Below are 72,089 nucleotides of genomic sequence, written 5' to 3'. Positions count from 1 at the left end.
CGACAATGCTCAAATTCCGAACGCAGCACTCTCGCGCATAGTTTGGAAAATCCTAAAGTCATTATGAAATATTGGATCCATCAAGGCCATCTCAATCCAAATTGTGACAATTTTAGAATAAAATGATTGAATACTTTCGTCACCCTGAGTAAGGTTAACGAGATCCTGTTCCAGACGATATGACCGGGCCACATTACTTTGTTGATAAATTGTCTGAAGATGCTCCCACATTGCCTTAGCCGTGCGATGAGGTGTGAGGCCAACAGCAATGGACCGATCGACCGAATCGAGAATCCAGGTAATAATCCGTCCATTGTTCATTTCCCAATCAGCCAATTTATCGGCATCCGTGGAAGTGGGAATAGTAACAGATCCATCAATTAGTCCCCACAAACCACGACCCTTCAGGAAGTTCTGAAAATGGATGGCCCATAGTGAATAGTTGGTACCATCAAAACTACACCTTGGGGCCTCTGTACGTGATGAGTTCTTGTCCATTGATCGGAATTAATATAAAGCACGCAAAGAGTTGCAGCAGAAGAATGTTTTAGGTGTACCGTACAGCAGGAGATACCCAACGGGTAGCAGTATCTGGATCTTGGTGGAATAGGAACAGCAACAGGACCTCTGGATCTGAAAAATGTAGATCCGGTGACACAGCAGCAACAGCAACAGATCTGGATGGGAGCAACAGCAACAGATTGTCAACAGATCTGGATGAGGTTGCTGGAACTCGAAGAGAACGAGCAATAGAGGTGACCGGGCGACGCTGGACGAGCAGAGGGGCGAATGGACGAGAAGTGGTGGTCGGACGGGTGGTCGGACGGGCAGGGGGTGGTCGGATCTTCAACAGGGGACGGTGGGACGACGCAGGGGTGGTCGGATCTTCAACAGGGGACGGTCGGACGCGCAGGGGTGGTTGAATCTTCAACAGGGGACGGTCGAACAACGCAGGGGTGGTCGGATCTTCAACAGGGGGCGGTCGGACGACGCAGGGGTGGTCGGATCTTCAACAGGGAACGGTCGGACGCGCAGGGGGTGGTCGGATCTGCAACAGGGGGTGGTCGGATCTGCAACAGGGGGCGGTCAGACAAGCAAGGAGTGGCCGGATCTTCAACAGGGGCGGTCGGAAGAGCAGGGGGTAGTTGGATCTGCAATAGGGGCGCGGGACGAGCAGCAGTTGGCGCTGGACGAGCAGAGGAATGATCAGACGACGCAACAGGGGTGGCCGGACGACGCAGGGGTAGTCGGATCTGACAGGTGGTGCCGGATTTGGATCAGTAAATCTCTAATACCATGTAAACCGAGAGGAGCTGAAAGCTTTTGTGTATTTCAGACAACCCAAAGGAGTTGAATATATAGAGATTACAATATCTATACAAGGAAAGAAATAAAATCAGAATCATCTACCTATGGAAAACCAACTATATAAGGTATGCTATCTATACAAGGTATATTTCAGTCTGTCTAACATCTTAAACCAGTCCTCTCCCTTCTCTCTCACCCTTTCATAGAGATTCAACACCCATATCAACTTTAATTCTTGAAAGGTGGTGAGATGTAGCAATCCATCAGGAAGCATCTTCAAATTTCCACAGTTTTCAATCTCTAAATATCTAAGATTCGGCATCCCTCCTTCCTCCACTCTCCACACCTCTATTTCACCCAATTCAATTTTCAAAACTTCCAGCAACAGAAACCCTCCAACAGAGAAAACCATTTCCTTTCTTGTGTAAGCTTTGAGGTGTAATATGAGCAAACTAGCTTTACACATACCTAGATGAAGTTAAAATACAAATATCAGCTTAATCAAATCCTTCTATGGCCTCAAGAAGTTTTCAACAGTAGCATGAAATCCTACTGGGTGTGATCCATTGTAGCTGCATTGTTTTTGAGTTCATATCCTAATGATCTTAAAAAATGGATGGATGGTATAGATCTAAGAAATACATCATATTGGGGACATGTAAATTTCACACCCAGAGAAATTTGGCTGCTTGTTGTGTGGTGCAAGGGAGCGGATTAGGTGAGACCGGGCCTCACCCAAGAAAGTCCAGGCCTTACTGGGAGGCCCACCTTTTTTCTTCTCTTTTTTTTTAACACACGCACACACACCCCCACACACTAACGCTGGTGGAATTTCACCACCTATGGGTACTCGAACCCTTGACCGGGTGTTTTTTTTTTTTTTTAAACACACACGCACACCACCTGGGCAAGAGTAAGGATCGTACTGGGAGGCCCACCTTGTTTTGTGTATTATGTATCCAATCTATTCATCCATTGTTTGTTCGTTTGTTTGTTTGTTTGTTTGTTTTTTCCAAATCATTTTAGAGCATGATACCAAAATTTAAGAAGATCCAATTAGCAAATGGACCATATTCCAGGAAACAGTGGCAATTGAATACCCTACCATTAAACTTCTTAAGGCTTACCTTAATGTCTCCTAAGTTTTAGTTTCCATCCAATTTGTCCATAAGTTAACATAAGCCTGGGTGAAGACAAAAAACAAATGTCAGCTTGATATAAAACTTTTATGGTCTATTAATACTCAAACACGGCTATTTCTTATGGTATGGTCTACCTACTACTTGGATCTACTTCATTTTTGGGATAATGCCCTAAAATTATCTTGAAAACGGATGAACAGGATAGATACAGAATACACATGTCAAGGTGGGTACCATGGAAATGCCGCAGTGTCTTGGTTTAGGATAGGTTCTACTTAATCCACTCCCGGGGTGCAGGCGTGAGGCAGATTCCAGGTCAGATAAACATGGGAAACTTCCATATGGGCTTCGCTATGACGTACATATCAGATCCACACCGTCCATCCTTTTTCCCATGCCAGTTTATGGAATGAGAGATATAAACCGATTAAATCCAAGGCTCAAGTGGGCCAAACTACAGAAATGGTGGGAATTGGACTCCTAATGTTAAAAAAATTTGGGAGTCTCGTAGGGCTCTTGTTAAGCTGAAATTTATACTTTCCCTTCATTTTTTGTGTGGTCCACTTGAGGCCTCATTTTTGGGGATAGATCATGATCCACCGTTAAAAACTTCCGGGAGAAGTTTCGGATCAAGCTGATATTTGTTTTTTTCCCTTCATCCACGTCTACATGACATTATGAATAAGTTGGATGGTAAAAATACATCACGGTATCCCTTATAAAGGTTTCAACGGTGGGTGCCATTATCACTGCAGCTTCCTTTGGTGCGGTCCACTGGAATTGTGGACCTACTTCATTTTTAGTACCATACTTTAAAATTATCCGTGAAAAGCGATGAACGGCGTGGATAAAACATTATATCAATGAAGGCCCCACACAGACGCGTCCGTATTTTGTTAGCTACCTAGAGTCATCGAAGCTGACGTGGACCAATGAGAAGCGATGGCACTGAATTTTCCTCTGCCTTCAACACATACATGAGTCCGGATCCTCTGTTATCAGGTCAACAGAGAATTCCTGATACCTAAATTCTCATTGGTCCACGTCACCCCTCACTAAAAAAATAAAAATAATAAAAAACAGCTTCGGAGGCCAAACCATTAAGGTAACAGGAATTCTCTGTTGACTTGATAACAGAGGATCCCGACTCCAAATACAAATGATACAATCCGCACTCTTTAACTCGAAAAAAAAAAAAGAAGAAGAAGAAAAGAGCAGAACTCTCAGGTCATCAATATGAGAGAAGCTCTCAGATTATGGTTTTTTTTTTTTACCAACGGAGATTGTGGTTGTGGCATCAATCGGTGCCAGTTCAGGCCAGAGAACGACAATCTAGTAGCACTGGAATTACCCATGAAGAATAAACAGAAGATTACATATATTATTCTCTAACATTTCATAAGATCCATAGCAAGAAATCAATAAAGTAACACAAATCACGCAATTAAAACCATAATAACAAACATCTTCTGTAACGGAGTAAGAATTCGACTTCTGTGGGCCCCTCTGTCACGCATGCGACGAGCCAATCTCCATCAGTAGATAAGAGAGGGTATGTGTCGGATCTTATACCAGTCCTCTCCTTCATTCTCTCTCACCCTTTGTTTGAGTTCTTTCGCCATTTTCATCAACTTCAATTCTTTGAGGGTGGTTACATGTTGCAATCCATCAGGAATCATCTTCAATCTTCTACAACTAATCATCTCTAGAAATCTAAGATTCGGCATCGCTCCTTCCTCCACTCTCCACTCCTCTAGGTCACCTGCTTGAATATTCAAACTTTCGAGCTGAGGAAACCCTCCAGCGGAGCAAACCATTTCCTTTCCCATGTAAGCTTCCTCGTTGTTACCCACCTCGATACCATTCCTTAATATGAGAATCCGTAGGTTCCGCAGCTTCTCCAGCGTTCCCATTGGATCTTGCTGTATTTGGGACCCACTCAAGTGTAGCTCGGTGAGGTTAGGTGGGAATTCATGCAGATCCAGAAATTTCTCTAAGCGTCCGCACAATTTCATCTTATATATAGATGCTGATGATTTGAGAAGGACTTAAAAGCTGGAATCGAACATCCATCTCTTGTCCATAGCGATAATGATCTGAGGCGAACCAATTTACTAATGGAATGGGATGAATCCATTTCCAGATCTCTCATTTCCAAATCTCTCAAATTGGTCAGTTTCTCTAACCCTGCTTCTATCCGGACGTCTGCCTTTCCTCCTACCTTTAGAGTCTGGAGATTGCTTAAGCGATGGACTGGCGTGCGTTTGCTGATTGAACATCCCCATGGTAGCAGTAGGTGTCGTATCTGTTCCATCTTACAAATATCATCCAGCTGCATGTGCTTTGGACAGATTAGATCAAGTGTTTGTAAATTGGACAAGCGGGTTATAGTGGATGGTAGCATTTGAATTGCATGGAGACGTAGGTACCCCAAATGGATTATATGCCCAATTTCATCTGGGAGACTAGAGAGTAGTACATTTTGGAGATCCATCACCCTAAGCAATTTGAAACCTACTAATAGGATTATCAACTGCGGTTTCTCCGGTGTTGTAATGATTGGACCGAAGTACAACAAAGAGCGAAGGTGAAAAGTGGAGCAGTTAAGAGAGAGAGACTCACTGATGCCACCAGAAGTAATTGCAAGTCGGCGTGCCTTGGTCCGTGATGTAGGCTCTATGTTCCCATGCACATCCAGAAATCTCTCCTCCTTGCCTTCTGATATTGAGAGGTCGCGTAGAAGATCATGAATACCACATCTATCAACCGTTCCATTGCTCTTCCTTCTTGCCACCTGAAACATGCTTCTACTGATGAGCTCATCGAGGTAGTCTTCTGCAACATCCTCCAGTTCTTCTCCTCCTCTTTGCTGCACGAACCCTTCTGCTATCCACAACTTGATCAAGTCGTCCGCTCTAATTTCAGAGTCTTCAGGAAAAGCTCCAAAATAAAGAAAGCAGGGCTTTAAGTAATAGGGCAAGTCATGGTAGCTCAGGGCCAATATGCCCGAGATCGCATCTTCGCTTTCATGTAGATGCCATTCGAGACTTGTAAGCACTTTGTACCACTCATTCACTGATTTCTTTTTCCTTGATAGGATGCCTCCTATTACTGCAATAGCTAGAGGTAAACCACCACATTTTGCAACAATCTTTCCCCCCAACTCCTCCAGATTTGGAAGGCATGGAGGAGCAAGATTTCCTGGAAGTGCTTTTTTATGGAATAATTCCCAGCTCTCACTTTCATTAAGAAAATGCATTTTATGGCATGCTCTGTGCATCGGCATACTTAGCTATCTCTTCATTGCGAGTGGTGAGCAGCAACCTGCTGCCCTTTTGCCTATCTGGAAATGCAGAGACCAAACCGTTCCAAGTGTCTCTCGTCCATATATCATCAATTACCACCAGATATTTCTTCCCTTCCAAGTGATCATAGAGCTGCTTACCCAAATCTTCCTCAGCCGTCGTCTCCCTTTCATTTCTTCCCAGAGATTTTAGAATGCTCAGGAAAATCTCTCTCAGTCGATGTTCTTCAGACACAGACACCCAGGCATGAAAATCGAAATTCTTCTTTATATCGACGTTATTGTAAACTTTCTTAGCGAGAGTGGTCTTACCTATTCCGCCCATACCAGTGATCGAAATGACAGCACGCCGCGCATCTCCTTCAATCAGCCTTCCCACCAGTGTCTTTGTCTCATCTTCAACACCAACCACATCGGCTTCCTCGGCGATGGAAGCCCTCTCCTCCCTCCATGTATAGGTTTGATCTGAAGAAGATGAAGCTTCTCTTGATGCTGATATATTGTCGATGCTGAGCTCTGGTCTGTTGGACAAGATCTCACTGAGCCTTCTTTCTATGTCGTTGATCTTCTTTCCAACCGGCAGATGGCTGGGATGTCTGTGATGCGACGAGAAAAACTTCCTAGGATTCTCATGAATCCAGCACTTGTCTCTCCTCGCTGTTGTGCAATGTTAAAGATGTAGGAGTCGATGATGTCCTCAGCATCAGAGGCTACTTCTCTTATTTGGCCCACCCAACGCTTAACCACAACATTTTTTCTGCGCTTCCCATCGAGGTGCTTGAGTAAGTCACGTATTTCTTCAAGTTTTTCTTCAAGAGATGTGACCCGCTCATGTACTCCTTCAAGGAAATATGCTTCCTTTGTTAGAAAATCGAGCAATTTTTGTATGACGAACTGAACAGCAATCTCAGCCATTCTCTCGCTCTCTCTCTCTCTCTTCTTCAGAAGTCTCTATGTTTTATGCAAGCCTTTCATCAACTCCTTTGAAAGGAAGAAGGAAGATATCTCCGAAAAAAACCAAAAGCAAAGGCTCTCAATGTGATTGGACACATCATCAAAGCTGCATTTAATGTCAGCTGTCCATGGATGGATTCCACGCCCACTCCCGTTGAAATATGGAATGGAATCTTTGAAAAATCATCTGTATCAATGTGATTGGACACATCATCAAAGACTGCATTTAACGCAGCAGTGTTGATAACGTTAGTGATGATATACATTATACAGCTTTATACAGAGGATCAGAGGATCAGATGCTGAAAAAATCCAGCTTTATACAGCTTAAAACACCTGCTTTATGCAGCTTAAAACGCCCAACTCCACAGGCCTACTGTGTTGTCGGCGTGATATACACCATATTATATCAATCGTTCACACCAGATGAAATAGTGGGGATGGAACGCTGTTAAGGGCCTGTTTGGCCGGGCAGATGGCATTAGGATGGATGGTATCAATTTTAAGGTAATGATGGTGGTGTCAGTGGATTGTCTTAAGATCCATGGGATTGCTTATATCGCGGGACCTGTTCACTCGGTCTGTTTGGCTCTCCGTGCATATCCCGGGATTTTACCTTCCAATCCATCCAACCAAGGGATAGGATCAATTTTAAGGTAACGATGGTGATGTCAGTGGATTGTCTTAAGATCCATGGATTGCTCATATCCCGGGACAAGTTCACCGGTCATGCCTATCCCAGGATATTGCCGATCCCATCCCTCCTAATACCGTGGGATCTGCCTGGCCAAAGAGGCCCTAAAAAACACATGGGGCACGGAAGTTTTGGATCAATATTCGTATTTTCCTATTCTACCTAACTTCATAAATATTACGGTGGGCATTATGTAGTTCTCAGTGGTGTAGTTCTTATTGGTGGGCGATCAATGACCACCGTTTCTTATAGTGTGGACTCTGGATCATCTCATGTTTAGGGCCGTTTGGCCGGGTGGATTGGGAGGGATTGAATGGTATTAGGGTGGATGGCATGGAATTCAAGGTAATGATGGTGTTGTCAGTGGATTGTCTGGAGATCCATGGGATTGCTATATCCAGTCTGTTTGGCGCGCCGGGCCAAACCTGGGATTAAACCTTCTCATCCCTTCCAATCCCTCAAACCAAACACGTCCAGGCAAATTTGAAAGGATTAGGGTGGATTGGATGGGATTTAAAGGTAATGATGGTGTTGTCAGTGGATTGTCTTAAGATCCATGGGATTGGGATCAGATCACCGTCTCTGTTTGGCACTGCAGGCCAATCCTGGGATTTGACTTCCAATCCCTTCCAATACCATCCAATCCCCTCCAATCCGACCGGCCAAACGGGCCCTTAAACTCATACCCTAAAATGGCCTAGCAAAATGAAAGAACGGAGTAGATGTAACGCATACAGCTGTGTGGCCCGATCATCCTGCATGCAGCCAAGCGCTAGAGGGAATCCGCGTCCGTAGTCCCGTGGCTGTAATAGTTCAAAAGAGTTAATAACACGCAAATGTTGGTGACTTGACATTCAGAAAAGACGTTCAAAATATAATACTTAAGCAGCACATGACACTTCATACGCAGCCACTAATACATCATGTGATATAGCTCAAATTAAAACGACTAGATTGTGAAACTCACCCCATTAACTCACGGTCAGAAACTCCTAATGTTGGAAGGATTGCAACCTCGTACTCTTGATCATGTGGTCAGATGTGGTCATCGAGTTCGACCGGATTGGATCTAACTCAACTCGGTCCAAAACTTTCAATGCATGATCCGAACTTGATCCGATCCGGGACTGAGTCCGGGTCCTCGGAATCGATCCGATCTGGTGCACTACTTGCCTGACCCGATCCGAGTCCGATTCAATCAGGGAAACCAAGTTAGATCGGGTTGGGTACGGATTAGATCGAATCTTCTATTTTATTTTTTTTTACAGTGTGATCCACTTGATCTTTATATCTGTCTTATATTTCGACTAAGGCCTTAAGACGAGCCTGCCAAATGGATGGACGGTTTGGATATAACACATACCTCATGATGGGACCCACATAACTTGCTAATGTCAATACACAAGCATGTACGCCCACCACTTTACTTCTGGTTCAAAAGTTGGGTGACGTTACAGGTTACCCTCCATTAAAACATTAATAATCATTTTTTGGGCCCATCGAGTGTGGTTCACAAATCCAGACCATCTATTATGTGTCTCACTTGAATGAGGGGTACCAAGTTTCAGATGCATCCAATTTTTATGTGGGCCCCACAAAGTGCTTTTATATGTTTTAGGAATGTCTTCACATGATTTTAGATGGTATAGCCCACTTGAGTTCCGTATATGGCTGATTTTTAGGATATCCCATAAATTAAAGGGGACCCATCAAATGCACAGTGTTGATGTTAGACATGCATCACGGTGGGGCCCACACAGCTCGACCTTGGGGAAAGTTCCCATGAGCTTGACTGCATTGAAATTTGAAGGGGACTGATTGGTTACTACCCCTGGCAGCCTGGCAAGCTCGATGTTCAATGCACCTCGAGTCATGCGCTACCTAAGAGGAGAGGACCGGTTGGTTACTCCCCCTGCCACCAGTCAATGGCTGGTGGTCAGTGCTCTGTGGACCCCACCATGATGTATTTATTTCATCCGTGCCGTCCATCTATTTTTCTAGATCATTTTATGGTATTCAAAAAAAAATGAGATATATCCTAATCTCAAGTAGACAACATTCTATGAAACAATGTTAAATGAATATTGTGCGGATCGGATCGAATCGAATCGGATCGGATCGGATCGGTCCAGATTGGCCATTGATTAGAACTCGAGTAGATGTACGATCGGATTTGAGTGGGCCTACTTGATCCGACCTGATCCAGGCCATCAGTTCTGTTCAAATCGGGTCGGATCTGGTCAAATCGGGTCGGATCAGGTCAAACATGCCCAGCTCTACATGTGCTTGTTGAAAGACAACTACTGTATTTATCAAATTGGAGCCATCCAATAAATGTTCACCAGTCTAAGATGAAAATAATAACATAAGCTTATTTCTTGTACTCATGATGTATCTAAACCATGAGGTTGTTGTTTGGGTGGTTTAATCTTTGTTTATTTCATGTTGTATGTGCTATTGATATGGCCAATTTTATCATCGGTTCAATATGTCTTCAGAGGTATATGGCTAATCTAACCATTAATGATAGGAAATAGAAGACGGAGAGAATAATTCTGAAGTCGACGACGCTGAAGATGCTAAGGATAATGATGAAGATGGTAAATAGACTTGTGAAAATGACAAGTCTCTAATGGTGAGGAAGTTGTTGTTCATGTCGAAAATGGAAATAAATCCGCAACGACACAATATTTTTCGAACAAAGTACACAATAAATTAAAAGATTTGTAATATAATCATAAATAGCAGAAATAGTGAAAATATTGTGTTGAAAACTATAGTGAAAAGGCCGCAACTGAATATAGAAACCACCTTACTCCGTACATGATTACATGTATTAAGAAGGTCAGGAAAATAAAGACAACTAAATGATTTCGCATTCTCTTCTACATTAATAAATATTATAAGGACAGTAATATGTGACATAATTGATATGTAAGCTTGCTACATGTTACTTAGGCAACCATGACAATATGATATTGATGTAATGCATATAAACCAAAATAACAAATTTGTTTTTATTTAAAATGGTAGAAAAATTATCCTCACCACTATGAGAACAGAGAACCGACTCAACATTTCTAAGTGAATGGGTTATCTCTCGTAACCAAACCAAACGAGATTTCACTAAAAAGTATAAGGAGACGGAAAGATCTCTGTATTGGTTATAAAGGGGAAAGAAGTAGAACCATTTGATCAACTGTTTTTAACATGGATGACCAAAGTAATTTACACAAAAGTAGGTCTAATTAATATTTTGATCCATCTATTTGCTAGGGTATTTCATGGATTCCTTATGATGCCATAGAATCACTTTTGTTAGGTAGTTGTAACCGTTTCATCCATCGCTTGAAAAAAGAGTGGCCGTGGAAAATAAAGTCAAATTAAAGATAGATTGTATTATCTAATCAGTAAGATTTTTTGTATAATACTTGTCTTTTTATCCCTTACTCCACGTCCATTGCATGACCACTTCCCTGTATGTATAAAGAGAGCTATCAAGGCCATCTCCCACTGGCCAAAACTGGGGTTGCAACTTGGGTTTGGGTCAACCTAGACCTAACTGACCCAACCCAACAGAAGTTCAGGTTAGGCTGGCCGAGTTGTTTGGGTCCTAGAGTTGGGTTAAGGTTGTGAAATTAGGTTGGGTTCAAGCTGGACAAATTCAACTCAGGTTGGAAATAATCACATCTATTTGGGGCAAGAAGGTTGGTTTAGGGATGAGTATAGAGAATTTCAAGTTGGTTTACTTTGAATTAGAATGTTGGTTGGGTTGGGTTGGGTTGCAGGTTGGATCCTCTTGAGGTCGGTCTCGCTTGGGTTGATCTTCCCTTGCTACAACAGTTCTCTCTCTTGCAATCGATTGATCCCGGGGATCAAGCTAGTTAGATGATCACAGTGCTCAATCTGTTGACACTTGCCCATTGAATTTAGATGGTTTTAACCGAATGTGTAATCGATCATCTGATAGATGCTAAATTCATGGTTAGGATCATTTGATCAATGTAATTATTGGGCTACTTAGTTCCATCATTATAGGTTTATAAGTTGAATGGTCTACAACTTGAGTGATAGAGTGTGGGCAAATAGGCTAAAAATGGATAGTTAATGTTTTCATGCATTTCTAGGATTTTAAATTATTAAATTATTGGGCACATAAAACCTAGTAATTGGAATTGCCAAATCTTTAGCCCACAGTTATTTACTATGGATCCTATGCCTATTGGAATTGCCAAATCTTTGGCCCACACAATTACTATAGATCATAATCTAATGATTGTCTTATATATTACACTCATGTTAGCACAATTAATAGGATTTAACTCTTCAAGATCCACATTGTATAAATATATATAATAGAATTCCTAGCAAATCTTTACCAGTCCCATAACTAGTTTATTGATCTCACAGGAATAACCTTTAGGCTGAAAAACTCATAAAAGAATCAGATTTTCAGGGGATTTTTTTCCATGAACACAAGTTCTTTAGTCAAGTCTTCATTCAAAGTAGCCAAACAACACTTGGAGCCCATCCGGTCTGTGTTGAGGACTTCATTCCCTTGGTTTTATGTTTCTTAGGAAATGTTAGAGCTGATCTAGTATTTTTTAGGAAATAACTAATTTTGCTTGGTTGATACACCAAGCTTTCTTTAAAAAATAAAAATAAAAATAAAAATCCAAGAGTAGTTTAAAATTTTGTTTTAATTCTCTAGGTTTTTCATTCCCTATTGCTAAGCTAGGACAAAAAAATTTATGAATAACTAGGAAATGGAATTCCTGAAAATTGAAAAACAACAAAAAAGTAGTAAAAAAAAAAAAAAAAAAAAACTTGTTTTTATAAAAATCAAGAAATTACTAAGCTGAAAAGTATAAAAAGTATCAAGCAAACCCCCTCTTAAGACCATAAGATATGAGGCGATGACTTTATATATTTTTATTTTCAAATATGACGAGTGGAGCGTAGAGTCCAATAATCAATAACATTCACCACATTTCATTATTTTGACTATTTTAAAAAATGGAGTCCAGGATTGAATCGATATGAAGAATTCAACTATTGACCTAAACAGAGACAGTTGAGAAGAGAGAAAAATGGTTAAACGTTCAACTAAAAAGATTTTCCAAGATTGGTTGATAGGGTCTTCAAAATTAAAGAGCTTTTCCATAATGAGACATCCACTGTGTGAAACTAATCAATGGTCAAAGCAACAGATCAATAGTTTGTATACCAAACCACATGCCCGTTAAAAGCAGTGATTTAAATAATATATCAGTATCACATGGAAAATATGGCATATTGCGTGTATCAATATTTGAGGGAAATGTTGGAAAATAATGGAAATTTTCAACAGGGTGATGTTTGTTTACTATGGTAAATACTTGAAAATAGGTATTAAATATTTCCCACCATTATTCCAACACCATTCTCAAGGCACGTTTTCATTTTTGAAGGCTAAAATTGAAGTGGAATGTGAATTTCATGTGGAGCCCAATGTGATGTACATGGCTTATCCATGTTGTCCATCCATTCTCCTAGCTGGTTTTAAGGGCATGCGCCCAAAAATGAAGCAGATCTAAGGCTCAAGTAGACCACATTACAAGAAAGAGTGGGATTTAAATGCCTACTGGGCCCCAAGAGTTTTGGATCAAATTGTTATTTGTGTTTTCCCCTTATCCTCGTCTGCATGACAAATAAAAAGTCTTCTGGACTTGCGTAGAAAAAACATTTCACCAATAGAAATTTTACTGACCACTGTTTCTTGTGGTTTGGACCACTTGAGCTTTAGATCTGCCTCATTTTTGGGCTCATACCCTAAAATGTTCTGGTTAAACATATGAACTGCGTGGATGTCTTACAGCATGATGGGTCCCACAAATTTAAGTTTGTCCTTTTTGGACTGATTTTCAAGTTGGAATACTCACAAAAACTAAATATGCATTGGAAGTAATAATGACCCATTTACCATGCATGAAAGGAAAAGGAAAAAAAAAAAAACAGAAACAGAGAAAAAAAAAATGAAGCAGGTGAAGAAGAAAGCGGATGAGATCTGGATATTGAGAATTTGAGGCCACAATTTCACTAAATACTAATTCAAAATAACAGTCCCAACTGAACCTAAAAAAGAAAAACCAAAACCCTAGTTTTCCTGGAACTTTCGGTGAAGAAAAAAAAAATGAAAATCATTCTCAAATTCTCGCGCTTTACATAATCAACACAAAGACCCTCGGCAGTGGCACTTTTGACGAGCAGTCTACTTCTCTATACAAACATGCTTTTTCCTACCATCACCAAGTCCATACAATTCTGCACAACTGAGAGAGGGATGATTGTCATTTACAACTGCTCATCAATACGGAATTGATGACATGCATGACTAGGCGGATGCTGTTTGCTTCCGCTGCCGTGGTGGTGGGGACCGTCCGCTGGTGGCCTAGTATCTGATAAACCTGCTCAAAGATGGGCCGGACATGCACCGCGATCATTGGGTCCACCGGATTAATGGCAATAGCTACATCCCTCATCCACTCCAGCTTCCGGGGCATCTCGTTGGCAAGATCGCAGGCGACCTGCTGGAGAAGAGCAAGGAGAACTCCTTGGCTAAGAGGGAGAGGAACCGTGGATAAAATTCCTGCTAAATCAACCTGGACAAGGGACAATTTGCAGATGCAGTCAGATAATTTTCATATGCACTATGTGCAAGAAGAATTGCAGAGCCCTAAGAGCATGTAGGTTACATGCTTTAAAATCTCAGGCCGGTGTGATAAACACAACGTAAAATGCATTGTCTGATAGGGATGTGTATGTTCTAAAATTCATGACATTGCAGATGCATAATAGTACATATGGTTGTATGTGTATTTTTTCCAGGTGCTATCTAACTCTAATGCATCTTAATAATGAGATTACAATACTATGGGTTTTCTTTTTTCATTATGAGGTGTAACCAAATTTTTTATTAAAACAGAACCAAAGATGGAAAAACAATATAAAAGCCAAATTTTCACCCAATTATCCCCAAAAGACTTGTTACTATCATTCCAGATCGATAGACTGGCTAGAAGAGCAATCCACCAACAGTTCTCTTTTTTGTTCATTTCTGCCGAAGTGCCACAGACTAAAGAAATCCCTTAGTGCGAGGTACACCAAAGAGAAACAAAATTCCACCAAATCTTCTATGCAAACGCTGCAAGATTTGCAGATTCCACATCACACAGGCACCCATTCAGAATGATCATTTCACCACTTCCTAAATGGACAACCAAGAGAACCTTTTTTACAGACCGACCACCCAATAGCTAAAACACACATGGAGATCCCAAGTAGTTCCATAAAGTGAGAGGGCACCATCACGTCCAAGAGGAATTGACAAAGAAACCTTTGAAATAATCAGAATTCCATTTCCATCTCTCCTCCAAAGCAGCAACCTGGTTTTCCACAAGAGGTCTGCAAGGCCAATACATTTTCATCAGAGAGATTGTACAAAAGAGAGCGACCCATACCACCTGACCTAACACAGTGAAATGAGCATTCCCTATCACCATACCACCTGTCCTAAAAACGGATGCAAGCACCATCTCCAGAATGAAAATGCATCAATCTCTTCTAGAGACTGTCCTCTTGTGCCCCAAATCACCATAACCTTTTTGCCAAGAGCAATCCCTCAAAACTCCTTCAGCTTGCACATCTGACCCTCATTCAACCAGATGAAACTCATGTTGTATTTTGAGGCCCTCGCCATAGAAACTCCTAATTCTTCTGCGTGCACATCTCACCCTAATCAACCAAATGAAACTCTTTTATAATTTCAGGCCCTCACCAGAGAAACTCTGAATTCCCCAACCTCTTAACCACACTTTCTGAAACAATGGCATGTCATATGAAGGCATATTAGCTGAACCTGACTTGATCTAGTAACATGACCAGTTGACCACCCAAAGACAGGTGCCAACTTTTCTAGCCTGACAATTTCTGCTCCATCCTCCCCAGAAACACATCCCATAGATGCTTAGCTGTTTTTCCAATGCAGAGGGGAAGACTGATGTAGGACGAGGATTAAGCACGTCCCCAACTCACATCGACTGGAAGAAGCCCAAGGAGCTCATCAAACATTCAGCATAGTTCGACCGGTCGACCTTTGTGCTCGACAGGTTAAAATTCCGCCAGAAATTACAGATTGCTTGCTGGCTTATTTCTGCTAGTTTAGAGAGGTCGAAATACAGATCAACGGGTCGAAATATTGTTCCAGATTGTTTGCTGGCTGATTTCTGCCAGTTTAGACAGGTTGAAATACTGTTTGAAAAGTCGACAGGTCGAAAATCACAGAATTTTCTGTTTAAATCTCTGAACACTTTTTGGCTGTTTCAACCTGTCAACTCGACCGGGCGACGACAAGTCAACAGATGGCGGAAATTACACGTTTTTTAAAAATAGTTTCCTTGTCTGATTAGGAATCTCTTATTTATGATTTTAGGGATTGTTTAGGGTTATTTAAGGCATGTTAAACTCATTTTTTTAATCATCATTCAGTCGATACATTCCTTAGAAGTTCTTCTACTTCTCTCGTAGATTCAAGAAGCCTCTTGTAGATTCAAAAGTTCATTGTGGATTGAAGGTGTTTATCGATCGAGGAAGACGGTGCTCAACCTAATCACGTCCTCCCCTGCATCAGTTGGTATCAGAGCGAGGACTCTCCTCGAGTCGGTGGCTTCTAATGATGGGTTGGGCGCAATCCCATGAACGGTGCTCCAGGGAATTATCCTTTAACAGCGGCGGCTTTGGAGGTGGCACAACGAGAGAATCGGCAAGTGATGCAAGGGCAGCAGTGCCATCAATTGCATGACAGAGGCCCTAGGTCAACTCCGTGTTCATGGCAATGATCCGCCCCCAGTAGGTGCCAAAATTCGTAATCGCGCCAATCGCAGGGTGATGCCGGAAGTAAATCGCAGAATCACACCTGAGGAGGTGGGATCCAGTGATGAGGAGATTGATGTCATGATCCTCCAACGTCCCGAACAAGGCAGTAATCAGGTACATCAAGCGAATCAGGAATTCTGGATGAAGGTCGATATTCCCAATTTCAACGGCCAACTCCACATTGACAACTTCTTCGATTGGCTGCTTGAAGTAGAACGCAATCGACGACTTCCTCGATTGGCTGCTTGAAGTCGAACGTTTCTTTGACTATATGGACATCGTTGAAGAGAATAAAGTTAAACTTGTGGCTTACAAGTTGAAGGCTGTAGCTTCGATTTGGTGGGAACAACTTCAGATCGACCGAACAAAACATATGAAAGTGTCAATCGACACGTGGCCACGGATGAAGCAATTGTTGCCCGCGCAATTCCTCCCTCGAGATTACAATCAGGTATTATTCCAACAAAACCAAAACTATTGGCAAGATAGCCGATCAGTGAGGGGTTATGTACAGAAATCCTATTGTTTTTTGGCGAAAGGCAAAGATAGCCAATCAGTGAGAGGTTATGCAGAGAACTCCCATTGTTTGAAAAGCAAGAGGCGACCTAGTCGAGGCGAAGTCACGACAGGCCATTAGGTTCGTCAATGGCATACATGTGGCCCCTGTGGAAGTGGAGAACCAATCCAATACTTCTAAAGTGAACGAGAAACATCTCGTAAACAAACGCGATTTCATCAAACACTCTATGGAGAGTCCGGGGACGGGAGTGATGGTAGTACCAGTAGAAAAGAAAGCGCATGTAGAGTCCGTGACCGTTCCAAAAGATGTAAAACTTGTGTTGCATGAGTTCAAGGCAATTGTGCTCGCCGAACTTCCCAATGAATTGTCCCCTATGTAGAAGATTGGTCTTTCACAGGTTGAGTATGTCTTCAACAACACGAAGAATCAATCTACTGACCAAGCCCAATTTTAGGTTGTGTATGCCCGAGTTCTTAAACCTACAATCAACTTGTTTCCATTGCCTAAACTACCTGGAACGTGATGCGGGGAAGAATATGGCAGTTCGGGTAGCAACTATTCAAGTTGATGTCTAGGAGAGATCAGGGAAGCCTACTGCAGAGTACAAGGAAGATGCTAATAAATATTGGCACTCGAAGTTTAATACGTATTGTGAACCAAGTCCATAGAAGAACTCAAGGAAGTTAAACACATATCATGAACCGAACTCAAGGAAGTTGAACACGTATCATGAACCAAACTCAAGGACGAGGTTTTTTCAAGTGGAGGGGTTTGATGTAGGACGAGGATCAAGCATGTTCCTAACGTACATGGACCAGAAAAAGCCCAAGGAGAAATCGACAAAAATTCAACATAGTTTGACCGGTCAACCTTTGTGGTCGACAAGTCGAAATTCCAGCAGAAATTTCAGATTGCTTGTTGGCTGATTTCTGCCAATTTAGACAGGTCAAAATATTGTTCCAGATTGCTTATTGGCTGATTTCCGCCAGTTTATACAGGTCGAAATACTGTTCGACAGTTCGACAGATCAGGTCGACGGATCAAAAGGCACATAATTTTTTGTTTAAATCTCTGGACACTTTTTGCCTATTTCGACCTGTCGACTTGACCGGTCGATAGACGCCAGAAATTACACGTTTTTTGAAAATAGTTTCCTCATTTGATTAGGACTCTTATTTACGATTTTAGGGTTTGTTTAGGGTTATTTAAGGCATGTTAAACTCGTTTTTTATCAATTATCATTCAATCAACAAATTCCTTAGAAATTCTTCTATTTCTCTAGTGGATTCGAGAAACCTCTTGTGGATTTAAGAGTGCCTTGTGTATTCAAGGTGTTTATCGATCGACGAAGACGATGCTTGACCTCATCACATCTTCTCTTGCGTCAAAGACCAAAGTAGCTCAATTCAAAACTACAGTTGTCGTTAATGAAAGACCAATAATGACGGGTAAAGTCTCATGCTTTGGCGGTTAGGAAAAAATCATGGGTTCGGCCGAATTTGTTGAGAAAAAGAAGAAGGGCTGTCTATTTAGATGATGGATAAGGACCAACATATAAGAATTGCCTAACCACAGCGGATTTAGCTAGGCCATTTTCCGTAGAATTAGCTTCCCGTGGTCTGAGAGTTGGGAAATTAAACAATGAACAATCAAGTCCACCAGAACAGGAACACAAGATTAATGGCCATTAGCTAGCATATGGAAGTAAAAGGCCATTCAACCTGAATTAACATTTGGTAGGATACATAAGTGTGTGACTTGGCTTCATTTTGAACTTACAAAGCAGTTGGGGTGATAGACAAGAAAACCGAAATGGCATTGTTGTCAATTTTACACTCCACACCGAATCGAACAAAATATTAATTTGGAGGAAAAGCATTTTGCCCATTCACAATTTACTGATAAGAACCATCAACAGCAAACATGGGTCCGCACCGCAGTGGAAAAGCATTTTGCTCATCCACAATTTACCAATAAGAACCATCAACAGAAAACAAGGGTCCGCAAAGAATTGATGATCAAGGTTTAAACATCTATGGATGATGCAAACAAATTCATACAAGCATAATTGAGAAAAACGTTGGGAGAAGATTTTGAGCAGGTTGTAGGTTTTTGTGCCATCTTGGCACTCTTTCAATAAAAGTTTTGTTGCCTTTCAAAAAAAGGATAGAAAATGGTATACATTCCAAGTTTGAAGATGTTGAAGAGACTGTAAATCACTTCACCTGACGTTAAGGATCATACTATGAAACCCTTCATCATGAACACAGGCAATTGAACAAACGCCTCGCAGCTACAAGCGTGACCAGGGAAGATGTGCCCAGTTAGAGATGGGGATAGAAGCAAGCCTTCCCAGTACAAATACCACACATACAAATCTCTCTTCCACATTACTCATGGGAACTACCTAAGAAGCTACACATTACTCGAGGACAAGTGTGACAAGAGTCATATGGAGCTTGTTGCACACTAACAACAGAACCAAAATCCCTGCAGGGTTTGGTCCTGGAACAATAACCCAGTTCCCATTTCAAAATGAAAATATTGTTTGTTATAAAAGTGCAGTAAGGATGAAATGCAGCTGCCTGCCTCCAGCCTACCAAACTGAATGAGATTTCCTACTTAAACCCACTCCACCATGATGCAATTTACCATCAACCAAGTGTTGGGGCATGTTTCCAAGAATTTCTAGGAAGCCCACGTGCCGGAATTTTGTTGGGAGGAATTATATGATCTTGATGCACTCGCGATGTGAATGGTGTCCTAGTGCACCTGTCCATACAAGTGGAGCCACCCACTGTTCAGTCCAAAAGTTGATATGTTGGGTTAGAGTCCCACATATCAATTAGTGGGCACATATCGATTATCCAGATTGAAAGATCTTAAACCTTCGGTGATGAGGACATCCGAGCACCATTCCAGAGGAGGGTTGAGTCAGTCTCCTTATGGCTAGACGACCATTGCATGGGGCCCGCTTGGCCGAATTCACATTCCTAGCCACGTTGAAGACCCCACGTGCATATTGGTGCATCTTTGAAGGCCCCACACTAGGAAAATGCATGTGGTCTGCATAAAGGAGCTTGATGGCACGTTTGGACCATTGGATTTCGACCGTCAACCATTCTAACAGTTGGATTATCATCATAGGACATCTTGATCATGGACCTCAGGGGCCACGAAATAGTTTAGTTGTTTAGTTTCTTTACATGTTTCGTTATTTTTTGTATAGCTCATATTTGTGTTAAGATCAGGGAGTTAGAAACAACTTTTAATTCATTAAGCGTCTTTATGTTAAGAATCCTATCTGAAAGCGTCTTTTTGTAAAATGTCTTTTATGAGACTACAAAGGGTTGGACGTCCCCACCCTATCCGATATGCATGTTATGAATGAAAGAGATTTCTCTCATTTTGCTTAAAGATTGAGCAAATTTTCATCATGCGATTGGATTAATGGTGTGAAACCATGGGGAGCGTTTCCTTAGTTATCTTTTCTATTTTTTTCTCTTCTCAACAAGTTATCTTCTCTCATTTTTTTTCCTTCTTCATCTCTTCTTTCTTTTTCTTCTTTCTTCTTCTTTTAAAACCCCATTCTTCTTCTTTCTACAACCCCTAATCATCCAAACCTAGTTCTTAAAACCCTAGTTTTCAAACCCCTAAATCTCTAAAACCCTAAACCTAAATCTCTAAAACCCTAACCCTAATTTCCCCAAAATCTCTTAATTTCACCAAACCCTAACCCCAAAATTTCCAATTTCCAAAATCCCCAATTTTTCCAAACCCAAATCCCCAGATTTTGAAAATTCCTTGACCAAATCATAAATCCCTAATTCCCATAACCTAGAACCCATATTCCCAATTCTAAAAACCCTAAATCCTAAATCCCTTAACCCCATAGTCTGGAATCCTAACCCGAAACCTCCCAAAACCCCAACCCTAATGTTCCAAACCCTAATTCCTTTGAGCCTAGATACCCCAAACCCATTTCCCACATTCCCTAGCCTTTAAACAGCCCTAACACGTCAAAACTCTTACAAGACATGATTTCCATTGAATTCCGATTTAACCCTATGCTAGGATGAGGGTTCTCTCTCCCATAAGTCATAGTTAATCAACAATTTATGAGATTCGCATTGCCGAACTGTCATAGGCTTGGATTTGGACATGTCGAGCATTTGAAATTTCTGAATTTATGGTAAATTAACTTTATTTTGTTGTTCTATTGCTCTAGTTAATGTAGTTAATCATATTAGGTTAGATCATTCCGTCCTACATCATTCGATCAGTGGTATCAATTAAGAAAACAAGAAACAATCTGAAAAGGGAGAGTTCAACCATGGGCAGAATGTGTAGGAACAGGGGATGTCGTGACACCACCAACATGCGTATGCACCAGGACACAATAACTCGATCTTTCCTTGGATATGCTAGATTTTGAAAATGACAATTTATCTGGAATCACCAACTGCCAATCAAAAGCCAATGCTATTTAACCCTTTTAAATGAGAAACACTTAACCCGTCCATTGCTCATAGATTGGTTTAGATTGGAAAAGGACCATTATTCAACACTATAGTTAATCTGACTTAATATTCGGTTTTCTTTTTTAATCTAAAAATCCGAAAACATTAACATACCTGAGAACATAACCACGATACAATCGAGACATCGCTTCTTTGAAGGGCTGCGGTGAATGCTTCCTCAACTTTTCGTTCATTTATCAATACTTGTAGCTCTTTCTTTGGATCCAAAGGTGGTTCAACCTGTTACAAAGAGATGGCCAGCTCAAAATCAACCATAAATACTATCTAAAGATCCAAGAGACAGGATGGTATTCTCCAAATGTGTGGCAGATCTGAGTCATTAGTGACATGGCCCGAAAATCAGGCCAGTCCAGTCATCGAGTAGGTTCCATGCTGACAAAAAAGTGGACTGCACATATTTGAGTACATTCTTTTTTTATTTTTTGAGGAAACAATAAATTTATTGCAAAAATCAAAGATGAGAGTCAACGCCAAGAACTGCAAGAAGCAAGATCAAAGGAATCAACGGATACAAACAAGAACAAAGGAAACAATTTAAGAATTAAAGCCTACATGATGATGTCCAATTTAGCCGTCCTGAATGCCTCGATAGGGCTTTGTTGGCAATTGCAAAATCATCTATCATTGTGGCTTCACATCGACCACAGATCAATTAATAGTCTCCATAATGCTCTCCCTTTGAGTCATGCTACACACACATGCCATTGTAAGGAGCCAATTGAAAGAGGCATCACCATCAACATTGGAAAAGATGGAAAAATCCTTCTCAGACAACTCTAGAAAAAGACTAAGGCACTCACACATAGTCCATATCCTCCATACACTTGATCAAACCCACATTTGGAATCACCCTGTCTTTTTTGGAGAGTATCAATAGTGAAAACCCTATTCCTACCCACCAGCTAGCTAAAGCCTGAATGCGATAACCGCAGGGAGACCCGTAAACGACCATATGAACTTCATCAGGTTGCAAGAAACCCAGGAACAGGGGGAGCGGATTGACAAATAAAAAGATCGAATGGCGGATCTACCCAACCAAATAGAAACAGGAGAAGGCATCTTGCCCTAGCAGAGACCTCTTGAGCCCCTGAGAAAACCCTTCTATGATCCATTCACCATAAAAGAATATCATCTCAAGTCAACGCATTCTTGAATTCATTTTCTCCATCTCACAGTCACACCACATCCCGAGTAGCCCAACATATAATCTACAACTTCTATCAACATGGTCATAGGCTTTCTCCAAAAAAGCTGTGCAGTCATGAGCAATCAATAATCCATATAGGATCTACTTGCCATAAATAAGGCCCCCTTGAACTTTAAATATAACAATTCCCAACACTTTACAAAATCTTATTGCCCAAGTTTTAGAAAGGATTTTAACAGACACCCGATCAAACTAATGGGTCTGAAATCAATCAAGTTCAACACCCCTACATTCTTCAGAATGGCAATGATAACAGATGCTCCCAACTCACTTGATAAGCAGCCTTTCTTGTGGAACTTTGAAATGAAAGCCATCAAAACACCCTCACCTCTTCCCACGAAATATAATAAAATGCAATGAGATTCCATCCAGACCATGTGCCTTATCCCTACTGCAAAATGCGATGAGATTCATAGAGACAACACCACCAATTTGACATGTTGAAACAGCTCTTCCAAGCTTTTTGTTTCCTCACCAAAAATGTGACCAAAAGGCAAGTTATCTACATTAGGCCACCCAGCCCTCCACCTGATGAAGATCTATGCAGAAATCAACAATAGAGCTACAAAAAGTATCCCTTTCCTTGAATACAATTGCATCTATATCTTGCATAGCAATCACATGAAAGAACTCCGTCTTCCTATCACCCTCTTTAAGCCAGACTGCCCTAGAAAGCTCTCCATTAGATTTCTTCCTCCTTTTAACTTTTTTTTACAGTTAAGAGTAAGCAGATAGCAACTTCTTATACTCCTCTAATGAAGGCTCCATTTCCTCCTTGACATCCAACAATTAAATATCTTGAAGAATTGTAACTTCCTCAAACCTCCCAAAGTGGTCTTTCTTCCAGATTGCTTTAATCCTCTCTTTGAGAAGTTTGAGTTTCCACATAAAAGCCCAATACCTGCCCAACCCTCGACCAAGGAGTTCCACCAATCCTTAACATGCTGGATGGATACCTCGTCCTTGAGCAACAAGAGTTCAAAACAAAAGGATATTGGACCTGGGTTATCTTCATTAGCTTCAGGGATGGGCAATGATTTAAAACTAGACACAGTACGCCATGTTGTTCCACAAATGGGAACAGCATCCAGCCAACTAACACCCCAAAAAAATGCCAAGTGTGGACATCACCAAACCCTCCTAGATGTGATACCAAGAATATTTCACATCTACAAAAAGGAGACTCATCAGTTTATTTTCATCCACCCTATCTGGAAAGTCCATCACACTTCTAGTGATACAATTGCATTTTGAGCTTCTCATAAGAGAACCCCATAACACTAAAGTCACCCCCTATACACCACAGGACCTGTCACCTATGTTTCACATCATCCAATCCAGGAAAGAATGCAAAATGCTGGATTAGATGGTTTGGCCCATATACTAAAGAGAAAACCCATCTGAAATCATCAGCGGCATGTTCCAAGTGAACTGAAACTGAAAATGAACCTGCCAAGCAGTTCATACATCCGAATTCCAAATGACCACCGTTCTGCTTGCTGTCCCTGTAGCATCAAGCATCACCCAATATTTCCTCCTCACTCATGCCTCTCCAATGTTTGATTTTTTATTTTTTTTCCTGAAGAGCCATCAAATGTACCTTTTGGCCCTTACAAAACTGTTTGATCTGGGCTCATTTATAAGGACAGCACAACCCCCAAATATTCCAATGTAGCAACCTCATAAGGAACACACGTGGATCCCTTCCCCTTTTGTCTCCTCTAAGCATCCCTCTCCCTTTATCATAATTAATAGACGTGACTATACCACAAAGCTCTTGCCTTTGCTTAGAAGTTTTCTTTAAGTGCCTTGGGTATAATTCTGCTATCTTCTGAGCTCACCTCTCTTCAACCAATTTAAATAATGCAACAAAACCCTCCTCATGGTCCCTGAAGGAGGAGCCCTGCTCCTAGGAGCTTCCCTACAAGTCCCATGACATCTTTGATCCAACAACCCCACGCAATGTGATGATTCTGCCACCCATAAGCCTGCTAAGCAAAGAGGTGAACCTTCGTGATTTGGTGAAGTACAAGGTACCCCCACAGCCTCAAGCTTCTGATGTGATTGAATTTGAAAACCCAACTCCTGCAAAACCACCTTACCATGTAGAAAAGGTCTATCATCCGCTGTATCCCTTATTCCCTTTCATGATTTGAAGTGGGATAATTAACATCATCTCATCCTCAGCTGCATCATCTACTCCAACAACAATTAGCTCCCCATTAGCTATCTGTGAATCAGACCCAGCATAGAGAGGCTCCACTCATTGACTTGCATCCTCACCTCACTGAACAGATCCAATGACTGAGGCATAGGAAGATGAGGACCAAGGCTTATTACAGGACTCACATTGGTCATTACCGCCAATGGGAGGATCTTATGGAGAATGGGATTGCAAAAGCTGCATGGCACATACCTTAAGCATCAACCACGCAACTGCTAGGTATGACCTGTTTTAAGAACACCACCAACCTGGAAACTTGAATAAAAACCTCAGAGGAGAGCCCTTGATCTACTTTGTTCCTGCGCAACCACCTTACCATATAGCAAGGTCAAAAAAGCCAGTCACAAGATGGACCTTAGAAATCAACTAATGGTCAGGATGCCCAACCATGCCAACTCAACTTGCCACCTTGCCTGGGCCTGCAGAAGAAGCTATCCCCAATGGTCTGACCTATCTGAATGACTTATCACAAGACAACACCCCTCCCACAAGCAGAATTCACTACAACTTTGCCAAGAGCACAATGAAAAGACAATGTCTGATTGGCCTGGACACATGCAATCTTATCAAAGACATCTTCACCATGAGGATCCAATTAAAAACCCAAAATGCCAACTGTCACCTCCATCCCCTCACATGACAGCGAGTCACAATCACCAACTTAGAGCCCAATAGATTTGTGACATGTCAATACACCAACTCCTAGAAGTCCACAACCTACCGATATGTTTGCAACTTCTTCATCCCAATTGAAATGATGAGAAATCACATCCTTCTCAGCAGCCTTGCTCAAACCTCGAGGACTCACAATCACCGACTTGGAGCCCAATTCAGACTCGAAATGCAAACTATCCCCTCCATCTTTCACATGACAGCAAGGTGTCACAATCACCGACTTGGAGCCAGTAGATTCGTGACATCTTAATACATCAACTCCTAGTAATCCGTGATCTACTAAATACTGATAGGCTTGCACCTTCTCACTTGTGCTCAAGTGATGGGAAAACTCATCCTGCTCAGCAGCCCCACCTAACCTCCCTCCAACAACGAAGCATCTGGTTTCTGGTACCCATCCAGCTCCCAAAGAACTTTTAACTGTGGCCCCACCAAACCTCCACAGTCACCAATAAGAGAGATAGCCTTTTCTTCCTAATTCAAGTACAGGGCGAATCCAATCTCATTGGAACACTCGAATTTAAGATCAATGGCAAAAAATTCTACAATGCAAGAACAAAATGATTGTGGCACCTCCTAAATCCATATTCCAACAATAGCCCTCAAATCTGGAGCCACAATTCTTCTTTGGCAAATGGGAACCAATCAAACCACCTGCACATGGATTTGATCATGCCATCCCAGAAGAAATCTACCTGCGTACAGCAAGCTTTCAATGTCTGATTGAGTTAGTAGCGAAATCAGCCTATCACAGCCATCGATCCCTTTAATAGAGCAACCACCACAGCCATCGATCCCTTTGATAGAGCAATCACCACAGCCATCTCCAAGATGGATGAGCCTTCTACCACTAAGGCCACCACACTCCATTACAAAGATTTCAAGGAGTTCAACAAAAATTCAGGTAGAAGACTCACCATCCTCCTGTCATCCTCATTTTCCAGCCATACAAATCTCTTATCCCTAGGAGTGTCATCCTTCACCTTGATAGCTTAGGCCCGACCGTAAAACCTCATAGGACAACTTCCCTGACATATCAAGGCGCCCACTTGACGAGCTCTCCACACCAACATGCCTCAAACCACTATTAACCCTGCATTCATTTCCGGCAGGGGATGAATGAAGGATCCCTTCTACTCCCACAACATACCCCGAGCCCGAATTTAGCCGTGTGAACCACCAACCTCCTGCCGGCGAAACGAGGGCCATTCATATGAGAGATGCTCTCTCTGCACCTTCAATTGCTTTGAAACAAATAAAAGTGAAATCTCAAATGATGGTTGATCTGCTCATCCAAGGGATGAACATCTCCATAACCCTGCTGAATCTCCAGCCTGCAGAAGTTTGCCTTCGACCATTTCTTTGGAAAGTTCTCAACAGTGTTGGCAACATACCATATGCGAATTTCCCCTTACGCTTACCTGCAGCATCCTTTCCCTCTTCTGGTATTGACCAGAATGTAGACCTAATCTATCCCCAGCACAATGGTAACCAAAAAAAAAAAGGAGAAAGGGGAACAAGTGAAGGGCAATTGACAACAACGACAATCATATATCTACCATCTATATGTCAAGGAGAGACTAAACAATCACCCGACGCTACCAACACACTCTGGCCCACCGATATTTGGACCAACCAAATTTATAGGCTACAGCACATAAATGGTGGAGCCCACCTGATGAAACTGGATCTCACACAGCTACATTTGCAAATTGGAGAACAGAATTTAGAATCCTACTTTCACTAGGAAGAGATCTAATGTTCAGGAAAATCAAGAGCCTCCTTTTGGAACCCTCGAATCCTTTCGAAGTTCAACCTGCAAGTCTGCAACTGAAAACAAAAACAACAAAGAAATAAAAAAGACACGAGACAGTTGAATAGACAATACCATGTCATGGAGACCAGCCAAAGGTCCATTGCTTTGTTGTTTAGCCAAGGGATTTATTCCACTTTGGTTTGCTCCAGCAGCCATGAGAGCTAAGATCTTGCGCTGGCCATCAGCCAATTCACTAGATAAGGTTCGAGTGAGCGATGTCGCGGAACTCATTGCATCCTGCAGTTCATGGAACTCATTACTTATTGACATGTGAAGATGATAAGGTAAGTGTCTGAAGATCTAAAAATATCATGTATTGAACATAAACATTTTAAAATATAACAAACATATCGAATACAACAATTAGAGTCCAGGTAATGAAACGTTATTAAGGAAAAAGGAATTATAAAAGGAGAAGTACTGCAGTCCTGAAGTCTCAAAACCAAACACGGCATGTGCCGTGCTAATGAGCATTGACAACAGCAATTTATCATACCCTTAATGCATGTGCCAGCGGAGAATGTGCAACCTCAAACTGCTGCTGAGCAGCAGACAGATGTTCAACCATGCCTTTCTGAAAGACAGCATCAACTTGCTCAAACATTGCCTTACATGACATCTCAAATGCAGGAATCAATGAAGATTCTAGGCTTGACCTTAAAGTGTCCTGCACATACAAATTCCATACAGCAATGCATTAGACCAAAAGAAGCTCTGGAAAAGGAAACAAACAATCACTTATTTTATCTTTGGAAAAGGGGAGGTGGGAGGATCTGTTAGTTTCATTTTATTAAATCAATAGAAAAGTCTGTTTCATGTAACATTCCATCCAGCATTGCACTGGACCAAAAGAAGGAATCACTGTTATGTTCAAAGAAGAGATATATATGTATATATATATATAGAGAGAGAGAGAGAGAGAGAGGAAGAAAAGATCAGTTAGTTTCATTTTATTAAATCCATAGAAAAGTCTACTTTTATGTATATTGATGTAGGACATGAAAATTAAATATGATATGCAAGATTTTAGGCTTTAGATCAAACTAATTCAGAAACATGCACATAAGATTTCCACAACCCGCACGAAAGTTCAAACATTCAAACAAGGGGAATCTGTGCGGGTCCAGGCCTACGCATGCTAGGGCTGAATCAATAAAAATTATTAACCAAACGATATTCAAAGGAAAGTGAAAATCATCCACACATGCACAACAATCAGTCCCTAAACCAAGGGATTCACCAATTTCAATTCAAAAAACCCTAGGATTAGAAAATGGGCAAATAAACTGGAAGTATTGCAATCTAGGGTTAGGGTTAGGGGAAAGAGGTATGAGAGGGGTAAAATAGACGGGAAATCTAAACCTAGAAATAGTGACCGCGCGTGGATTGCGGACCAGGCCTATCACATGTGCGCAGGGGCCTGGCCGCACATGCGAGGGGGTCCCACACCCGGAAACCGACTCCTTGAGTCTGGTCGGCCAAGGGTGGGCTCCAAACCCCCAAGTTTCGGGTCGATCCGAACTACGGCTGTGCGTGGTGCTCTGTCGAAGTTTCAGCCCTCCTGTAGGACCAGAATCTAAACTTTTGTTGTAAAGAGAAAACTATTGTAATAAAGGACAAATTTGAAGCACGGATGGTGGTAGGAGATGGGAAGTAGAGATGGTAGAGGATGGGGGCGAATCGAGATAAATGTGTCTTCGCACCACGGTAGTTAGCCCTTCGATAAAGGGAGGGCTTCGCACCCAATTGGATTTCCACAACTCAAGAACTCAAAGTAGGAAAACGCATAATTTTTATTAAACTTTAATAATCCCAAAAAGCTACAAGGGGTGCCTATTTACAAAAAAAAAAAACCCTATACTCCAAAACTCGCACCATGTGCGCAACCTATTACTTGGCGATGAAGTAAACTAAAATAAAAATTAATCAAAGAAATCTAAAGCGTTCATGATATTCTAAATAACATTAATAAGCGAGACCTAAAATATGAAATTAATCAGACTAGTGGGTCACGATCATGAGATCCCATGATAGGCTTTACTTGACTACCGAGCCCACTCCAACGAACCAAAACTCAAGTCTTCTAACTAACAAATATTGAATTGTTTGGAATTCTAGCTTCATGACCAGATCCGAGAGGTAAATTGTATATATATGCACTTAGGATATTGTAGGTTACAAGAGATTTGAATTTACAAACAAAGAGGGAAATAACAACCTAATAACAACCCTAACAAACATTTGTTTTGAAATTTAAAATACCAAAGAGAGACTGTAGATCAGGTTTGTTAAGGTTGTTGGAGAAGATCAAGGGATTTGACTGTCTTTATCAGTGATCTCAGTCAAAGTTACGGATGTTTTCTGCTGATTAACATCCCCCCGCAAGCTGGAGGCCCTCCCTAGACATCGTCATCGATCCAGATCGACGGTGGGGTTGCATACGTGCGTGGGGGCGTGTGATACGAAACCCTTCGGAAGATACTAAAAAATTGAATTTTTTTTTACAGAATACTTTGTATCGATCGAAATATCGCCAAATATCATTCGATATCGCTAAATATTGTTCTAATTATCATGCGATATCAACGATACTATCACTTTTATTGGGATTTTATTACTTTTTTCAAGAAATTTGCTACACAACACCTATCAGGGCTACTGTAGCCAACTCCCGGATGTTGGGAGAGCATCATTATTCGGGAACAATTTAAAAAATAAAATAAAAAATAAAAAGAAATCCTTTCAACGGTAGATTTCGGTACCTGTAAAGAAGATCGCCCTGATCGAAAGTTGTGTTTGATGGGCCATTCGAATCGAAGCCTCTGATTTGGAGAATTTTGGGCGCAAAATCCGTCGAAATCCTCGAAATCATCAGGATTTGGGAGATATTTTAGGGTTCCGGCGTTCCGGAACCCTCTCTGCTTCAAAAAAAAAGGGCCCCCAGCCCTTATTTACAGGAAGCGGATGGACTGGTGTATCGCACATCACCAACTAGGATGGTGTGTTGACGTCACCAAGTTATGTGGGTCCCATCATGAGGTATATGTTATATCCAAACCGTTCGTCCCTTTGGCGAGCTCGTCGTAAGGCTTTAGCCGAAAAATAAGACAGATCCAAAGATCAAATGGACCACACTGGAAAAAGCAGCGGGATATTGAATGTCTACCATTGAAACCCTTTTGGGGGTCATAGAAGTTTTGGATCGTATGATATTTGTTTTTCCTCTTCATCAAGGTCTTTGTGACCTCATGAACAGATTGGATGGAAAACAAACGTTATGGTGGACCCTACGAATGTTATAACGGTGAGAATCATTGTCCTCACTGCTATTTGTGGTGTGGTCCAATTGAGGTTTGGATGTGACTCATTTTTGGGCTCATGATCTAAAATGATCTCTCCAAATGGATGAACAGTGTGGATATAATAAATACATTATTGTGGGGGCCATGTAACTCTGATCTCCTTTGAATTGTTTGTACAACTCGAGGTGGACGATCGTCAACGTTTGTCTTGGCGGCTTCGCATAAATTTCATGCGCTGGAAACTTAGGTGGGGTCCACCGTGATGTTTGTGAGAAATTCACCCCGTCCATCCGTTTTTTGAGCACATTTTAAGACATGGGGCCAAAAATGAGCCGGATCCAAGACTCAAGTGGGCCGAAAACGTGAGGATTGAAGATCCACAGTTGAAATATTCGTGGGGCCAGAGAAATTTTGAATCAGTCTAATATTTGTTTTTTCAATTCATCCCAGTAGTAATGACGTTATGAACGGTATGGATGGAATGTAAACATCACTGTTGACCCAAGAAGGTTTCAACGGTAGAAATTTCCCTACCCACCTTTTTCTTTAGTGCGGCCCACTTGAGTCTTGGATCCTGCTCATTTTTACCTCAAGTCTTGAAATAAGATCACAAAACTGATGGATGGAGTAGATTTCTCACAAATATCACGGTGTGCCCCAGTCCTGCGAAAGAATTTAGTAGGAAATCCGCATCCCATCTTCACACAACACATACCCATACCTCACTGATGTATGGTACACCAGCCAATCCACACCCTCCATCCATTTTCTTCTTTTTTTTTGAAAGATAACGCAAATTGTATCAAGAGGAAAAAAAAAAAAAAAGCAAAAAGACGAGAAACAAAGGGAGTAGCTGGACTGCTGAGGGGGTAGACAAAGCTACATGCCGAGAAAGCACAAATCAAAGTCCTTCAGGGATTCAATGTTGAGGGTCAAATATTGCATCCTAGACCCCAGTTATTACCTAACTTCACGAACTTGATACCGTTTAATGCCCTATTTTAATCGTGTTTGTGCCGCAAGGTGATATTATGAGCCTGGACTAAAAAAGGGTACTAAAAGCATGGATTTAACGTTCCGAAGTCACCAAGGCAAGGGATGGACCCCAGGGGACCGAGATCGAAGAAATTACACGCCAGAAATCCGAGAAAATCAGGCCACTCATGTTAAACAGGCCCGAAAATCGTCCAGAATGCAAGATCATAAGGTTCTCATCATCCGTTCGGCTCGAAACTTTATATATGGCCTAAGGACCATAAATTAACCGTACACGTCAAATTTCAGCCATTGGATCCATGTGGAAGTGGCCCAACGAACAGATCAGCCACCAAATCTCTGATTTGTGACCCACCTGATATCTGGATATGCTTCAATTTTGGCCTCAACCCATTAAACGGGATGCCAAAATAAATGGACCGCGTGGATTTCTCAAATACATCACCGTGGGACCCACCTGTGCATTGCACGTGTACAGCGTGGGTGCTCCAGCCGCGTACCGGTTTTCAAGAACTCAGTCAGCAAGCGTTGACCGATGATTTCTCAAAAAAATTCTAAAGACGCAACATCGTCTAACACACGCCGTCCGATTTTTTATTGTGGGCCCCACCCATCGTGTATTTGGATAATCTGAACCGTCCATTCGCCTCAAAGGATAGCCACAACCACAACCATGCTGAATTTTTAGTCTCATGCAAGCGAATGTGCGAATATCTCATCCAAACGGAGGATGGACGTCATTTCCGACTAGTTTTTCGAGAGGATTCCAATGTACGGAATGGATTTCCTGTCCGGCATCAATTGTGAGCCCACCAGCCATCACAGCACAGGATGTGCAGCTCTGTTTTGCGAAAGTGGCTTCCTGACGATCCAAGCTGGCCACCACGGATGGCTCTACATGATTATCTGAACCGTTCATCTAAATGGCAGCCAAAAACCGTCCGCAGGGACGCCATCCCTTCACTAAAACTCACTTGCGTGCGAAGGCCGGGTCCAACGCAAGAATGACTTGCGTAAGAAAAATTCCAGAAGCTTCTTCTGCGTAAGCTATTCACTGCCTCTTGCTGCGAATGTGGAGTCGGTTCTCCACTCCAGCCGACCTACACCTACTATAAGAGGAGAAGAACGTGAGGGGGAGAGGATCATCTTGATCTGGGACGTGGAAACAGTGGAGCAGCTTTTCTAAACAGAGTTTTTTACTCTCTCCTCTGTTTTTTTTTTTTTTTGTTGATTTATATTTTTTTTTTAGAGATTTAGTTTAATCATGGTCATGATTTGCTAAACCTCTTAGCTAGGGCTAAGAGGTGAAGCTTATAGTGAGATGGGAGCCTGTTTGTTTATGCCTTTTGTTTAAACTAAACAGATTTTGATTCTAGTTTAATTATAAAGAATGCCTTTAGTTTTTAATGGTTTGTTGACTTAAATTACAATAGATCTGTGATAGCTTTGAGTATTTCCTTTTCATTATTATGATTATGAAGATAGGAAGCCCGATTGTTCACCATCGCCCCTTGGATATGGTTGGATGATGGAATCCTTCCTAACATTCATACATCTCTTAAATTGGTTGTGGATTGGTTAAATTTTGTTGTGTACTTTGTCTCACGGGCATGGTTTTGTGATGGAATCAATTCTAATTCTCATACCTCTCATCTCTTGAAAACTGGATCAAAGGAAGTTCAGATATGGATTTCAATGAATTATCTTCCGACTGGATGAAAATGGGACTCTAAATCTAGTTGTATTTATGAATCAAGCATAAATCACCCTGATCTCTACAAGTCGATCCTTGGCACCCTAGTTTCCCACCTTTGAATTTCACAAATTTTAGTTAATTAAATTCACAATTATTCCCTTCCTTTTACCTGATTTAGATTACATCTTCGTCTAGTTCTAGTTCTAGTTACTTTCAGAATATGTACAAGGTTCAGTCCCTTTGGATTCGACCTCGGTCTTACCGAGATTATTACTACATCACAACCCTATACTTGGGGTGTGAACATTCAACATGAACAGCCCACTCTATGATTAAAGACTTAACTCTAGATGAAACAGTGGCAGCGGAATTAGCGGAGTCCCGAAAACATCTGTCGTTCCTTTCCTCCCAAACTGACCACCAAATTGCAAGAAGGGCCATTCTCCACAATCTAGACCGAAGTTTGCCTAGCTTCGCCCCGTGCCAAGCCTAAAAAAGGGAAACAACAAGTGGAGGGGACCAGCTGAAACTGAAGTGAGCACAACAATCAGCCCAAATGGAGGAGATGAAGCGAGCACACCCTCCATCTATTTTCATAAGTAATTTTAAGGCATGAGCCCAAAAAGGAGACAGATGTAAGATCAAGTGTACCACATCACAAGAAAATTTGGTGGCAATGACGTCCACCAATGAAGCTTTTTAGGGCCCACCATAATGTTTATTTGCCATCCAATCTATTCATGAGGTTTGACAAACTTGGATGGGAAAACATAAATATTAGCTTTATCCAAAAAATTTATTGCCCCAAAAAAGTTGAATGGTGATTAGAGCTGGGCATCAGACCGAGTCGGACTGGATTCGGTCCAACCCGATTCGGTCCGAAATCTACATGGCCGAATCCGAACCCGATCCGATCCGACACCAAGTCCAGGCCATTGGAGTCGAACCGATCCGATGCACGGTTGGCCTAACACGAACCGAGTCCGACTCAATCAAGGAAACCGAGTTGGATTGGATTAGGTACGATCCTGATCGGATTTTTTAACAGTGAAAATCATTATCATCATTGCTATTTTCGGTGTGGTCCATTTGAGCTTTAGATATGATTCATTTTTTTACCAAATGCTCTAAAATGATCATGAAAAATGGATAAACGGTATGGATATAATAAATACATCATTGTGGGGCCCATGTTGAACTCGTTTAAGCCGTTCGTACAACTCGGAGCTCGAGGCTTTAAAAGTTACAGCTGTGAACGGCGTCAGTGTCAAGCCCCGTGCGCGTTGGTAGTACACAGTGTATTGACATTAGCAAGTTAGGTGGGTCTGATCATGGTGCATGTGTTATATCAAAATCGTCCATCCATTTGGCAAGCTTGTTTTAAGGCTTGAGACAAAAAATAAGATAGATCTAACTATTAAGTGGGCCACACTGAAAAAAGCAGTGAAGATTGAACATCTATCATTGAAACCCTTTTTGGGGTCACAGTCTGACGGAAGTTTTGGATGATTTCAAATTTGTTTTTCCTCTTAATTGAGGTCTTTGTGACCTTATGAACAGATTGGATAGAAAATAAACGTTATGATGGGCCCAACAAATTGTTTAAAGGTGAAAATCATTCTCAGTTGCTATTTGTGGTGTGGTCCTGATGATCTTTGGATATGATCCATTTTTTTGGATAATGCTCTAAATTGATATGTAAATATATATGAACAGTGTAGATATGATAAATACATCACTATGGGGCCATATAACTTTGATCTCCTTTGAACCATTCGTACAACTCGCAGCTCGAGGAGCATCGTCTTGGCACAACACGTACCTACACCTAGCGCGTAAGCCAGCTACATAGTTGTGTGTAGTACACCAGCAAATCCTTTTGCTATTGTACACAGCAAACTCTGTTGGGGCCCACCTTGAATGCATGTGATTTATCCACGCCGTCCATTCGTTTTTGCAGATCATTTTAGTGGTTGAACCCAAAATTGATGTATACCCAAAGCTCAAGCGGACCATACCACAGGAAAAAGTAGAAGTATCAAAAGAACTACTCCGGATCGAGTAGGATCGGATTGGTCCAGATCCATTCGGATCGGTTTTCGGGTTGGGTCGGATCAGGGCCAATCCGAACTCGACCCGAAAAGATTTCGAATCTGGATGGGGCTACCCGATCCAGACCGTCGGTTCGGTTCTGATCGGGTCGAATCCACCGGATCGGGTCTATTTTTCCCAGCTCTAATGGTGATCATTCAATGACCACTATTTTGTGTGGTGTGGTCCACCTCAAATTTGGATCTGCCTTATTTTTCGGCCCATGCCCTAAAATGAAATGTTAAAATGAATTCCAACTGAGGTTTGGATATGACTCATTTTCATACATATCTTTATACATTTATAAATGGTATGCATCATATTTGAATATATTTACCTTAGTTTAATCAGATAGCGCATAACTTAGTACCTTATACAAAGGAAATTTATTATGCGCACTTCTTTTTTGATATTTTATGATTTAAAAGTGTATATTAAGGTCTTTTTAAATAATCCCTGAAGTTTCATAAAAAAATTCAACCATTTTGCTAATGTTTCCCCATGTTTCCCAAAAAGTGCGATAAATTATGCGATACAAACGATATATCCCGTGCGATAACCGATACGTATCTGTATCCCAAGGTTGCGATACATTGCGCAATACCGATATTTCGAACACTGCCTACAACCCATTGGTTAAACCTGTCCAAGGAAGAGACGTTTAGGTAGGAGCAATATTTTAAAGCTAACAGTCTAGGGGTAGTAATGCAAGTTACAATGCAACTGGTTTTAGCTGAATATTCATCTATCCACATTGATAATTAATGAACTTAGTAACTGAATAGAACACTTCGAGCTTCCTAGTATGAAGCTGTCACAATTATACAGCCCAAATATCAACTGCATGTATATATAATATACAGCCACAGAAGAGTTCTTTCTCTCTTATCTTTCTTTTTTTTTCTGATAATTAGGACATAAATAAATCTTATTCGTGAAAAACTCACACACCTGAAGGGCTTGTTTGCCAGAAGTTTGAAACTGTGCTTGAATTTGCCGAGCTACTGTAGCTTCAAGCTTCGAAGAGACTGACTTCTCCAGCTGACCCACTGCCTTGTCTCCCACCCCTCTCTGCAATGTCAAGCATAATTGAGATCATGATAAAGAAGGAAAAAACTTGTGGGAAAGAGGGTTTAGCACTTTATCAGAGTTACGTTTCAACCTGAAATGATTCAGCAATAGCAGAAGAAATGATCTTCTCTATGATGGGGGTAATTGTGCGAGCAACTGCTGGCCCTATTGAAGATATTTCTTTCTTCAACGTCTTCTCTAATAAGGCTGGTAAGTCCTTGTTCCAGTTCGAGATTGAGCTCATTATCTGCTGTATACGGTCCCTTTCTAACTTCTGTTTTGCATTCTCCTCTTGGATACGGGCCCACAAAGCATCGGTGTTTGCCTTGACAGCTTTTTCAATGGACCGGCCAAGAGCTGTCTCTACTCTTCTGCCTTCTTTGTTAACAGGGACTGCCACTGTCGCAGTCATCTGCTTCAGCATTTCCTTTTGAAGGGTCATCATCTGCAAAGAAAATCAATCCAATTTTAGAAAAGAATTAGTGTACAAATACATAGTCAAAATCATGAAACGATATTTCGAGATAGGCCAAAAACAAGTTTTGCAGATGCATATATTTATGCATCTGCAAAATTGTGTGTGTGTGTGTGGACATTAGCAACATCCCCAATGCTTTTAAGTGACATGTAGAATGTCTAATCAGTAATATGGGCCATTCATTCACATGGCAGCAAGCCATGGTTAAAAAATCAAAAAGATTAGATAATCATAAATGCACAATCAACAGCGTGGAAAATGGACAGTCGAGATTGAGTAAAGAAAAAAAAAAGGTCTGAACATCATCTTGAAACATCTATGCAATAGATTGAACTTTGTATTGGTTATGATTCCAAAGTAGCACTTTGGTTTGATGATTCTAAACATGTGATCTATGACTCGTAAAAAAATGCACGGCTGTAACAAGTTGGCCCTATTCAAAGGGCTATGATTATCTAATCAGCATGATGTTTTCACCATGGCTTGCCCCCAATTTTATGAATGAATGAATGGCCCAGATCAATGATTGGACACTCCATGTTACCCTTAAAAACATTGGGGACGTTGCAAATGTCCCCATGAAGGTGGGACCTCCGGATAAGCCTGTAAATATACATACATATATATACACATACATACATACATAATAGATAGTGTGTTAAAAATATTTATAAAAACATGGTACAAATGAGAAAGATTAGATCAATGAAATGTTGTGTTTTTTAACTGCAACATGTCAATGTTTGTATCAATAAAAATGTGTGGTGTGGCAACTGAAAAGAAAGTTGGAGCAGCCAAGGCTAGAGAGTTTGGTAAGATCGGATATTTTTATTGATTAAATTCTTTTTTTTCTTTAGACTGGAATCAATTTCTGGGGGTGTGATTCTTCTAGAAACCTGAGGGTGAGATCCCTCTAGGCTCTATTTTTTGTGAGAATCCACTATTTGATCCCATCATTCTATTTATCTATTTTCCTGCTGAAATTTGAAAGTGCATAAAGATGAACGAATTGAAGGTGGTATGTTTCCCCTAATTTTCTATTAGATTCAATTCCACCTTAATTTGGCCCCTCAGTTCAGATCATCTCTGTCAGTGCAATTTTCCTGGAAAAGCTCCATGCCCCGAGGGGTACACAATTTGGGCAAACTTGACATGCATGCATGCCATGTAATGAAGGACAGGTCACAACAGCACAAACATTAGAGTCTAGCATAGTTTTAGGTTAGTAACAACAAAGTTAGCTTTTCAAGTGTCAAGTTTTTCTTGGAGTATCAAAAACACATTTCATTCTAACTGCCAAGTGGAGGGGAAATTAGGTGTGACTAATATCCTTCAATGCATGTGTTAAAATGCCCATAACAGAAATTCAAAGTGGTCACCTGGTTCTGCATATCCATAATCTGACACAAGGCAGCTTCCATAGGACCACTTGAGCTGCTACCTGGTTCATTAGAAGAATCAGTAGAGTTGAAAGGGCTCGGAGAAACTGAAGATGGGCCCAAATTTTGAGAGGTTTTTTCTTTTGGTTTCTTTCCTTTCACAGCTGATGAGGGCGACTGGGCAGCTGCTGATACAGTAGCAGACTCAGCAACCGATCCAGGCACACCATCCTTCACAGAACCTTGAACCTCATCCTCACCTCCATTTGGAGGCTGCTCCATATCCTCAGTAATACCTACATCTTCGACTGGGTGATTCTCCTCCATGCTCAGAATTTCTGTGGGTAATGAACTGCACTCTCTGGCCATATCAATGTTAAGATCTGAAGCCTGGGTGTAAAAGGTTCTTTCTCTTTTCTCTGGGCAAAGAACACGCTCTTCTCTCTGAGGATCAAAGTCCTCATGCTGACCCAATCCACTCTCACCCACAACTTTAACTTCCACCTCTACACTCTCTACATCATTGCTAACACCCACATCTTGAACCTCCATTTCTCCCCCTTTCAGGCCATGTGTTATATGAGTGTTCTCAGAGGAAGAAACAGCCGTTGACAATATTTCTGCCGGAGTTATCAGGTGGGTCGGGTGCTTGAACATGATAGGAGGATTCGGCACCATAGAAATATCATTTTGCCCAACTTTAGTTTCATCCTTTCCAGAACTGTCATCTGAGGAAGGAACATCAGGCATGTTTGAAAGAACAGCATCAACTGAATAATCAAGAACTGGCTGGTCAGCACCACGATCACCACGTGGGGGACCTGGCTCGAAGCCGTTTGATGGGCTCTTTATACCAGAGAGTCTTCCAGACAACCTTGGACTCAAAGGAAGAGGGGGAGACGCAACAGGAATGTTTTCAGCATCAGTACTGGGAGGCAACAAAGCACTTGGTCTAGATTCCATGCTTGAAGTAGCCAATTCGATGCTAGGAAGCTCAGGAGCGCCTGAAAATATAGGATATCTAGCTGCCGGTGCACTATCAGATCTGCTTACAAGTGGTTTTGGCGCGCTACTTCCAATGGGCATCTCAGCTGGCGCATTTCCAGGAGGTGGCTCCAATGCATTGAACCCACTAGAACTGGGCGCCTCAAAAACATGAGAGATGCTGGAATCCTTCTCGTTGCCCAAATTCTCCATTGGTGGCGGCAAGCACTGAGATAAATCCAAAGCATACTGTTGAATAGCCTGCGTCTGCACACAATAAATCTGAACAACATGTTCCCCATCAGATGAGGTGTCACTTGTTCCTGTAAGACTCAAAATAGGCATCGTGACGGTAAATTCAGTTATATAGTCCATGCGTGTAGCTGATGGATATGGACCATAGTCTAAATGTATGGCATATATAGCATTCTTCTTGGCATTGGCAAGCAAAATAAGGCCTGCATGTGGCAATGCAACAACTTGATTGAAAAATGCCTCTTCAGCTCGAGGTTCAGCAGAACTTCTCAATTCCAAGGTCTGGGTGCACTGCCAAGATTCAGCATCGCTGGGCAATAACCAGCCTTCTGGGCTAGCGGATGCCCACACCTTCACTTCTCGATTTAGATGGCCCTGCAAAAGAAATCAGGAAAAGCCCAGCATTCATTTCCTAGGCTAACATTTGCCAACACTTCATTAAGAAGAGCATAAGAATATAGTCTTTACGAAAACAAAAGCATAAAAAAAGTCCTTGCAAATCGAAGGGAAGATCTAACCAGTGTACAGCCCACCAAATTTCTCATTGATCTAACCAGTGTACAGCCCACCAAATTTCTCATCTGGTGCACTGCACTCAGATTCAACAAATACTGCAACAAACAGTCCATGATCCAGACCACTCATTGGGACACTATGTACTCTAGCTACCATGTGCGTATTTGCAGCGGGGGGGTCTGCATTTTTTTATTTTTTAGGAGTAACGAGCTTGTATTAAAAACAGAGAAAAGAAAAAGATACAAAAAACAGAGGGTCTGCTGAGATAGCAGAGCAGCAAAAAACAAAAGGACAGAAGGGAAACTAGCATCCTAAAAACAGCAAATCAAAACCCTTGAGCGCCGGAACAATTGCAACCCATTCAATCAAAAGATTTTTCGCCCGGGTACCGACAGCCAGGATCGAAGAATGAGAATTGTTGAAACATCTCTCATTTCTTTCTTTCCAAACCGCCCACCAAATTGCTACAATGGCCATTCTCCAGACCGTGGCTCTGTTTTTGCCCAGATTGAAGCCGTTCCAGTAATCCAACAAGAGAGCAGCAGAGGTCGGCATACACCCTCTAACATTGAATCTTGACATAAAATCTTCTCAAATCTGAGAAATTAAGGGGCAGTGGACAAGAAGGTGGTCCACTGATTCCTCGTTTCCCATACAGCAGAGGCAGATGTTGGGGAGTTGCAATCCTTTTTTCTTCAGATTATCTATCGTGAGGATTTGATTCTTAGATGCGAGCCAAGCAAAGCAGATGAATTTGGGGGGAGTAGGATAACGCCAGATAAAAGCAGTGGCTTGGGAATGAGGGGACGTAGGGATTAGAAGCGCATATAGGGATTTGACAGAGAATCGGCTAGATTTATCGCTGGGCCAAATTGTCCTATCCGGCTGAGATGGATTCGGAGAAGCTTTGGAAAGATAGTCGAGGAGGTTTGAATAGTCACTTATCTCCCAATCATATAGATTCCTGCAACAAGGGATGTTCCAAACGATGCCTGAGTCGGTAACGGAGTAGAATTTGGCTATAGGGGGGGTCTGCATTTGTGCATATATTATTATATCAAGGGTCACCAAGGGCTGTATGATCCAACCTTTCAAATCCCTTTTGTTAACAGTAACAAATTCTATTAAAAACAAAAAGATGTAGAAAAGAGTCAAGGATTGGTCAATGGCAAGTGACCCTCTCATGACTCCCTCACAAGCCCCACTGAGGCCAAGGAATAACAAGCACCCAGATAAACCATATTCAATGTTAACCATGGCCAGCATTCTTTTCTACCTTCCATTTGCAGGCCATTCATAGTCATGGTTAAGACCATCCGACCAGTGGGATTTATCTACTGTGGCCAACCAACTGTCGTACTAGGACCTGTCCAAATAACTGTCCAGGTCACGGGCTGTTGTATCAATGCCCAACTTGAGTAGAAGCGCACCACATAAAGAAAATGGCATACGCCACTCTGATTAGACTGCCCCAAAGCAAACAACCTATATTTTTTAACAAAGAAACAAAAATAATTCCTACTTCAAAAACTATTTTGAAGACCCCTTGTGGTATTACAGCGATATGGTGCCTGATTTATATCAGCCCGATCACAGCCCTTTTTAGTCCATTACAACCAGTATCTTGCTATTTTTTAAATTATTTAATTAAGATAAAATAATAATTACATTTGAAAGTGAATCAAACATATTTGTGATATATATTTTTTTTTTCAAAAAAATGTTGGTTTGGAACAGTCATAACAGCCGATATATGCCTGATGTATATTTTCCAATCTCCGTCAATAAAGATGTATATTAAAAATGATTTTGCATTAAAAAAATTCAATATGCGAGGACAGATAATGTCTCGCCTCATAACAGATTTGACCCCTGGCCATTATAAACTGTTGTCAGACTAAAAAGATTGGGAATTCTAGAATCGAGGCGCTGTGAAGTTAAAACAAACATGCTCAGACCAGTTATTCATTGAAAGGTGCAGTAATAAAAATAAAATATAAAAAAATTGAAGGCGGGGAAGCCCATACCGCTGTGATAAGAACAATGTGTTCAGGGCGATGAGGCGCTGTCAAGAATGTAACTGAGTTAACAGGTTGGCCATCGTGTGGCCTCAATGTTAAAAGTGGCAATGCCTTCCGGTCTTCCCAAATCTTTACCTGTTACAAACCAATCAATCAAGATGATACCTAAAGGTTCCAAATCACATAGCATTTTCAAAAATCGCAAGATTAAAAATAAATGACTTCCCAGCCAATAAGACCAACAGATATCTTACAGCCAAGAATATCAACTTCCGCATTTTCTTGGAAAAAGGAGCATAGAAAAAAATTGAAAAGCAACTAAAAAATAAAATAAAATAAAATAACACAGAAGAGAAAATGGTTGCCATGGCACTCTAAAAGAATAAAGAGAAACTACTTACCAAGAGAGACCAAACACATGCTCAATATCAGTAAGTCTAAGGATCTTTTAATCAATAAATAAAATAAAAAAACGAACCAATCATTGAAAAATAGCAAGCATGCAAACAACATATAAAAGAACAAGGGGGAGAAAATTTGCAGGAGGTCACTTGCTATGCAGACAAGACCTGAAATCACCTCAACCGGGGAAAGGAAAAGGGAACAAACAAATCCCCCAAGGGTAACAATTTCTCCATAAAATCTATGAGCTTTTCATCAGCCGCCACTTCATCAACAGGGGAATTCCCAAAAGACTGGGGGGTCCCTTACCATTGATGAAGAGGTAACCTCATCCTGTGCAAGAAGAGCAGTAAAAAGCCCGGATCTCTGAGGGGCTTCTACGGAATCAAAGTTGCCGCAGTAATCGTCGAAAATAACTTCAGCATTTTGAAACAAAAGGCTTTCAAAACAGGTTTGTATTATCCTGGAGTACGGGTTTCCAGTCATTGTAGCTGGAACTTAGCATGTACAATCTGTATCCAGTCTAACATGAAAAGGAATGCTCCAAATAACGGATGAATCATGATCAGAGCCCAATTCGGATAATGTTTAGCAAAGCAACCTCAATCCCCTGATCCAAAAGCCATGGTTTGAAGGCATTGGCTAAATCTGTGACCCTGCAAATACGTTGTACCTGAAAATGATACACCACACTAAAAGCCACAAATTTAATGAACCTGCACAGCTCATGATCATACTACATCCAAATCACTTGTTGTAGATTGATTTTGGTCACCTGATGTAGATCTTGTCTAACAAACCACCTCAATACCCTGAGCCAAAATCCATGGTTTGAAGGCATTGGCTAAATCTGTGACCCTGCATACATGTTGTATCTGAATACTATTGGCCACACTAAAAAGCCGCAACCTTCAACGCTACGTGCCTAGTTCCTGATCAATACTGCAGCCAATCTCCTCTTACACCCTAATGATGTTTTATCATCCCTAAATGAACATAAAAGAATGGTGTCTTGTGGGAGCACGGAGCACCAAAGCATGTACGCACACCCTTATAAATGAGGCTCACATACATAAAAAATCTCAAACACTCAAATGCACATGCATACGCACACACTCTATTACACAAGTGACACTGGCCACTTTAAATTTGATAGGGTATTTAATCGCCTATTCTGGTCCTTGATAGGGTGGAAAGGTGGAAAAGGATTCATGTAGCCAACTCCAATTAGTTGGGGTAAGGCTTAGATGATGATGATGATGATGATGATGATGATGATTTAAGCACGATTTCTAACTTCCAATCATTATAGTTGGCTTATTCCACCTCCAGTTAGCATATAAAATATAGATGATAACTAGCAAGGACTGGTTCACATAACCAAAGCTCACAATATGAATTTCAGGACTGGCAAGGAATGCAACCCAGAAGAGCATGATCCATCCATGCCATTTGATACTTATGGCCAAACACCTAAATCTCATTGACCATTCTGACAAAGATTCAAACACAGGAAAAGTGGTATCCAAACAACACAAAGATAGTGTCATCACGCAAGCGACATCTGCCTAGACCAGCATCTTTGCCATAACTTTCTTAACAGCAGTATGCATAATATGAAGTGCGAAAATGAGAAACCTATGTTTGGATAGGATAAATCAGCTGAAGTCACTCTGTACTACTACACTGAATTCCACAAACAGATTTTGTACAAATCCAAAGACTCAAAAAGGTAGACAAATATAGTTCTTACAACCACTGGCAAGCATATTTTACAAAATTATTGATAAAAATAAGTAATTTGCATCGAAATATTACAAATCGCAAATTTGAATGTCGGGCCTTCCCACAAGAACATGACAAAAGAAATTTCAAGAATCTAAGCAAGCTACTAATCCTCCTCAAAAGATTCGAGAAAAAATGGAAAGAAGTCTTCAGAGGCAATATTTTGATAACCATTCTAGGAACCTGACTTTAGACCACAGGATAAATTTCACAAGAAGCAATATCAATAAAACAGTTTGAAAGAAATACAAACCGTGCCATCTTTTGATGCAGAAACTAGCCGCGTAGTCATCCATTGACACATCGATAGATCTGTCACTTCACCATCATGTTTGCCAACCAATTGGACTCCATCAATCAGCTTCTCAACAGGGCATTTGAGAGGTTCCTCTGCAGAAAACACTTTGCCTTTTCCGACTTTTGTTGTATCGATTTTCACCACATAGTTCCCAATCCCAATAACCAAAACTTCCTGTAAAATGGGGCCAATGGACAGATGGTATGAGTGATTGTCCAAAACTACATGCAACTTTTAAATCCTATCATTTCTGAGCCTTGCAAAGACAACGGGACCTTTGGGTCCCTACCCAGATCAATGAATTATTACTTATTAGGTCATTCTTATGGCAGGTACCCCTCAGTTGGCGGGTGCCTTTGCTCTCAATCAGTGAGGCCTCATAGCCCTTGATGCTCCGGGCTTCTCCCCGAGATTGTACAAAACTAGATGCAACTACTAAATCTAATCATTTCTGAGCCTTGCAAAGACAATGGGACCTTTGGGACCCCAACACAGATCAATGAGTTATTACTTATTAAGTCATTCCTATGCCGGGTACCCCTCGATGGGGCCTTTACTCTCAATCAGTGAGGCCTCAAGCCCTTGATGCTCCGGGCTTCTCCCTGAGTCCCTACACTCTGACTTGCCTTGCCTAGCTTACTATCGCTCACCGGCACTCGCTTACCTTGCGATGCGCTGCGCTTGGGCTTCTCTCTCCTGGAAGCCCAACCGATTAATAATTTCTTTTTTTTTGTCTCTTTATTGGCAATCAACTATAACTTTGTTCTGGGACTATTAGATTAATGAGGAGATATACAACATTCAGTTTAGCATTTGCTCAGCCCATCAAATTGTACATGTCAGTCAGGCCACCTTTCTGTGATCTAAATCATACATGCAGTGGGTAACATGGTGGATTGGAGATACACCCAAAATATACCCCAAAGAATGATCCTAACCTTCTGATTGGCCCCCAATTAAAACGAAAACTGTTGGTTCTACTGTTTTGATCAGGTGGCTAGGGTCATCTGATAGAATATGGTAAGGTATCGCCCATCCCATTATGGGGCCCACCACACCAACAGCTTAGGTTCACAAAAGATGGGGCCCATCTGTACCAAACCACCAAACCTAGGTCAGTGCACCATATAAATCCTCCTGATTAACAGTTCCATGATAAAGTAAGCATTACCTGTTTGTGTGAGTGCCAACAGATTCGTGGATGAACTGATTCCCCATCTCCAAGTATCTGAATGGCAACAACAGCTTTTCCTGTTATCTGTGGCTTATCTTCTTCATCAGGGCCTTCATTAATCTTCCACACAAAAATCCTCCCATCCACACTCGCACTACACAAAAGCAAGCAAATAGCCAATAAAGAAACCAAAAAGTAAATGGAGAAGCACAAATAAAGAAATACCTAGCCAAAAGGTGAACATCCTCAGCAAAGAAAGCCATGTCAGTGACCCTCTGACAAAATCAACAATATCAGAAAGAATTAGTTACTTACAACAAAATCCATTAGACTAGCAAAACCCAATTCAAAGATATCCTGAATGAACAAAATCCAACCTACAACGCCACAGTTTTGTCAGTCGAATCTAACTCTTTGCAGCATAAAATAACAAAAAAGTATAAAATCATAACAAGACATGTTCTGCAAACACTAAGTTCAGAAGACATCAACCCAATTCATTACGGCTGTGTTTCGCTTGGCCAGTTTCAGAGTATCTCACTGTATTTTTTTTTTTATTTCTACTCTTAGTATAAATTCTAAAAATCACAAGACATTACCCTTGCAGATGCCAGAGAGCACTCTCTTTCCGAGACAACACAAGAGCCCCGTTTTGCAATTCTCATAATTTCTGTGACATTCCACTAAGAGTTAAAATTCCAAATCCGCAATTCGTTCTTCACACTCCCCAAATAGCCAAGACAGAAATGCAGCATTTAGCAAAATTCAACCAACAGATAGAAGTTCCATTAAAGATTTCCATTTTTTTCACTGATTTCGTGCACGAAATAAAGTGACTGAAAAATCAAAACTCAATGCACCAAAAACACAAACAGATCCAAGAAAACAGCATTCTAACAAAACCTGATTGATGATTTACGGAATCTATCAAAAAATTTAAAAATAAATACAACATGAGCGTGACTTCTTAAATCAAATCATTCAAGGAAAAACAACATTTTAGTGAAACTCGATCAGTAAATAACAAAACAAAAAAAAAAAAAAAAAAAACCAACCTGGGTGTGACCTCGGAGCAAAGATCGCAGCGCGGTGTTTATATTCAGCACCCGGATCGCCCCCAGCTTCAACCCATAGCATATATATGTCCGGTTCACCGCGATCTGCCGGCCAACGACGAGCCCAGGATCTGACACGTACTTGGTGATTGGTGTGACCTCGAGCTGCTGTGGCTGGCCCTCCCCGGGCAACCGAACATCCACGTCATAAGCAACCCGGTCGCCGATCAAATGCCGCCCTTTGGGCAGCTTGCTGCTCGGGACCCGGGCAGGCGGTGTGGGCAGCGGGCCCGCGGAGCTGACGGGCGGGAGCATCGGGGCCGTCGGGGTGAGGCCTGGTGGGGGGTCGAGATTGGAAGGAGGGGTTGGGGTTAGAAGGGCCATAAGACGGGCGCCTGGGCTGGGATTAGGGTTGGGATTTGGGGTGGAGGTGAGGGGAGAGGGTGTAGGATAAGAGATGGGGCGATGTTGGTGCATGTTAGCAAGGGGGTCTTGGTGGGGGTAGTGGAGGTAGTGGTGGAAAGGAGGGGTTGGGGTGGTGGGAGGAGGGTAGGAGAAGGGGCCTGGGGGAGGGGGCGTAGTATAAGAAGGGGGTAGAGCATAAGAGGAAGGTGGGTTGGTGGGGTTTGGAGGTGAGGGATTGAAGAGCCTCTGCATGTCGTAGGGCGATTGCTGGTTAGGGTTTCCAGCTGAAGAAGCCATCGGAGAAAGAAGGAGAGGGAGGGAGGGAAGGAGAGGAAATGGAGCTTTTTGCGAGGAGGAGAGAAAAGGGCTCTAGAGAGGAGGGGGTTATCGTGCGCCTGGTATGCGTAGGTTAGGATGTAGTGAGACTTGAGAGCAGGGGCCATGGACATGCTAACGGACGCGCGCGAGTAAGATGGGATCAATTGGACGACAGTTGCCCGGAACCCCAAAGCACTGTGGGGCCCACCTTTGTGTTTATATTATATCCACTACGTCCATCAATTTATAAAGTTAATTTTAAGATATTATACCAAATATGAGATATATCCAACGATGAAGTGGGCCACACCATGAGAAACAGTGAGGATTGAACGTCCAATGTTGAAACATTCTTGAGAGCCATAGACGTTTTGGATCACGCTGATATTTGTGTTTTCCATGCATCCTAATGCAACTCACCTTATGAACGGTTTGGATGGCATGTAAACATCAACGTGGCCCCACAAAAGCTACGATTCCATCCACCTTGTTTCTTGTGGTGTGGCCCACTTGAATTTTTTCCACACCATCCATCCTCTCTTTTTCTTTCTTTTTTTTTTGAATCATTTAAATGTATGATTTAAAAAAGAGGTAAATCCAAAAATGAAGTGTGACTACAAACAAAACGGGGTTTATTAAACGCCCCACCAATAAAAAAATTTTAAATGCCACAAAAGTTATAGATCAAATTGATATTTGTTTTTTCCTTTCGTCCAGGTCTATATTTTAGATCGCTTAATCAAAAGGTTAGATGTCAAATAAATATTATAGTGGGTCTTGGCAGGTTTTTACCCGTGGACATTTAATTACTATTGTTTTCATACTATGTGGTCCACTTGAGATTTAGATCCCTCATTTTTGAGTTAAAGCTGTAAAATGATATGGAGAAATGGATTGACGGTGCGAATAAAACACATATATCATGGTGGGCCATAGATCACCGACAAGTATCCTCCTGGCTGGTGGCTGCATCACTAGCCAAACCGTGCCCTCTTCATATAAGCTGAAAAATCGAGTAAACGGAGTGGATATGACACAAACATCAGTGGGGCCCATGTAGCTGGGGGTTACAGGGGATATGGTAACTCGCGGTTTCAGGCAAGGTATAACGGGCGAACCGCACGGGCCTACTCACGTGCCGGAGATTGGGCCAAGATGCACATGCGGCCACCTAAGGATGAGGAGGTGGGCCACACCGTGTGAAAAGTCATTGGAAATCCATATTTAAGATGCATTTGTGGCCGACTTGATGGCTAGCCCAATTTCTGCCGTCAACTGTATGTTAAGAGCGGACCCCATCTGATGAACGGCTCCAATCTTGCCCAAGTGCGAGATGATGCTACGTGCGTAGCAAGGCGCCTTCAAATGTGTGAATCTTGTTTGAATTTCGTGATTGTATCTTCTCATCTCAGTCGCGCGAGTCTTGTTTTTTTCTTAGAAGAATACGGAATGCTGACATTCCTAACCCTGGACGATGAAGCCCAATGGTTAGTGACGTAGATCCTCGATCTGGTGGTTCCCACCATAGCTGGGGTTCAACACGAAATCATCAAAATGCAAGACTCCTTATGATGTAAGGCCATGGTTCATGGATTATTTGATTCAGCCATTTTGATCTGGTGCCTGAAAAGGGAGTCGTGGTCCTGTAATGGGAGAGACTTTCGGGGGATGGACATCGATGGCTGGGCCTACCAAGTCAATGGCCTGTATCATTAGACAAAAGGCACCATGTGCACGATATCATCCAAGTAGTTTATGCATATTTGTTAGGTTGAGCATTTGGGGTGTAGATGGGTATAATTTGCTAGGGTCCATGGATTTTCATACCTGAACCATTAAGTGGACATGGGCTTCAGGCAAAAGACAGGGTTCATTAATATTTGAGTAAGATATGGGCATGTTAAAAGACCTAGTGAGTTGGACCTATTGATTGATGTCTTCAATCTGTCTGGAAGTAGGGGATTTGATCACGCTTAGCTAGATCAATTGAGAATTCCCTTTTTTCCACCATTTGCTCTTTGGACAATCAATCGACGATTGCCCGATTGGTATCGATCAATCAATGCTTAGATTAGCGGTGCATGATTTTACGTAATTGTATGGATCGTTTCATATTCCATGTGCTATAGTATATATATAAGTATAGTCAAGATTAGGGTTATTCTAAGAGGGTTTTAAGTTGTCCAAAGGTATGTTCTAGAGGGAAGATAGGGTTTTCTAAAGGGTTTCACAACTGTAAGTAAATTATCTCTTATAATATCATTTTTATAGTGCTCATTGTCGCTTTATGCCGTATTTTTTTTCCCATTAAAGTTTTTCCACGTAAAATTTGTATATACTTGTGCATGCTTGATTTGTGTTTGCTAATCGTCATGTGATCCAAATTCGGTTTTTGCTTCCCCGGCTCCCCAACAAGTATTATCAGAGCAATACGTTGACATTTGAGTTTAGATCAAAACATGACTATAAATGGGTCAAACATGAAGTATGAAATAGATAAGTTCACTGAAAAAAAAAAAACTATAGGGATATGAAGATGAAAGGCCTTCTAGTTCAACAAGGATTGTAATAGCTACTGATTAGTGTAGCGAAGTATCCTATGTGTATGAGCGATAAAGAGTGGAAATAACTTGGTGAGAGAGCAAAAACTTTTATTCAATTATGCTTGTCCGACAAGATCCTCTATAATGTCATTGATCAAAAGACCACTGTAGGACTTTGGATGAAATTAGAAGATTTGTACATGACGAAATATCTTAGTAATCGTTTATATATATATATATATAACAATTCTATAATATGAAGATGGTGGAATAGTCTGATATTAATAAACATATCAACATGTTTAAGCAGTTTTTTAAAAAATAAAATTTAACGAGTATAGAGGTATAGATCGACGAGGAAGATCAAGTCCTAATTTTGTTGAGTTCTCTTTCAGATTCTTATGAGAATATCGTAGAAATTATGTGATGTGGTAGGGAGACCATTAATGTCAAAACTGTCATCTCAACCCTTCATTCGAAGTACTTGAGAAAGAAAGACAATGACGGTAGTTCCTTTATGGATGCGTCAGTAGCTAGAGGAAGAAATTCTGAACGGGAGAAGGAAAACTCGTGATCTCGTTCCAAGTATAAGTGCAAGGGAAATAGGAAGTGTCGGAATTGTGGGAGACAATGGCATATAAAAAAGGATTATTGGAATCCTAAAGCTCGTAAATGAGAAAAATCCGATGAAATGTCGAATGAGGCTAAAACAACGGAATCCAGTGAAAAGGCAGGTGGCTGTGAAGTTATGAGCTCATCCGAATCCGAGCATCTCGGTAACGAGTGGATTTTGAATTTAGGAGCGTCATACCAATTACCACATGACCTTTCCATCATACTTGGTTTACCAATTACAGCAAATGCGATGGTGGTTAAGTATTTATGAGCAATGACTGTTCCTATAAGGTTGTTGGATTATGATTAGTGTGTATTAAAATATTTGATGGAATTGAGCATATATTGATGAATGTGAGACACGTTCATAAACTGTGGAAGAATTTAATTTATTTGAGAGCCCTTAGTGCACATAGGTGTAAGTTCATTGAATTTGATTGTGTCATTAAGGTTTCAAATGGGGCACCCATTGTGATGAGAGCACAGCGGAGCGGTAACCTTTACAAGCTAATCGAGAATATCGTATCAGGTGGAGTTGTAATGTCTATAATAAAATCTACATCAGCACTTTTGTGGCATGCATGCCTAAGCCACATGAATTAGCGCAGTATGAAAGTATTTTTTTTATTGTTGCTTGATTCTTGTGTTTAAAATTGTTGATTTTAATATACATAACCATTGTATATATAGTAAATAATCACGATTATTTTTTTAAATTGGAAAAACATGTAAGTAAAGGGCAGCTTGTTTATATACATTCGGATGTATAGGGGCTGGCGTCTGTGGTTTTTGGAGAGGATCATCGTTTTGTGTCACATTTATCGATGATTTCTCCGGAAAAATGTAAGTTTATTTTTCGATAAATAAATTCAATGTTTTCGTTACCTTCAAGTTGTGGAAGGCAATGGTAGGAAAACAGTCAAGGTAAATTTAAAGATGTTAATGACAGATAATAGTGAATAATTCACTTCGAATGAATTCAACCAAATTTGTAAATATGGAGATATCGTACAACATAACATAGTCAGGCATACACCAGAGTAAATTGATTTGGCGGAACGAATGAATCAGACTCTCTTGAAGAGAGCCTAAAGTATGTTAAGCAATGTTGAGTTATGTAAAGAGTCATGGATTGAGGGCGTTAACACGGCTTGCTACCTAGTGAATCAGTCTCCGTTTATACCAATCGGTTGTAAAATTTCAAAAGATGTGTGGGACTGTCATGAAGTTAACTAATCAGGGTTGCAGGTATTTGGTTGTGATGGTTACTCTCATGTGTCGTTCATTAAGAGAGATAAGCTCAACCAAAGGGTGAAGAAGTATATCTTTGTTGGTTATAATGATGGTGTAAAGGGATACAAGTTGTATGATCGGATTACATGGAAGATCACGAGTAATCGTGACATCAAGTTTGATGAAGATTCCTCATTCTGTAAAGATAAACATAATGAAATGGAAAAGTTAGCGATTATGATATCGAAGTTCAAAAATGTGAAATGCACAAGTCAAAACTGAGCTGAATGAACAGGTATAGGAGCAGTGGAGCCGCCACCTATGAGGAGAAATCCACCTAAAGATCGTAGATTACCGATGGGATACAGGGGTTACTTGAATATTGCATTTGCTCTCATTACAAATGAGAGGGATCTGTATATCTTTTAAGAAGCATGAAATGACTTAAATGTTGGGAAGTAGATGACGGTGATGCAAGACGAGATGAACTATTTATACAAGAATGAGACATGGGAACTAATAGAGCTTCCCGTTTGACGTAAAGTAATTAGATGTAAGTGGATTTATTGGAAGAAATATAATAGGTACAATGCGAGATTGGTTACGAAAGGATATGCTCATAAAGGATGCATCGACTTCAGTGGGATCTTTGCACATGTTGTTAAACAAGTATTTATCAGGTTTGTGTTAGCGCTGATTGCCCAATATAACCTGGAACTGAAACAAATAGATGTAAAGACTATTTTTTTATATTGGGAACTAAAAGAGCATATCTACATGAAGCAACCAAAAAAGTTTGAGATATAAGAAGTAGAGAATAAAGTTTGTAGGTTAAGAAGACCATTATATAGCTTAAAACAATCACCTAAATAGTGGTACAAGAAATTCGATACTTTCATGATGAGTCAACAGTTTACCATAAGTAAATATGAGCATCGTGTTTACTTCATGACAATGAATAATGAAAAATTCATTGTCTCGGTATTATTTATTGATGACAAGCTTATTCCTAGTCATGGTATGTTTGAGGTGAATATATTAAAGATCCAGTTATCAGGGACATTCGAATGAAATATCTGTGAGCTACAAAGAGGATTCCTGACGCTAATATACACAAATATAGGAAGATGAGAAGGTTACATCTGTCTTAGGTAAAATACTTTGAGAATGTGCTGGTCAAATTTGGGATGGACAAGGCTGAACCGGTTAGCACACTTCATGCTACTCACTTTTGGCTTTCTTCAGAATAATGTCCTATTACAGTGAAGAAAAGTAGTTTATGTCTCATGTGCACTGTTCATGCGCGATTAGCAGTTTGATGTATGTCATGGTATCTATGAGACCAAATATTTCACATGCAGCCCATATTGTGAGCAAATATATGTCAAACCCTAGCAAGCAACATTAGAAGGCCATGAAATAGCTACTTCACTATTTATAAGGTATAGTGAACTACATCTAGACATTTGTAAAAATCAAAGGAAAATTTTGTAGACTATAGGGATATCGATTATATAGGAAATATAGACAACAGAAGGTCGACTTTCAGTCACTCATTTGAACTAGCGGGTGGAGCAATCAACTGGATGTCAAAGCTTCAGTTTATGGTGGCCTTTTACATTATTGGAGTTGAGTATATGGTGGTGACAGAGTCTTTCAAAGAAGGTATTCCATTGAGATGAATGATGAATGAATTTGAGCTTTAGTAGAATAACTAATTTAGGATGGCAAAACCTGAATAATTTAAGACCGCATGAAACAACTAGGATAACCTTTGTTTACACAACTTTACTTGCATTCAAATAGTCATCAATAGGGAAGAGTTAACATCCAACTCCCTATTAAATATAAACTTCCCACTAAGCACCAAGCCATCTTTTCTTCACATGAGGGTTGGGTTTTAGTTAATTCCCCATGGATAGTTTAGTTATTGAAAAAAGTTTTATTTGAACATTGTGATTCAAGCATAGCATTTACATATGATTTATCAACAACTGTTATTAAGATAGATTTATGACATAAAAAGGAAAGACAGTCTTATAAAGTAGCTGTTGATGTAGATTAGGCAATCAAGAAACAATTGGTTTTTAGTCCATTTTCATGAAAATATGCCACAACTATCTTTTGTACAAATGTATGAGATGTGTCAAACAAAACACACACGTACGTGAAGGTCCCATGAGTTAGACCATGCAATTTCAACCATCCCACATGAGCTACATTTGACCTCTGAGTGCCTCACATGTACCACATGTACATGTGCTAATAATCATGTGCACATATGCCACGTGCTAATAATCATGTGTGCATATGCCACATGTGCCACCATTTATGTTTAAGCAATCAACATACAACATAGCATCTTCAAGTAATCCATACATCCCCTGTGTATCTTTACCTTACAGTGCCTAACACGTATAAGAGCTAGACAAGGTGTTTCAAAAACAATATTTAGTATAATAAACTAGTTCACACAAATGCATTAAAGAAAAAAAAAAAAAAAATCTATTCTAACAAAGCTTCGACGGTAACCAGACGGGCCTTAATTAGTCAGTCAATTAGATGAATTTAAAGGATTTAAGTCTAGTTAAATTTAGTTGGGCACTTACTCGTGCCTCAGTGGTGGACTCACAAGAGTTTCAACACCGAGGTCATGGGTTCAAGTACCTCTTGTTGGAGTGAATGGAGATGGAGTGCATGCATGAAAGAAAAAACAAAGAGGCATCCTTTATGGCCTTAAACTCACCCCTTAATTAAGGTAGTGTTTGGACCCAACCTTGACCAGTGGTCCAAAATTCACATTAAGAGCCATTTGAAATTGGTTCAAGAGAAATAATTCGCATTTAGAACCATTTATGATTAGTTCAAGTGAACTCATGGGATATTGTAACGTGACCCATTTGGACTCTTAGTGAGAGCCTTCTAGTACCGTTGGGAGAAACTGTGTGATCCTCCACCACAAGATTTGATTCAATGCAAGTGGGGTCCAATGGTCAATGATCTAGACCATTGATCTCCTGGGCATCAACGTAATGGGCTATAACATTACTGGTGTCCTACCAATTGGTTGTTAAAAAGGTAAATTAAAAGAAATTTAAAAAAATGCAATATTGATACATGCTTGACAAAAGAACACCAAAGATTGGATTGCTAGGATCAATTTTGAACATCCTCATGGCCCATCAAATTAACCATCTAGATCACCAAAACATGGGTTCCATTTTACAGGCGCTAGATAATTCCTTTGAATTAGAATGAGGATTCTTCCAAAGGTAGAATTACAGGCTACCAATGGGACAGATTTGTAGATCATGCAATGGCCTGGACCCACTTAGCTGATCTACAAAGTTAAACTCATAGGCCCCACTAAGAAGGATGGTCCAGATTGATGATTGAACTGTCAGAGGCACAATAAATGGTCTTGGAATGATCATATTATCATCAATGAGACCTGGATTGTAAATATTGTCCAAGCAGTGTATTTTTTGGCCTATGGTCCATTCTTTGATTGGACTATCCTAACCATCTAATTAATTGATCTCTTCCCACTGAATGTGGGCCATTGTTTCTAGTGATTTGATGTCTGTTTGCATGTAACTGATGGACTAGAATCGTCCAAGCTGTGTGGTTTTTGGAGCATGGTCCATTCACCATTAGACATATCAAATGAAGGGTTTTGATCAAAATGCATGATATTATCTATAGCGGGCAAGCAAGGAAAGATACCCCCCATGCCTAAAGAGGAATGGATCATATTCAGGTTGATCCACAAGGGTGGATCGTTTGCAACTCTTATTCACTTGCATGTAAGGGATCGTTTGGATGCATGTAAATGAGGTTAATTGTAGATGATTTACAGGTAAATGGTTTAAAGTTTGTGTTTGAATGCTAGAAAATGCATGTAAATCATTTACAGGCTGTAAATAATTTTTTACACCTTTCAGCCATATTGGAACTTTCCATTAAAAAAAAAAAGTTGTAATTTCATTTACAGGCTCTCTATTTGCAGCCTAACAGCTATATTTTTAATGTTTAGCTGTTCATTTACAAGACTTAAACAATTTACTGGCTATCCAAACACAGGCAATCATTTTATTTATAAATCATTTACAGTTTACAACCAAATATGACCTAAAGGTAATTAAATAATTAGGGAACTTATTCAAGTACATATAACCATTATTCAATTGTCTGTGTGGGGTCCACCATGCTGTGCATATGCCATCTAACATATGCATTGAGTGAGTCCTACTGTAATTATGGGATGCCCCAAAATTAAATCTATACAATCATTGTGTTGGCCAGTTGGACATCCACCCGAGAGCTTTTAAATTCACATGGATAAGATCAACCTTATCTTTGGTGTGTGCTAAGATGCTTTCAAATGGGTTGATTCCATACACAAATCACAGTGGGCCCTGTAGAGCTATTAAATAAGCTTTTTTCTACAAACATTCTAGAGGACATGGCCTCTTTATTAAGAGCCATTTAGATGTCTGGAGCTCTCAAATTTCGATTGTTGTTGAATTCCTTGAAAGAGAGTTTCATGAGAGGAGAAATATTTACCATTACTATCTTCCCTCTCTCTTGTATTCCCTTTCCGTTGAACTTAAAAAGTTCTTATAATTGAAGTGATCCATGCAACCTTCAATGCATTCAAGAATTGGAAACCCTCCAATGGAACTTGAGTTCTTAATCAAAGAGTTCCATGCTTCAAAGGACTCATATTACTCAAGATGTCACATTTTTAGATCATGATATATATGGCAATGTGCTCCAAACAGTGGTCTGCCTGATTGATTTTTGGATAAATGAAAAAAAAAAAAAAAAAAAAGGAAAGAAGAAGCAATGTTGCATATGAATCCATTATTTATAGTGCATTAAATACGTATATAGTTTTACAGATTTTTCCAAATGTCATGTCTTTTTTTAGAGCCTATTTGATTAGCCCTAAATGCTTATAAATGATGGTAGATAAGTAATGATTGACATGCATGGATTTTGAAAAGAGTTTTACATAAACTTTGTGGCCCCACCATAATATATGCATTTTATCCAGTTTTCTGGTGGGCGTTGGTTCACTTGGGTTTTGAGTTGCCTCATCTTTTGGCTCATGCCTTAAAATAATATGAAAAAATAAATGGACAACACGAATATAGCATGTACATTATGATCGGACCCACCTTCGTTAGGTTTGAGTTTTGCCTAATTTTCAAGGTTAAATTTCAGACTTTAAACTAAACAGGAAACATTTGTCTAAATTTCTTATTTATTACTATTTATGTATATTATTGCTAACCAAACAGGTCATGAATATAGAATAGCCTCAAAATCTTTCTGTCAAGAAGAGAAATTTTACATATATCCTAAAATACAGCTTCCAAAGCATGACTCGAATTATCGATATCATATCCATATAGTTGATCACTACACAACATGATACGTATGTTTTGGCTGATTCGATCAATCTGTCAAGTGAGTTTGAATCTTTCAAAGGTTTTATATATATATATATATATATATATATATATATATATATATATATATATATATATATATATATATAAAATCATCTATATAATTCTTGTATATATTTTTCTCAAATAAAAAAATATCGTTGCACCTATTGATAGATGAGATTAGTATTTTGTTTACATGTTAAGTAGATAACAAAACATTTATTATTATTATTATTAATTTTTCTCTTTATTTTTATTTGATACTTAATTAGTATTGATTTATCATGTCAGTGGTAACGGCATACGATACATATTGGCCAATACATTTTGTATGGGCCCACACTTTTAAACCTTGGAGAAAGTGTGCTGGAACAAAGACAAGGAAACTAGAAAAGCTTTATATGTTTAGTACCTTATCAAAGACAAGGCATGTTACAAAAAACTTTCGGAACCCATCTAACTTTTCTTTTCTTTCATGCTCCAAAAGTCTTTCCAATCCAAAGGCTCTAGTCATCCAACTTTTCTTTTCTTTCTTTTTTCTCGTTTACTAATTGAATCTGAATCGTTGTGTATTGGATTATCCAATTAGGAAGAGTTGATAGTAGTTGTCCATCCACTGTGGGGCCCACTATATCAATGGTCTGGATCTCTAAAGCATGGCACCACTTGTAAAAAAATATGGGAAACTTAGGTCTCAGGTTATATAATTGTTTTATGATAGGAAAGAATTACAGGGTACACCAAAAACTTTAAAAGACTTGATATGATAAAGTGGCCCGAAAATTAGTACACCTAAACTTAAGGATACTTCTTATGATGTAAGTTTTCAAAAGGAAACCTTAGGCTATAAGGTTCTTCTATAGAATATTTATGGTAAGAGGAAGTATAGGATCCCTGATACCAAGCTTTGCAGCATAGGTGTGAGGGACCATCATTCGATAATCAGACCACTCATCTCTTGCATCTCATCATGATAAATCAAGCACCTTTTAATAGTCATGGCCTTTTCATTTGTGACCTACTAAAAAAATGGTTAAGATGGTAAGTAAAGCAATGGGCAACATTCAATTGAAAAATGATTCAAGATTGGTGGCTAGGATCTTTCTGATTGGGAAATTTCTGGTGCATGGCCCATCTACTGTGGGACTCAATAGTCTAATGGTCTGGATTACTAAACCATGGGCCCCACTTGTCAGAATTGAAATTTTCTAAAAGGCGTACTAAACCGCAAGGTGGGTATCTTATAGTTACTAATACGAATTTTGCGACCGTCCTTACAAGACACGATGGGCCCGTCCATGTGAAAGTATATACAAACTCATATGTTCTTTTGGTAAGGGACAATTAAAACTTTAATACTCTGGCAGAATGTGGTGGATGATACACGGGCACTTAGAAATTACTTCATGCACGCGGTCCATCCCTTTTCTTAAATCATTTAGGGTCTGTTTGGGCGGTGGGATTAGAAGGGATTAGGTGGGATGGGATTCATCTGGTCCTCTGCCAATTCCACTCCATGTTTGCGAAGAAGGGGAAAGCTTGGAATTACATTAAATGAAATTGCATTGGGTCTTGTGCCAATTTTACTCAATGTTTAGCAAGTTGTGTAGGTCCCACCATGATGTGTGGGCTATATCCACACCGTCCACCCATTTATTGAGATTATTTTAAAGCATAGGCCAAAAATTTAGGTAAATCTAAAGCTCAAGTGGACCCCACCATAGAAAACAACAGGGATTGAATACTTACCGTTGAAAACTTCTATGGGCCACATAAGTTTTGGATCTACCTTATTTTTAGGTCCATGCCATGAAATGAGATTACAAAACAAACGAACAATTTAGATATAACATATGTGTGTTATTCTCAATAATACAAATGATGGTGGGTATATTTATTCAATATACCACCGCATTATCAACAAAGCATGGCATTAATTTTATCCCATGGTATTAGGGACAATCCCAACCATGGGTAATAATTATGTTTTTTGAATCCCATCCCACTTAATCCCTTCTAATCCCACAGCCCAAACACACCCTCAAGGTATGGGCTAAAAATTGAAGTAGATTCAACACTTAAGTGGACCGTAACAAATAGTAAACTATGGCTGCATTAAATACACAAAGCAGCATTAAATACATGAAGCATTAAATATAAGTCATCTTGTCATTTATTTAATGCAATAGTTATATGTTGTGTGGTCCATTTCAACATTCGATCTGCTTTTTTAGGCTCGCAGCTTAAAATAGTGTAGATAAATAAATACATCATGGTGGGCCCCACATAAATTTTCCATTTTCTTGACTAGAGATGATGTGGTAAGACACAATCGGCTTCCCTATTGATTGGTGGACATTCCGTAGGCATTTATTGGACGGTAAAAGATGAAAAACATCCAATGGATCTATTTTCAACAAACGTCAACTAATTATACATGTCAGAACTTTCAACCAATCTACTTTTAGGACTGACTTAGAAATAATGGGTACCACACAATTTAATTGGTTTAATTTGAATTGATATGTACCATGTGTACGGTTTCTAAGTGCCTGTCTATCAACATTACAAGATGCCAGTGTAGCAAATAACTAGACCACATGAAACTATCAGAACCAACTAAAACATGTCTTAGAACTAACAATAACCTCATGAATATGAACGTTTTCTATAGCATGGATTACCTAATGATTTTACAAGCCTAATTCTTTTAAGCTAATATTGTCAAAATGATATCAGATAATGCACTGGTTTAATGGCATGCACACGATATGGGGAGACTGTTACGCTTCAAACCCAAAAATCGAATTCACAGGAATCTCGATCGTCGAATCTGGTGCCGATAGCCTCTATAGTACCCCATTCTCAGCTCCCAATGTCCATACGCCAGGTTCCGATCCTTGGATTCTATAAGGAGGATTTTCCAACGTACATTTGTCTCATAAGAAGCATAACCACAAGTATACCCAAATCATAGAGGCAACATCATCATCATCATATATTCACTAATATAATCATTTAAATACAATGCTGAAAGAGAAATACATATATCGAAATCAAAGCTCCAGAAGACAGCTACACGCTCCAAGGTCAACGCTGCTGCAACCTAATGTCACCTACACGCATCTATCATGCATAAGTTTATAGAAAGCTTAGAGGGTGGTGAAGGTGTATGCACAAGATAAGTGCCAAGTTTTTTTTAAAAAACCTATAAATCATACATTAAGGTGGTTCCTACCGTCCAGCAACTGGACGGTGGAGATACCAGCCATATCTCAAAAGAGTGGAGTCCACCTGTGTGGCCCACCAGCTGGATGGCATCGTCCATATGGACGACTTGGATATAACACATGCCCCATGTTCAGACCCACTGAATGTGTTGGCGTTAATACAGTAGCTATATAGTTGTTGTATGGTACCCAGCCCATCCACTTCATAAAGGTGGGTCCCACGTGGGGCCCACCATAACGTTTATTCTCCATCCAATCCGTTGGTAAGGTCACACAGACCCGGATTGAAGAGGAAAAACAAATTTTATAATGTTCCAAAACTTCTGTGACCTAGGAAGGGTTCCAATGGTAGACGTTTAATCCCACTGCTTCCTGCCGTGTGGGCCACCTGAGCTCCTAGTATGGCTAATTTTTGGGGTGGCCCACAGCTAGAAGGGTGGCCTAACCAATGCACGGCATGGATGTTCACACACATCATGGTGGGGCCCACGGTTGGGACCCGTTGTCCCTGGCCTCAAACGCACTGCATGCTTTGTTGTTTTTTTATTTTTTAAAAAGGTAGTGTTTTCACAGTTTTTTGTACATGGGGCCCACATCAGGTAAATCTAAACTAACCATTGGATTTTAGGACTCAAGACGGACCAAACAAGCCCAATATGCAATATGTTTTGGCGGGTAGAAACATCAAGGTGGATTTCAACGATAAAGGCCACTGTTTTTGATGCTATGGCCCGCCAAAAAATCGAATTGGCTTCATTTTTCGGCTCAACGCCTAAAATGACTTGGAAAATAGGATGGACGGCGTGGATTAAAGCGATGCATCAAGGTGGGGCCTGCATGGTAACCCACCCAAAAAGCTTGAAATGAAAGCTAATATTTATTTATTTATTTATTTATTTATTCCCAGTACACCCATTGTCTGTTCACACCTTACCAAGCACGTCCAGCATCCAGAGACGCTAGATGGATGTAGTGAATATATTTATCAAGGTGGGTCCCACGTGGACGTGGCCCACTTGATTTATATCAATCTGATATTTGTGTTTCTCCTATATCCAGAGGGTAGGGTCCACATGGCTTGGACTGTCATGGGGTCCATCTGATGGATGGTCTAGATATCACATACACTCATCATGAATATGAAGGTTTTCTACGACATGGACTACCTAATGATTTTACAGGCCTAATTCTTTTAAGCTGGTATTGTCAAAATGATATTAGATAATGCACTGGTTTAATGGCACACACATGATATGGGGAGACTATGGTAAAAAAATGGCATCTATCCAAAAAACCTTCAAATTCATGTAGTGGCCCACTCCATCCATCAACTTTAATGGTGGGCCCATCTTGATGAACATGTTAAATGCCATCCACACACCATGGTGGGCCCCATCCACATCATAACAACTTATTCAACGAGGACTTGCCATGAACTTCACTGGCCTCCTACAACGGTAAGCAAATTAATCATTTCCCCATGTTTTCATCGAGCCTGCATGTGCATGGATGAATCGCTTATATTTGCTGCAAGATAAAGATAGCATTCACTTTTCACATAGTTATAACTTGGGGTCGTTTGGCACCATGGATTTAGGAGGATTTCAAATCTACTGAGTTGTTTGGTACCATAAAGTAACTGGGGGTTTCAAATCCCCTCAACTAGGGGTTTGGAACCTTGGATTACATCTAAAATCATTTCCATGGTTGCATTTGTAACATGTGTATCATTAGACTATTAATCTATTGGAAACATGACCCACTAATAATATCCTAAAATAATTAGATTATCAATTGCATCACTATAATTATTTTAATACGATGATCAAAACTGTCCAAACATTGTCCATGTAAATCAACGATTAAAAATTATTGATTAGTCACTCGGACATGATCTTGTGCTTGTGGCCTGTCCGAGACTTGGAATTTCATATTTCAGCTGGCTTGTTACAACCATTGTGTCAAAAATTACATAAGTTCACTAATTAAAAATATTAAAGTCAATTTAGTAATTAAATTCAAAGATATGCAAATATACCATGAATATCTACTTTTGGCTTAGGCCCCGTTTGTTAAATCTGAAGTCTAAAGCCTGAATCTGAAATCTGAAGCCTGAATCTGAAATCTGAAGTCAAAAAACTTGTTTGGTAACTATGGCTGAAGTCTGAAAATTAAGTACTGAATTTGAAACAATCTGTTTGTTAACAAACATCTGAAATGTCTGAAATATGTTAATTTGACACATTTACCCCTATCTATCTCCTGTTTTGAAATGCTTTATATTATAAAGAAATTATTTTTTATTAAATGAAAATAAAATTATTCTATTGAATTCAAATAAACTATAAAGTACTTAATAGAAAATTAAAATATCATTATTCATAAAAACAGATAAAAAATTAATGATTTGCATGTATAAGTGTGGCGGCAATTTCTTCTCGCATATTGGACATAATAGTTTGTTCAAAGTTTCCAAATACTCCTTTCACTTCAGGCATATCATTCTCTGATTCGATATTCATATCTGAAAGAATATTTTCATTATTGTATTGTTGGAAGAGTGAATCGGAGATAAATTCTTTTCTGATGTAGTTGTGTAGTGTCATGCATGCAATAACTATGTCTCTTTGCGTCGGGAAGGAATATGGTGCCATCCGCTTCAAAATTGCAAAACGTGCCTTCAACACGCCAAAAGACCTTTCGATTACATTCCGTAACTTTGCATGCATATGATTGAAAACTTCTTCTTTACTGATTGGCCGCCCACCACTACGAAAGTCACCCAACCAATACCGAACATTACGATATGGTGCTATAAATCCTCTTGTGTGAGTGTAAGCAGCATCAACAAGATAATATTTATCTACATAAAAACATATGACAGTTTAGCAAAATTTCAAGTTATAATTTTACCAAGTTATATGAAAAAGTATATTAAATATTACCAGGAGGGGGCAACGGAAATTTCTTTGTTGGATCAAGTACAGCATCCATAAGTACCCTTGAATCATGTGCCACCCCTTCCCATCCAGCTATGACATATGTAAAAATCATATTAAAGTCACAAATGGTCATAACGTTCTGAGCACATTCACCCCTTCCTCTTCCTCTGTAAGGTATTTGTTTATCTATCGGGATACATGCAGGAATGAGGGTTCCATCTAACACACCAACGGCACCCTAAACATTAAAGGTAAATTGTTAACCCTTAAGTAAGATGATTCAATTATAAGTAAATATATTTATATTTTTTATATGAAGTTTTACCTTAAATATTTGCCAAAGATGTCGGTGTGTTCTGATTTCTTGGACATTTTGATCAAATGATGGAGTGACAATCATTTCTTTGGCAAATTTTAGCATAGCAAATAATACCTCATGAAAGTACTTATGCACCGTTTGTGTTGAATGTACAAATCGATTTCTTACCAATCTATTCCGAAGGTTATGACTAATTGTCATTATAAACATGGCAATCTTTTCCTCGAGTGATACATATCTACTATCAAATAACCACCTTCGAATGCGAAATAAGTTATACAAACTATTGAATGTATCTTTCTCCATTCTAAACAATTCGTAGCAAACTGAAGATGGACCATCTAACAATTCTTTCACAAAATATGATCCAGGTAATGCAGGAGAACTTGCTTGTATTCTGTTGGTAAACGTCTCTAAATAATTAAATAGTAGCTTTAATACAACAATCTTCAATAATTTCTTCTGTTCATTTGTTAATGCCATAATTTTGTTAACATCGAAAGTAAAGACTTCAATTAGATGTTTAAACAATTAACTAGTTAAGATTAACAAATCTCTTAAATATCTTATATCGATAGAAATCGATATGCTCTATATAATAATCTTCAGCATATCGATAAATCAAGAGTTACAGTGGAATTAAAGACATGTAAAAGAAATAAAACTATTAAACTAATATTAAAATTATTCAAATTGAACAGTACACTAATATAAAGTCTATAAGCAAAGCTAATGTCAAAACATTAAAGAAAAAAAAATAAAACTAATGTAAAAAATGTGAAAAAATAAACCACACACTAATCTAAAGTCTCTATCCAAAGCTTCATATCATCTTCTTCTTCTAGAAGCATCCACACTTCTCTGTTCTCCTTCTTCTGGGTAAACGATTTTAGAGCTTTAAAGTATAATGGATCTAGTCTTTTTATTGATAACATGCTGTTTAATTTCATTAAACATTCTTTGATAGTGGGACCTTCTGCATCTTTCTTTTCCAACTGATGTATGAGTGCATCTACGCTGCTTTGGATATCCTTCTTCCTATTTGGTTTGTGCCGTTTGCGTTGATGAGCTTCTAAATCGACAAGCGGTGCCTATTGGCATTCTTTAGTAGCTGAATTTATGTTAACATCGAGACTGCCTAAATTGATTTCATTTTCACTCATAGGTGTATTTGAAGGTATTTGAGATGACAACCCAAAATACTCCTCAGGAAGATTGTCGCTATGTGTTGTGTAGGCTTCAGCACCAGTTGCAACAAAACCTTCAAATAAGGCCCTCAATTCGTTCTCAAATGCTAGTGGTCTATTTCGAAATTGAGCTGCATTCTTATTTGCCTACAAAAAAAAAATCATAAAATCATGTCTTAATTTGATGAAAGGCAAATTCTTATTTAACTATATAACAAAATTTCATAATTACCTTTATGTACTCATCCCATCTTTCTTCAGGCCAATCGAATTGGCCCGTCAATGCATTGTACCCATGTCCCGTAATGCTTATCAATTTTATCCACGCAGTATATTGTACTTTCAGATAATCCCATAAATTCTTCAATTGCTTTTGATTAAATTCTTTTCCTGTACGCTTTTTCAACTCAATTATTAATTTGTTCCATGCTTGTTTGGTCAAGCTTGAACCTGACCTACCACCCTTATGTGCTTCTTCAAGACAACAATCAATAAATAATTTTTTCTCCAAATCACTTCATCTTGCCCTGCCACTATCCCTTGAAGTCATCGCTACAATAGTCTACTATAAACTGAGAATTGTTTAACGAAGAACAATTGAGTAAAAATCTTTTAATAAATTTACATGATTAAAATAAATAGAAAAGACAAAAACTCATGAAAATCAAGTCAATTTTGAAAGATAAAGAGACTGTAATACCTGTTGTATTTTAGAAAAAAATAAACGTGAATTGGTACTATACCAGATTATTTCCCGCCAACTTTGATCTCCTTAAAACTGTTTGTACAACTTGAGCTCGATGAGCCCCATATAGGCTTCCAATGCAGGAACTTTGTGCGAAGAGGAGCAGACGCGGATTTCCTGCTAAAGCCTTTCATAGGAACTTCGTGCTCTGTTAGCCCCTCCATGATGTATGTGTTTCATCCATTCCGTTCATCCATTTTTACAAATCATTCTAGTGCATCACCCCAAAAATTAGAGGGATATAAATCTCAGGTGGACCACACCATAGGAAAATAATAATAATTGAATAAGCATCATTAAAATCCTCCTAAGGCCCACTGTACTATTTATTTGACATCCAATCTTTTAATTAGGTCATACAGGCCCAGATGAAGGGAAAAAACAAAGATCAGCTTGATCCAAAGCTTTTTTGGTCCCCAAAAATTTTTTCATGGTCGACACTATTCAACACTGTTTCCTGTAATGTGGCCCACTTGAGATTTTGATATACCTAGTTTTTTGTCCCATTCCACAAAATGATCTGAAAAAATAGATGAATGGCATGGATGCAACACATACATCATGGTAGGGCCCACAGAGCACTGACCATCAACCACTGGCCGGTGGCAGTGGAGTAGCCAGTCCGTTCTGGACGCGGATTTCCTGCGAAAGCCTTTTGCAAGAAGTTCCTGCGCAAGGATTCTGGATGGGCCCACTGTGATGTTTTTTAGAAATCCAACTCGTCCATCCATTTTTTGAACTCATTTTAGGGCATGAGACCGAAAATAATTAGGATCCAAAACTCAAGTGGGCCATACTAAATGACACAGTGTGGAAAGGAATTCCTACCGTTGAAACTTTCCTAGGATCCACCTTGATGTTTATATTCCATCCAAACCGTTTATAAGGTCATTTTCATTGAGATGAAGTGAAAAAGCCAAGAAATTAAACAGATACAAAACTTTTGTGGCCATATAAATACTTCAACGGTGGTCACTAAATCCCCACAGTTTCCTCTCGTGTGGCCCAATTGAGTCTCTGATCCTCCTCATTTTGGGTCGCATGTCTTGAAATGAAGTCAAAAATTGGATGGACGGAGTGGCTTTCACACAAACATCTCAGTGGGGCCCACCTAGATTCCATGCGCTGGAACTTCCTCGGTTCGGCTTTTGCGGGAACGGAAACGCTCACCTGCGAACCAGTTCGTACGTACAAGGTACGAACTTTTTTGAGAACCCATCCTACGTGATGTGGATACAAAATCTGAACCGTTCATGTGAAGCAGCACCTTGTGAAACCCCCCGAGCCCAAGTTTTACTTTCATCTAAAATTTTGATGGCCCATGCAAAATGAAAACATTTTCCTCCCTTTATTTGCATTTCTCTTTTCCATGGCCCAACAGAATTTTAGATTAGGGTGAAACTTTGGCACATGGGGTTTCATGGAATTCCGCATCACATGGACCGTTCAGATTAGACACCCATGACATGTGTGAAAAGGTACGCACGTGCGTAGGTGCGCAGGGGAGCATGACTCTTGCGGGAAATCTGCGTCCATTTTAAGGAGGACACGGCTTGCGTACTAACCCCGCCCGTCCCTGGCTCCGAACGGGCAGTTCTGTGGACGGGCCCACCGTGATGTATATGTACATCCAAACCGTCAATCCCCTTTCTCATATTATTTTAAGGCACAAATGCATAAATGAGGCAGATCCAGCGCTCAAGTGGACCACACCAAATAATTTTTTTGGTTGCATTAAAATGCATCGGTTGCATTAAATGCAAGAGTCATCTGTGATGTGGTCCATTTGATTGTTGAATCTAACTCATTTTTTCCTTGATGCCTTAAAATAATATGAGAAAAGGGATAGAAGGTTTGGATCTAAAGATACATAACGGTGGGCCTGCCCACAGAACAGTCCGTGATTTTGTATTGCGCAAGCAATTGAAAAGAAAAACTTTCCGTAATAACTTAAAAAAGGGGTACTTTTGGAAGCAAAAAATTTTTGTTTAATGAAAAATCACGGAGCGCATTCCACATTCACCATTAAGCCAGACTCCTATCACTGAAAGAATTCAGTGAAAAACCACTTAGCGCTTTCCGTCTTTCGCGTTAACAACGCATTAACAAACACCACTAAACACAGAAAATTTTCCATATTCCGCGTTAAGTGCAAAAATTCAGCGTTAACAAACACGGCCTTAAAGTTGATTCTCAGTATAGGGTGCCAAACACAACAAGAGGATTTCAAATCCAAGGGTTCTGCTAAGTTTCAAATTCACGCTCCCAAACAGGCCCTTAACAATGCTGGGGTGCTAAATGAATTCTAGACTTACATCAAAAGTACGGTGAGATGACTAATTTTCAGGCACGGTCTTTTAAGCCTCATCACGTGCGGATAGCTCTACTCTGGCCGGCTACATAGCTCAAAATAACACTGATGTTGGCAGATCTTCACCGTCTGATCAGTGCCCTACAAATGGCAGAAGTCCTGTGATTTTGTGAGTGCGGATCGTCTGTGTTGAAGGCATAGAAAAATTCAGTGTTGTAGCTTTTTATTGGTCCACGTCCTTCCTGATGACAAAACACGCTAAGTTTTTTGTGTGAAATTTCATTGGCCTTACTATGATTTATGTGATCCACACCGTCTATCATTATTTTTTTAGATTATTCAAGGCATGAACCCAAAAACATGGCATATCCAAGTGGATCACACAGCATAAAACAACAGAGATTGAATGGCTCATGTAGCCTCTTCATAAGGTGGCATAGAATCTTTTACATATATCAAGAAAGGGCCCATGGAAGTTCCACGTGTCAGCATTTTCTCGCAGCGTGGAATTTGCTGCACCACAGCAGCAAGCAACGAACTTTATTCACATGTGAAATTTACATAGGCCGATGATGTATTTCTTAAATTTACATAGGCCCCGTGATGATGTATTTCTTAAATTTACATAGCCCATTTATTTTTTCGACTCTTTCAAAGATACGAGTCTAATAATAAGGAACACCCAAAGCTAAGGCTGACCATACCACAAGAAACAGTACGAATTAATGGCCATTGTTGAAAACTTTCTTAGCCTTCCAACCAAAGCTTATATTTGTATTTTACTTTCATCTGGGCATGCAATACCTTATGAACAAATAAGATTGAAATTAAGCCTTTATGTTGGCCTAAGAAGATTTCAATGATAGTTTGTTCAATCGCAACTTTCATGTGATGTAATACACTTGAGCTTTGGATGTACTAAATTTTGATCCAATGCTACTTAAGTTATAAAAAAAAATTGATAAACAACGTAGATATAATACAAAAATTATAGTAGAAGGTAGGAAAGTTCCACACATTAAAAGTTGGAGAGGGGTTTCCATTCATGCCTCGATAGTAAATTGACGTGTTTCAAGTTTCAACACTCAAACTAGGGATCGAGTTTACCATTTTCCAGCCATAGACCATAAACTGACACGCATCCCTTGATGAACGGTGCCGATTTTGTACACGTGTAGCATACATACAGTTCTCGGAAGATGGACCTTGGACAGTCTTTATTGTGTGAACGTAATCGAAATGTCCAAATTAGGGACCTGATCAGGACAGAGCGGATCCCTAAATCACATGGATTACATGATCTTAGTCATCATAGTTCGCTTGTTGCATCAGAACCGTTCATCTTTTTGTGGCACTAGCTTGCATGGTAAAGATCGGTCGATTAGCCATCTTATTCTTTATTTTGTAAAGATTCCGGAGAAGAGCTTTGCCTAGCCCACATGCGTGTGAAACAGAGCTCATATATATATGCACACATGTGCCAGCATAATACATACGATGGATCCAAGATCCAATCTATCCATCAGAAAGGCAACTTTACGTTGATACCCTAGTTCAATAATCAGATTGACTTGCTAGTCAGGTGGGCCACAGTTTGCAAAACAAACACACAGCACCGAAACTTGGCTAGAGTTTTATAACCTATACACTTGTTTCCAATATCGGGGCACGCACCCTTAGTGACCAGATTTATTATTAGAAAAATAGATAGAAAGTCGAACCAACCTGATCTAAGGGATGGGATCTTGCATCTATGTGCCATGCTGATAAGGTTGTAAATGGGTTAGCGGACCCGATTGGGTACTCAAACCTGACCCATTTATACCGCTCGTATTTTTTAAAATAAAATTTTAAATTTAAATTTTAAGTGGAAAAGGGATTCATTGATCTCATCATCCTTCCTCTTATGTCTATTATATAAAACTTTCCAGGTATCTCGTAGTCTCCTAATGAACCCTATTTTTTAAAAAAAGAGTACATAAGAGAGCAAAAGTGTAAGGCCCGTATCCTAGACCGTACCATTTCGTAGTCTTCCGTGGTTCTTCTGGTCGAATTCCGGCAACCCTCGACCTGTATCTAACGTTTGCGCGTGAACCTAAGCCGAGTCCTGCATACCGAAGTCGTCTCGACCTGAAATTTGCACCTTCGCTACCGCGCCGTCGCCGTGACTCGCGCACCGAACTAATACCCAGGCCAGAAGATGTGGGCCCGCGTTCATTCTGAAGAAATGTCGCGTATTGCAAATTTCGAGGGAATCTCTGCGACATGTCCCATCAATCAATCAATCAATCAATGTCAAGTAAACCCCCAACCAGCATTTTGCTAGTCCCGAGCAAAGTATGCGAAAAATAGGTTGAGAATTACAGGACAATTTCTATAAACTTGAGTAATTTTTTATTTTTTTTATTTTAAACAACAATCCAGATACTAGAATTTTAAGATTCATGAATGTTGGACATTACTTTCTCCTGAACTCAAGCGCACGGTAAACTTCATAGTCAAGTTCAAAGTATTATTCCTTCAATTAAAAAAATTCTAAACGTTAAGATCCATGGGTGTATAATGTAATCTCAGCTTATCAACATGAAAAAAAAAAGATTCAATTCGTTATTTCATGATATCATTGGTTACCAACAAGAGCATTTAAGATACCCAGAACCTAAATTAAAACGTGCCTCACAGATCATTCTTTTTCTTTCTTTCAGCTTTTGATTTTTCTATTACAAGTAACGCCAATGAGGGGAATCAAGTCCTTACCTATAGGGAGCAAACCTATGGTGAAGACTGTACACCCAAATTTTTTTCACATATCATTCATGGGGAATTAAGTCTACACCTATAGGGAGCAAACCTATGGTGTAGACCATTCGCCCAATCCTTTCAATTTCTCAGGTTGATTCCTTTCAAGCTTGGTGATCACCAAATTAATCTTTCAATATCGAATGAAACCTTAATGTGTAAGCGAGGTGTGACATGTAAAATTATGATTCAATCAATGTTTAAAACTTCTAGTCATGGATTAATAGTTCGAACTTAACTGTGAAATCTAACAAATAGTTGAATCCAAGAGTCATAAATTCCAACATCACTTTTCTTGTAATTCTAAATCCAAGATGGCCGTAAAAATCGCTTCGAATTCATACGAAATTCTAGAAAAATTTAAAAAATTTTACAATTTCTGCTCAAGACCAAGAAAACACTGATTAGGAATTAGGAAACCTAATCTCCCACCCCCAACCTAAAATCTACATTGTCCTCAATGTAAAAGAAATAAGCATGCAATGCACATGGGACAGTGAAAATATAAGAGGAGTGATGGAAAGATAGTACCTGGACGAAAGAATCAAGAAGCTTTCCAAGAATATCTATGTAAGAGTGGGTCAGCACAAGAGAAAAATCAACAGAAGTAAAATAAAAATAACAAAAATAAAATCCTACCTACACCACTTTCGCAGGTGCTCTTGATTGCATTTAGCGTGTAAGACCCGTGTCCTAGTCCGTACTGTTCCGTTGGCTTCCGCGGTCTTTCCGGTCAAATTCCGGCAACCTTCGTACCGTATCCGATGTTTGCGCACGATCCTAAGCCAGGTCCCGCGCACCGACGTCAGCTTGATCCGAAAGTTGTATCATAGCGACCGCGTCGTCGCCGCGGTTCTAACGCCGCGACTTGCGCACTGAACCGATACCCAGGCAAGAAGATGCCGATCTGCGTTTATTCCGAATAAACACCGCGGGTTGCGGATTTTGAGAGAATCTCTACACAATTAGTCCCATCAATCAACCATAAATGCAACCATACCTCAAGTACAACAACCCATCCCTCTTTTACTCACTTTTCAAACCAACCCATGCTTCATTAATTGCACCCATCACTCCATCACCTCATATCACTCCCATCCTCTCATTTTCTCTCTCATTTTCTCAAATCTCTCCAAGCAACCAAGCCTCTCACGTCCAACACTTCTCTCCCAAACCACAAGT

General features: G+C 40.1%; 1 protein-coding gene and 1 pseudogene across 1 annotated transcript; both read right to left on the bottom strand.

The window, feature by feature from the left end:
• The window catches only part of LOC131255337 (probable disease resistance RPP8-like protein 2), a 16,173-nt pseudogene extending 9,387 nt beyond the window's left edge, over positions 1 to 6,786 (bottom strand).
• Positions 6,787 to 13,455: 6,669 nt separating this feature from the next.
• On the bottom strand, positions 13,456 to 47,594 carry LOC131256004 (enhancer of mRNA-decapping protein 4-like). The gene is made up of 12 exons (XM_058256995.1): positions 46,802 to 47,594; positions 45,972 to 46,021; positions 45,744 to 45,900; positions 44,528 to 44,746; positions 42,094 to 42,222; positions 38,312 to 39,925; positions 36,546 to 36,899; positions 36,335 to 36,454; positions 27,795 to 27,965; positions 27,371 to 27,535; positions 21,470 to 21,595; positions 13,456 to 14,043 (listed from the first exon to the last, which is right to left on the bottom strand). Exons 1-12 carry the CDS (start codon positions 47,501 to 47,503, stop codon positions 13,732 to 13,734), a joined length of 4,119 nt encoding a protein of 1,372 aa, XP_058112978.1. The 5' UTR covers positions 47,504 to 47,594; the 3' UTR covers positions 13,456 to 13,731.
• Positions 47,595 to 72,089: the final 24,495 nt, after the last annotated feature.

The sequence above is a fragment of the Magnolia sinica genome, chromosome 9 (genome assembly GCF_029962835.1).
Source record: "Magnolia sinica isolate HGM2019 chromosome 9, MsV1, whole genome shotgun sequence".
Lineage (NCBI taxonomy): Eukaryota > Viridiplantae > Streptophyta > Magnoliopsida > Magnoliales > Magnoliaceae > Magnolia > Magnolia sinica.
This window is presented reverse-complemented; position numbering and strand designations above follow the sequence as displayed.

Coding starts and splice junctions, on each gene's coding strand:
- LOC131256004 (XM_058256995.1), bottom strand. CDS start 47,503: ATGGCTTCTTCAGCTGGAAACCCTAACCAGCAATCGCCCTACGACATG. Junction 46,022..46,801: donor TGCTCCGAGGTCACACCCAG/GTTGGTTTTTTT, acceptor TGATTTTGTCAG/AGGGTCACTGACATGGCTTT. Junction 36,900..38,311: donor TTATGGATATGCAGAACCAG/GTGACCACTTTG, acceptor TTTTCTTTGCAG/ATGATGACCCTTCAAAAGGA.